This window comes from Vulpes vulpes, chromosome 3 (assembly GCF_048418805.1).
Source record: "Vulpes vulpes isolate BD-2025 chromosome 3, VulVul3, whole genome shotgun sequence".
NCBI classification, from domain to species: Eukaryota; Metazoa; Chordata; class Mammalia; order Carnivora; family Canidae; genus Vulpes; species Vulpes vulpes.
The window spans coordinates 146,155,230-146,227,318 of record NC_132782.1 but is presented as its reverse complement, the minus strand read 5'-3'; the positions used below and the strand labels follow the sequence as shown (position 1 = coordinate 146,227,318).

General features: G+C 42.1%; 1 protein-coding gene across 1 annotated transcript; it reads left to right on the top strand.

Annotated features, from left to right (window-relative positions):
* Positions 1-20,528: 20,528 nt before the first annotated feature.
* Positions 20,529-46,908, top strand: LHX8 (LIM homeobox 8). Its single transcript, XM_072754864.1, has 10 exons — positions 20,529-20,829; positions 21,029-21,103; positions 22,576-22,662; positions 23,392-23,553; positions 27,304-27,425; positions 29,472-29,692; positions 30,199-30,302; positions 34,836-34,931; positions 41,697-41,880; positions 46,190-46,908. Exons 3-10 carry the CDS (start codon positions 22,588-22,590, stop codon positions 46,264-46,266), a joined length of 1,041 nt encoding a protein of 346 aa, XP_072610965.1. The 5' UTR covers positions 20,529-20,829; positions 21,029-21,103; positions 22,576-22,587; the 3' UTR covers positions 46,267-46,908.
* The last annotated feature ends 25,181 nt before the right edge of the window (positions 46,909-72,089 follow it).

Below are 72,089 nucleotides of genomic sequence, written 5' to 3'. Positions count from 1 at the left end.
CCAGCCACATTTACCAACAGATACAATAGCAGGGCAGCCAAAATAAGTTATACTTGAGTATTAAGTGGGTTCTTTTTTCTTAATTTCACCTCTCCCCCAGACACCTAGAAATCCTTTCTAAAGACAAAATGTTGATTAAACTATAATATCCTAGGTAGATCTAACAGTAGCATTGGCTAAAAGATATATAATGGCACTTCACTCATTACATTTTTATTGAACACAAAAGATATAAACTAAGTTCTTGTGCACATTTTAAATGCATCAGAAATAATATTTACTTATAAAATGCTAGATTTGTAATGATGCATGTTTTTACACTTAAAGATTTACAAGGAAGAAAACTGAAAGGATACTAGAGCCCTAACCTAAAAATATCAGCAAGTTAACATGTTTAAAATTGCATGTACTATACATTAACAGCTTACTTTAAAACCACCATATTCTGGAAAGTGTCTATTACTAATTACTAATACATAGGCCTTTAGTCAATTATCTATTGCCACCATGACCACTGACCATCAGAGAGATGAAAAGGTTGTCAATTGGTAACCCTTAGATGAGCAAGTAGCAAAAAAGAACCTGAAGTGGGGGGAAAGTGACATATAAGACCAGGAAAGTCCTCTAACTTAACTGTGCGCTCTAGAACTCAGTTTTCATGCTAGAGAACTACAGGCTTTTCTAGTTAACCCCACTATTAAAGATTTTTCAAAACCAGAGTTCAAGCCAAAAAAAGGCAAACACCTTAAGATAGAGACATTTGTTGTAAAGTTTTTAAATACATCTCCCCCACAAATTAAAATAGTGAGAAAGGTCTAAATGAATGGCATATAAAATTGTTAGAAAGCTTCAACCAGGGCAGCCCTGGTGGCTCAGCGGTTTAGCGCCGCCTTCAGCCCAGGGCGTGATCCTGGAGACCTGGGATCGAGTCCCAGGTCAGGCTCCCTGCATCGAGCCTGCTTCTCCCTCTGCCTGTGTCTCTGCCTCTGTGTGTGTGTGTGTGTGTGTCTCATGAATAAATAAATAAAATCTTAAAAAAAAAAAAAAGAAAGCTTCAACCATCAGAGCTGAAACATAACTCATTCTAAATTTTTGGCTGGCAAATATCAATAAAATATATCTACCCCCTGGATTTCATCATTTTCAAAAGCACTCAAGTGGAGTTTTTAATTTCCTTTTGATTTTATTTAGGGCAGATGTACATGTTAAGACACATTCACAAAAATAAGAGACTACTATGCTTTACTTTAAAACACAAAAGCCCATGCCTTTTCTCTTTATAACACCAAAATTTATGAGCACATCACATTTATTTTAATACATCTTTTATTTCTTAAAAACTAGGAGAAAGTAACCAATGAGGAATATTTGCCCCATGTAAATCCACAATCTGGAAAAATGTAAGCAAAAAAGTGAACAGTAACTCAACAGAGAAGAGGCGATACCCCAAAGCAAACTCTCAAAAAGCATTTCGGAGACAGTTTACGGTCTAGCAAAAAAGAAAGTCTACATTCTTTATCAGACATTGAATTAATGACTGAGTTGCATACCCAACAGCTTAAAAGTATTTTGTAAAGTAAAAAATGGTGAAATTGTGGACCGGATGAAAGTACTTTAGAAAGTACTTTCCTAAAAAATAGAAGCTTCAGATGCATCATGATAAACAAGCCAGTTAAACTATTTATTGTTCTCTGATCTGAACTACTAGATGAGCTAGTAGCCAGAAATAATTGAGAGATGTGGAAAACTTCTTTGCAAAACAACTTCGTAAATAGCATGTTTGTGCTGAAAGTGAGATAAGTAGCAAATACTTAAGATGAAGCATTCTGAGATTTACAACTGACTCTCAAGCCAGCAACTTCTCAATAGTGTTTATTTGCCTTTGAGGTTTTTTTGGTTGTATTTTTTTTTTAATTCTTCCTGCCCTCTAGACTATGAGGTTTTGATATTGCTGTTTGTTTTTTAAACTACACTCATTAGTTCCATAAGGGTCATGGCCTGTAGGAGGGAAGTAAAAATTGCATTTTTTCCCACTGTATTTCCACATCCTTCAGGCTCTGACCATGAATTTATTCATTTATGCGATAAATATTTATTGAATACCTACTACAAATGATATAAACAAGAATAAGAAATGATTAACAAGAAATATGATTTAATGGACTTTTTACCTTTAAAAAATCCACTAAGATTTAAATTAAAAATCTTGCGAGAGTGTTTATACTTAAACTCTCCTGGTTTTGTTTTGTTTTGTTTTGTTTTTAAGTTAAAAAAAAAACTTGGCTTTGTTCTTTATTCTTTTGCTTTTTAATTATTTGCTTTATTTACTTTGAGATATTGGAGAATTTGACTATGTCTACTTCCAGGGTTGAATTAAATTTTAAATCCTTAAACACTCAGACTTAGTAGCGAGCTTGAAGAAGAAAAACAAAGAAGTACTTTAAAATTCATTTTGAGGCAAATTGAACACCAATAAAAAATAAATTTATTATTAAAAAAATAAAAATAAAATAAAATTCATTTCGAAGGATGTAACAAAATTCGTTTGGAGACAAAAGATTGGAAAGACTGTATTACTCTACATTAGAAAACAGGTTCATAAATATTTTGGTGTTATCTATTTCCAGGTATGGGAAAAATTATTTGTAAATTGTTTAATGTCTTCATCAGCAACCTGACTGTAAGCATCAAGGGATCAGGAAGGACTATGTCCCTCCTACTATTCATCAGTGTGTCCACAGTGTCTGCCACAGTGCTTGGCACACAGCAGGTACTCAGTAAATATTTTGATAAAATACCTGCAGGCCATTTTTTCCATTCTCTTGCTGCCAGAAGACAAGGTCTACTGCTGCTCTTGCTCATCACTTGGGTTATCTATACTCTATGTTTTTAAAAATAAGTTCTAGGGGTGCCTGGGGTGGCTCAGACAGGTAAGCACCTGCCTTCAGCTCAGGTCATGATCCCAGGGTCCTGGGATCTAGTCCTGTATCAGACGCCCTGCTTCTCCCTCTCTCTCTCTGCTTGCAGCTCATCCTGCCTGTGCTCACTCTCTCTCTCTGTCTCTCTCTGCCAAATAAATAAAATCTTTAAATACAAAACAAGAAACAAATTCTATCTATCTGTTCTCCCCTTTGGGGGAGGAAGAAACTTAGTGCCATAGCTTTTTCCTTCCCCATAGATGTGTTTTAGGCTTTACCTTCCTAAGAGCCTGGCTGTGAGGGAAGACCAACCATCAGCACAGATTTGGAGAGGGGAAATGTAGTAATCTAATTCAAGCAGAGTCTGAATCCATTTGCTATCCACCGGGACCTTCCAATGAGTTTTCTCTAAATAGAAGACTTTTTGGACCTCATCTTATAAATTCTTTTTTTTTTTTCACCTTATAAATTCTTTAGAAAGTCCCAAGCAGTTCCAAATCCCTAGGTTGCACACTATGTACCACAATCAAGTCAATTAAATTTAGATTATGAATTACAATAGAAACCACTACCTGAAAAAAAATAAAAATTAAAAAAAAAAAAAAAGAAAGAAACCACTACCAGACTTCTTTGTTATATTCCTTAAGTGCAAATGAGCCCTTATCACTGTGGCTCTTTTTGTTTGTTTGCACTCAGAATGTCCTCCATAATTTATGCTTCTAGAAATTCATATGGTTACCTAAGAATTGTTTATTGCTATACATTTTTTTTTTTAGAAATCTGATACATTATCTCATTTGATCATCAGGATGACCCTATAAGTTAGTCAAAGAAGTTATTATCTTCATTTTCCAAATAAAGAACAGGCATAGAAAGGTCACAAGGCTAGTAAGTAGCAGAACTGAGTCTTTTAACTCCAAGTTTAAATTTTTTTTAAAGGAAGACCTAATGCGGTATCCCAAACTAGCAATCTTCATAAGTATCTTGACACTCAGGTTTTTTTTTTTTTATGTTTAGTAATTTTTTTTCTGTTTTTAATTTATTTTTTAATTTAAATTCAATTTACCAACATATAGTATAACACCCAGTGCTCATCCCATCAAGTGCCCTCCTCGGTGCCCGTCACCCAGTTACCCAATCTCCTCACCCACCTCCCTCTTTTTTTTTTTTTTGTAAAGATTTTTAATTATTTATTCATGAGAAACACACACACACACACAGAGGCAGAGACACAGGCAGAGGGAGAAGCAGGCTCCATGCAGGGAGCCTGATTTGGGACTCAATCCCACTCCATGCCCTGAGCCAAAGGCAGATGCTTAACCACTGAGCCACCTAGGCATCCCACCCACCTCCCCTTCTGCAAGCCTTTGTTTCTTTCCCAGAGGTAGGAGTCTCTCATGGTTTGTCTCCCTCTCGAATTTTTCCACTCAGCTTTTAAAACCAAAAGTAATTCAAATTTGCATAAGTAAGGTATGTCCCAGGCCTACCATTCCCTATTGTATTTTATTATGTCCCTTCCCACATTCATGTTACTACCTGGTCATTGAAGTTATTTGCATTGAGATCCCATCAAAAAGAATAACCCTTCATTAATTCAATGATCCTGATCCATCCATTTGTTCACAGTACAGCCACTATTTGAAACACTAGGAATCTCAAGTTTCATAAGATATGGTCACTGCCCTCAAAGTAGTGAGGGACTCAGATAAGCCTTCCTGGACAACTGGGTAGCAGATGGAGGAATGGACAAAGTGCTGGCCAAGCACAAAGATCAGGTATTTAAATCAGAATGTGGGATCAGATCTTGGAAGGTAATCCAAGGTATGGCTAGTTTAAGTCTCCATTATCTTTCTCACTTATGTTTTCAAATGGCATACTTGAGTGCAACTTTCAAAATGTAAATCCTGAGGTTTTTTTTTTAAAGGTTTTATTTATTTATTCATGAGAGACACACACAGAGAGAGGCAGAGACACAGGCAGAGGGAGAAGCAGGCTCCATGCAGGGAGCCTGATACGGGACTCCACCTCGGGGACTCCAGGATCACGCCCTGGGCCGAAGGGAGACACTCAACCGCTTAGCAACCCCCGCATCCCTCTGAGTCTTTATTAACATTCTGTCATATAGAATGAAAACTATAGACATAGCTTCTGGTTAATTTCAAATCATTACCAAATTTTGGTAATAGGTAGATAAGAGACATGCCTTATTTCTGATCAATAAAGGAAATTATATTCAATATTGTTGCTAGATTAAAGCTATTTCAAATGTTTTATTTAGCACTATGTATACCACTGTGTTCTGAGTACACATGATCTTATACCAAATTTAGGGAAGGAAAAAGCCACATAACCAAAATTTACCTAAAAAGAACATATTCAGTTTTCTGTGTATTATTACCTAATACTCACTAAGCTCCTGGATGTAGAAAAACTGAATTATGTTTTTAAAACTATGTGTTGATTTGTTAAAAGAGCTCTGGCTCAACCACAACATGGAAACTGTTTAGATTTCATGTCTTGAAATTTTTACCAAAAACCCTAATTCAGTCAAAGATCGTCATGTGATAGTTTTGTATTTGAGTCTTTAAATTCTTAGCCTCAAGAATCAGTATGTATAAAAAAGAGCTAAAGACTGTAACTGTTCTTTGCGATATATACCTTGAACCATTCTCAATATACCATTTTGGATGCTCTTGGTTGAACCAAAAATATCTAACTCAAGATAAACCATGGGAGTGATGCAGAGATATAGATTAACACAGAGGGTCTGTTTCTCACTCATTTTCTGAATTTTGCCCCATCTCTCCTCCCTGTGTCAGTTTCATCCTTAGGCATTTCCTTCATGTTCAAAAAATTAATACATTTGCTACATGCTTCCTTGTTTATACTTACAGAAAACCTACAGGGACACTCCAAAATTCTCAGGATCACACAAAATTCCCAAGGATCATTTTGATCAGACAATCTTGTTTCATTCACTCTTTCAACAAATATTTATTGATCCCCTACTGTATGTCTGGGACTGTTCTTGATACTGGGTATATAGCAATGAGCAAAACATATTACCTCTTTTTATCGTACAGTTTAAGTTCCTATAACCATCCCTGAATCAATCACAGTGAGGACTGGTTTACCTCTCTTAGTTTGGCACTTGTGGACTAAGGTTAGGATCAATCCTAACCAAATCACATGGCTACTACACATGCTGTAAGGAACCGGTGTTGGTAAGGCAGTTGCAATGTTTATCTCTTGACCTGGAAATATTTTGGCAATGATATTGAGTAGTTACTGATTCAAGTAATACACAATTCTGTATGAGTTGAAAAATACCTATAAAGAACTACTTAATATGGAAATAACCTATACCTTGAGGAGAATGGAAGTAATCTCCTGCAGTTGTGAAATGGGTTGCAAATCCCATTCCCAGGATGATGAGACTCGTTTTACCCAAGTAATACCAAGATGTCGGCCACCTTAAAGAAAAAAACCATTAGTCATGCCAGTGTTTTTGCCACCATAATTAATGTCAGGAACTATACTGTAAAACTTTTTTTTAAAAAAAATGTATATTTTTAGAAAGTAAAATAGCACCATGCTCCAGACCAAGCCTACAGTGTTCTACTTTCCCCTCCAGTTTCTTCATCTTTGACTATAGTCCAACACCCTACATATCCAGGAAGGGGGCCTGAAGAGAGGATGGCCAAATTCATTATCACTACCAGAAAACAAACAAAAGATGCATGTCATATTCATGATGGGTGAGATGTCTTCTTGAAATAAAGGACACAAAGCAAAATATGTTGAGCTTATTAACAAATGACCTATCAGATCGTGTTACCAATTTTTAGCGTTGCATCATCGGCGTCATTAGCAGGGCTTATTTATACCAAACTCTGAGGCTGAATCACCAAAAATAAGATGCCAAAGCTACAGCATTAGCAGAATCACACTCAGCTGTGCCTGTAGTGGACCCTAATTAAACCACCAAGCAACTGCCCAACTTGATGAATATGGCTGCTCAAAGAAAAACCACCTTGAGTTTGGATGGAAATGCTCAAGGAGAAAGCAGCATCTAAGGTAGGATTTAAAGATTGAGAGAGATGGGACACCTGGGTGGCTCAGCGGTTGAGCATCTGCCTTTGGCCCAGAACGTGATCCTGGAGTCCCGGAATCAAGTCACATGTCAGGCTCCCTGCATGGAGCCTGCTTCTCCCTCTGCCTGTGTCTCTGCCTCTCTCTCTCTCTCTCTCTGTCTCTCATGAATAAATAAAATCTTAAAAAAAAAAATTGAGAGAGGACCAGTGGAAGAATGAAGCCTGTTTGGGAACATTTCATTTTGTTAGACCTGGATTTCATACTCTTGGCTGAAGTCAGCTAACTTTTCTTAAGTCTGCCTAGTTTTGGAGAAGGAAATGCTGCTGGTTAGAGATTAGAGTTTAGGCTCAGCTTAGATTCAGTAAATAAACTATGGTATGATAGTATTCTTAAACAGAGGTATAGTCTCAAGAAAAATTTCCCCCTGGAGGACAGTCATATAAGATCTCAAAGCCATCTTGAGAAAAGCTCTTGAAAATCTGTGAACAGTGATTTACCATTGAAAACTAAAAGGATTTTCGATGATAAGTTACTGATGACCCTATTCCCTGCTCTCCATCCCCCCAAAAAACTGGAGAAACGGGGGCTCAGAAAGTTAAGTAATTTGCCCAAGGTCATCACACAGCTAAAAATCAAAGGGGCTACAAGTGAACTAGAGGTCAGCAGACTACAACTGCAAGAGCTTTCACTTCAGCTGAAGTGGAAGCAAGGAGTTGAGGAAAATGGTGAGAATCAGAAATGAATTGTGTGACAATACCCAGTAGGAATCAACTGATCACATAAACAGATCTGTGATTATGGTGAAGCAAAATGAGATGCAATATCCTCCAAAAGGAAAGCATAATACAGACTTACTCCAAAAACCATGATTAAACAGAAGACAATTAAAATACAATGTCTCCTCAAGGGTAAACGGAAAATTAATTCAATCAAATGATTGCTCCTTTCTCTCCTGATATTGTTCATCATGTATATAAAAGAAGAAAATTATACTCTCAAATTGTACTCTAAAAATTAATCTCTAAAAGTATTAGTAATTAAATTTAACCTGGCTTTAATTCTTGTAAGTGTAAAGAAACTTTAAATCTCCATTTTTTTTTTACTCTGAATTCCCACTGAACCTTTTTATAACAAATCCTTTTTAAAAAGCCTGCTAAACAGTTAATCACCAGTTTGTGTGGAAAAATAAACCCAGTCTTGTAGTTTTAAGAGAATTAATTCTCAAAGCTAGCAAATATATGTTGGAAAAAATAGCAAGTTGACTTAAATGATAGTCTTTGGAGAATCCTCCTCCGTTTTCCCAATCACCTATAAAAGTTTACAGTGATAAAAATACAAAATTATTTTATAGGAGAGAGTGAAGTGGTAAGAGAAAAAGAACCAGTTTAGATTTTAGAACTAAACAAATTAAAAGATTTTCCTAGCTCAACATAGTGCCCCACCACTACTCTTTCAGCAGATTCTACAACAGACCTAAGAAATAACTATGATAAAGACTCAAAATAAGCAGATGTTTCAGGAACAGGAAGTAAATACTGTCCCCTTCCTACACTTAAAAAAGTACAGAAAATGTAAGTTATCTCAGAAGCCATACTGCCTTCTGGAGACACTTCACTTGTGTTCATTTTGTTCCACATAAATGAAAGCGTCTAAAAATTATAAAATATATATAAAGTATTGTGATGAGATCATCTGATACTTTTCCAATTCAGAGCCCAAGGAGTAGATAGAGATAATTATAGAATTGCAGGGATGAGCCAGTTGTATTTATCAGTCTCATTAATGGATTGGAAATTTTCTGAGAGCAAGGACCACCCATGTCTTATTCTTTATATCTCCAGTACTGGTACATTGTAGATGTTCAAAAAGTTGAACTCACAAAGATGTGTATAGTGTTATTTTAATAACTACTGACATTCATTTGGAGACCATCTCCCTTTTATACTGATGTATGTAACTACAAAAAATATTCAAGAAAATGCACTTAATTTTTCTTCTAATCCCAGGTTTTATATAACTATGAACTAAATATGCGTAGGAAAAGGCATCAGACCTTAAAGAAGCACACAGAAAATCGGTGGTACAAAACTCCAGAATGACTAAATCAAGTCTGTTATTTTATCCATTAAATAGTCTAAGCAGATTAATTGGAACCAGGCATGTGAAGATTCATAAGGTTTACTTTTTTTGTAATGTTAGTTATTAAAAATAAAATTTATAAGTTACATTTCAATACATCTGACTTAATAATTTAAGGATAATAGAGATCTTTATAAATAACTTTCTTCAGGTGTATGTAGGCAGAAATGTTATGACACTGGTTCCCTTTTCTGCAGATTTATCTCATAGTAATAAAGTACTGAATTCCAACAGTCTTACATAAATAATGCCAATTACCTAGATCACCACAGATATATTCTATATACAAATGAAGTACACCAAAACAAAGATTTGTTTTCCTAAAGAAACAACTAGAAGGACACTGTGTACCTCTAAGCAGTTATCTAATGGGCATACCTTTAATCAGAGCATCTACAATAAAAGTAGTCTGTCCAGGTAACAACTAAAAGAATGTGACAACCTATTTTGGGCAGATTTCAGTCAAAGGAAACTTCTTTGTCACTTGGAGAATACTGATTTCCCATAATGAATGTCAGAAGTTTATTATGTCAAGGTATATATTTCTGGGCTTATAACTAAAGTATCATCAGAGATTATTTTTAAGGCTTTACACACCTAGATATACACATTGGTGCAAATAAATAGGTAACGTATCAACAGAAGTATTACATTTTATAAAGATTTTTCAAAACATACAGCCAGGATACGCTTTTTCAAGTCAATTCCAGTCTCCTAGTTATGCCATCATCAGCTATATATGCTTAGCCACCAAATATAGATACTTGAGTATTTTTTGAATTGTCACAAATAGCTCTACTTTTAAGGAGTTCAGAAGTGGGTAACGTCACCTGTTAGTTTTTGATAATACAGTGTAAAACTTTTATGAGTGGTCACAGGATAAAAGAAAAAAATAGTTAGGCTTTTCTTTATGTCTTACACTTAATATGTACTTGATACAGTCACAGTGCAATGGTAGTCTACTTTATTATTGAAACCAGTTTACACCCTTGGGAATAACATCAAGAATACAAAGTCCTAAATTTAATTTATATAAGGAAATATATATACATATACATTTCAGAAATACATAAATTGTCAGAACTATACATTAACTCTCAATAGCCACTTTGTCCAAATTTGTGTGTGTGTGTGTGTGTGTGAGCGTAGCACTCGTTTATTTGGGTGATTATTTGACTTTAATAGTTTTGTCTCCAAATATTTTTATTTTTAACATCTTTACTATTTTAATATTGTTCTTCCTATCCAACGTTTAGCTAAACTGCTGTTGACCTGCACAAATGTGTTTCTGATGTCTGTCAGCAAGTATAAAAGCATAATTTCATTAAAGTGTATTATATATGCTCAGGACCGAGAGAACATTATAAAATGAAGAAGTTTGGCTAAAGTTCAACTGGGCATCAAATAGCACTGGCAAGAATTTTCTCAAACAGATGGTGTAAAACCCTGCTAACACAATAGTGTGTGCTTAACACAGGAACAATATCAGAAACAGATGTGCCGCAAATGACCAAAGTACCAAACAGAAACAATAAACATGGATATATATTAAAAACGATGCCCTTGCCAACTGAGAGGGGGGGGAAAAAAAAGAAAGAAAAGAAAAAGAAACACACCGAACCAATGCATTTCCTTGTCAAATAAGAAATGCTACTGATATTTTTCCACACCAAGGTTGGCACACACATACTTCTCACTTTGGCTTCCTCTTAGGCATTGATGTTTTACCTCTGTCAGGGCGGCCAAAATTAAGAACATCATTTTGTTAGACACATTACAAAACAAAAAACTAATTGTATTAAAAGAAAATAAGAGAAATTTAGCACATCTGTGGGCTCCGAGCCATCATTTGAAACTGAAAATCTTCTCATCAGTCCAGAAAAATCTCACTCAATCCCCTCTGCGTTTCACACACACACACCCCTATTGGAAGAGTGTGTACAAGTGTCTGGTCAGTTAAAGGCACTCACCAGACTCAACAGTATTAAAGGAACTAAGGGCCAAGCTCTAGCCCTGGCACAGGAACTAAAGCCCAGCGGAAGAGACTGGCATCCCCCGGGGCCTGCGAGGCCCAGGTCGAGTCCTGCCCGGTGCTCAGGCCGGGCCTAAGGCCCTAGGACCCGGGGAATCCCGCTCTCCTGGGCCTGGGCAGCCCGGCCACCTGGGCTCCCGGCTGGTCTGGGCCCGGCCCCCGCCCCCGCTCCATCCCCATCCCCATCCCCATGCCCATCCCCATCCCCTGGGCGCCCTACACCTGCCCACCTGGCCCGGCGGCCCCACGCACGTCCTCGGGCCCCGCCAGGCCTCGCCCCCGCTCTCCTTGGCTGCTGCCTGGGGTGTTTGGCGCCGCCTTTCCAGCTCGGGGCTCTCCGTGGGGTACGGGGTGCACACTGGGGCTTTGGGAGCCCTGGGCGAGTGCCTACCTGCCCTTCCCGGGGCGGCTGAGGGCCTCCGGCCTCCCGCAGGCCCGACCGTCGGGGGAGCCTCACCGTCCTCTGGGAGCCGGAGCCCAGCCGGGAGCCAACGGAGCGCATCTGCACCCCGCGCCCTGGGGTCGCCCGCGGGGAGGGGCGGGCCTGGGGGGCAGCGGGGCGGCCCCGCCGCCGGCCTCCCCCTGCGCTTTGGGGCCTCGCGGATTGCGGGGCGCGGACCCCGGGCTGACCCTCGGCGAGCGGAGGCCGCGGCGGGCGGGCGGGCGGGCGGGGCAGGGCCTCCGCCCCGGGCTGGGGGTTACCAAGGAAATGCAACAATATTTAGGAGCCGCGCGGTGAGAAAGTGCTTTCCCGGCACGCGATCTGCCCCCAGCTCCCCTCCGGCAGCGTCCCCGAGGGCAGGGGCTCCCCCAGCCAGCAGAGGCCAGGGGCTCCCCGAGGGCAGAAGTCAGGGGCTCCCCCAGGCAGCAGAGGCCAGGGGCTCCTCCCCCCCGCAGGAGAGGTCAGGGGCTCCCCCCACCCAGCAACAGAGGCCAGGGGCTCCCCACCAGCAGCAGAGGCCAGGGGTTCCCCGAGGGCAGAGGTCAGGGGCTCCTCCCCCCCGCAGGAGAGGTCAGGGGCTCCCACCACCCAGCAGGAGAGGCCAGGGGCTACCCCCAAGCAGCAGAGGTCCGGGGCTCCGGCTGGCCATGTCCCCCCTCCCCCCTGCAGGGAGCTGCAGCCGCCGGGGCGCTGCAGGGGGGGGCGGGGGGGGGGAGACCCCAGGAGCCCAGCATCCCACCAGCCAGGGGTGGGTACCTCACTTTCAGCCCCACCGAGGCTCAGTAACAGCCTATGTATAAAGCACAATGGTTAAGGCCTTGGAATAGGTTTGCGTTCCTACCTGGGTCTCTAATTTGCCTGCCCCAGCTTGGGGTTCCCCATCTGTGAATTGGGCATAGGAGTACATGCCTCATAGATAACTGTGAGGCATACACGTTACAACATGTGTGAAATCTGGGCCATGTGAAACGATAAGTGGTACTATTTAAAAAGGGTAAGTGTTCATCTCTAAAACTTCAAATTCTTTCTAGGGAAAAAGAGATCTCAGCTGTGATGGGGGACACTGTACATAATCAGATATTATGACTTCATTTACTGCTTCCCCTACCCCCCCCCCCCAGCCTGACCTTTAAAAGACACATTGGGATGGGCTGATGTGGATAGATTTGAATACTGGAGGTTTTCCCCACAATATCCCTAAAATTAATTATTGAGGCAAAGCAGAAGTATTCTGAAAGGGGGAGGAGGAGAAGCAATTGCTGCCCATTGTTTCTGGTCAGTGACTTTGAACCCCAATAAGAAAGGCCAACTATAAAGCATGGAGGCAGGTCAAGGCATTATTCCAGAAAGATGGTGCAACATGAGGGAACCCCTTTTTAAAAATAACCCTCTGAGCCCATCCAGGGGAAGAAGTGGCTACTCAAGGGAAATTGCTGGGATTACACTCTTTTAAAATGACTTTTGGCATATTGGTATGCCTGTAGCGGCTGTGACTTAGTTTGCAAACCATCTTGGTGTGTCTGGCAGGAGACTCAAGTCTACAAGATAAAGCCCTAGCATGTCCTCCTTAGAGTCAGGGTAAATTCAAAGCCAAGAGTCCTGGTGCAACCATCCCAGGTCTAGAGACCTCTTCTAGCCCTTTGCCAGGACTCTGAGGCCCGGGGCTACTGTTCCTGCTCAGGTCCTGTTTCTACTCGAAAGAAGCTGGGTCTAGGGAGAAAGTAGGCCAAGGCACCCAGGCACCCAGGATGACCTAGCACAGAGGCCAGAGCAGTCCTGTTTAAGACTCCATCTACAGCCCATGCGTCCCCTCCATGTTCTTCTGCCTTGTTGCAGACTGAAAGCAGGTGTGCATCTGCTTTCCAGGCCAGAGAAGTCTGAGAGCACTAGTATCTGGCTCTGCATGACCTCAGCTTCCATCCTGACTGTCCACCCAGACCCCCTTGTTCCGGGGCAAGCCCAAACTTACGCTGACTTATGTCTGGCCAACACACACAGCATTTCCATGTGTGCAATCAGCATGGGGCCATGGAAGCTTACCAGGCCATTTTCACAATATTCAGAAGTTTGCACAAACTGACAGGAGCCGGGGTGTCATGGAGACTTCAGAGGCCCAACACATTCCTACTCCGACTCCCAATAGCCTCCTCCTCTATAACTGAGGTTCAGATCTGGATGGACTCTTAGGTACCCAGAGAAGGTTTCCAACTTAATTGCAAACATCAAGGTCTGAAGGACCCTCAAAAGGGTCAACGTGAACCATTATGCCAGAAGATCCAGTGGATGTTGCAAGTCCCTCATCCTTAAAGAAAAGTGAAGCCCAGAAATTCCCTTAAATTGTCAGAATTTTCATGCCCTTCCTTGCCTCATTCTGCTAAGGAACTATAAAGTATTTGAGTTCGGGACAAGAAAGTGCCAACGTGAAGAGGTCCCAGCAGGCTAAAACCCAGAATACACAGAAAGGCTGAAGCCCTCTGTACCTGCCAGCGGCACACACTGTCATTCAGAAAGCCATCCTTTACTGCCCGGGCCAGGCACTGACTAGGTTCCAGGACCCCGAGCAGCACAAGGTGCCTGCCCCCGGGGCGCTCCAGCCTGCAGGAAGGTCTGGTGGGGTCAATTGTATTCACTCATCTGTGTCCAGGAAAACTATTCCGGAAGGCTTCTCTGCAGTGGCCAGGGAGGGTGCGGCGAGATGACCTGCGCACAGCCAGAGCCCAGCACCATCGCCGCTGCCACGCTCCGTGCAATGACCCGAACTTTGGTCCAAGCCAAAGGAAAAGTTCCAGAAGTCAGTGTGGACCTTTGCAATGCAGGAGACAGAGAGAGGTGTTCACGTGTTCTGTCCAGGCTTTGATCCACTCGCTGATGATTAGTCATCGGATTCTGTAATTTGCAAGAATAAAGAGACTTTACCGCCCAATTAAAGGCTCAGTTTGCTCCCTTTCCCCCTTTGTAACCGGTGTGATGCTCCAAATGCTTCTGCGCAATTTAATCTGGGTACAGCGAGAGTGGAGGGTGGGAAGGGGGCGCTCTTTCCCGAGGGACACCAGATGCCTTGCATCTGGGGGAAGCCTGAAGCTCTGCTAGAAGCGGGTGCTGGCAAGAGGCCGGTAGCTGCACCACCTGTGCCGGAGCAGCAACCGGGGTCAACTGGGCTACGTGAAGAACCATCCTGGGTTGGGTAAATGAATCCATTAATTGAAGGTGTCTGTTTTGAACTCCCCGCAAAGAGGGCCACACCGGGGAATGGTTAAAAGGTGGCCTGGAGTCTGGCCTCTGGGTTTGAATCCAACCCACCTGGGTAAAATGCCCTCAGACGAGTTACTGAAATAGGGCTTTACACCTTAGCACCAGTGGGGCGTTTGACAGGTAATAAGCAACACCTATGATTACTGCCACTTTTACAATATTCAGAAGTTTGCACAAACCGACAGGAGTCAGGGTGCCAGGCGTGTAAATGTGTCAGGTTACCCCCCAAATAAACAAGTGACAAAAGAGGAGGAAAAGCGTTTCATTGTGCCTCCTGGGGACAAGCTGCCACGGTGGAGGGGCGCCCAGCTGCGAGCACTTTCTCCGGAGTCTCTGCAGCTCTGGGAGTCTTGTCTGGCATCCGAGACCGGATTTGTTGAACTTCCAGAAATGGCCAGCTGGAAGCCGGGTTGGAGCGGAGGAGCGCTGGCCTATGCCCTGCACCTGGGGAACCAGGCCTTGGTGACGCCTCTGCACCTAGACTTGTCTTGGCGCAGCAAAGGACGCAGGAGGAGCGCTGAGACCGGGAATCTCCTGCGCATCGGTGGACGCATCTCCACACCATCAGCGCTGCTCTCTTCACCTTCTAGATGAGAAAACTGAGGTGTTAGGTTGTTACGCCGCCCTGAAACCCATTTCAGGTTTGACTAATCTCAAACCCTGTGCTCTACTAGCACGTTGCCCGGCTTCCTAAACCTTGAGGTCCCGCGCAGGCAGCCCGACAGCCAGGCAAGCAGGGAGGGAGGGAGAGGGAGGGAAGCAGGGAAACACGGCCGGAGTTACAAGCATCGATGTCCTGAAACAGAAATCCACAGGAAAAGTTATTTAACTTTTTAAAATATATATATATATATTTCAAGATTATTCCGCATACTTTTTTTTTCTTTCTTTTAAGCATCATTTTACAGGATGCAGCCTAGTAGCGACGGGACGTGGCCGCGGTGCCGGGAGGACCCGGGTGGGCCAGGGGCGCGCTCACCCGGCTCTAAGCGGAGCTGCGTGTGCCCTTATCAAAACCGTCTAGAAGCCTGCGACCGGGGGGCTCCCCAGCTCCCCGACACCCCCACCCCTCGCTAGCGCGACACACACTCTCAGAGGCCCACGTTTTTATGCTCATATCCATTTGGCTTTTTTTTTTTTTTTTTTTTTTTGCCTCCTGGTGGGGTTTTAGTGCGCCTCTGGGGACCCCTGGGGAAGAGGAGGGTGGAGGAGGGGAAGCGTGCGGGGCGAGGCTTTCCGGGCCTTCCAGACGAGCGAGCTCCACTCCAGCTCCGGCTGGAGTCCAGGGCTGTGTAGGAAAGCGCGGGGCGGGGGGAGGTGGGGGCTGGGGCGCGGCTGGGTTTTGCATCGTCTTAATCCCCCCCCCACACACCACCACCACCTCCTAGTTCGGCTTTTCCAGAATTGTGTGGGCAGAGGTCTGGAGAAACAGGTTAGAATCCGGTTTCTCCCGATCCAGCCGCGATGCTCAACTCCAAAAGATAAAATGCACGTAAAATTAGCTCTAAACCACAGGGGTGCTTGGGGCGCAGAGAGAGGGCTCGGAAGCGTCGCCGGGGTTCAGCAGACTGTGCAGGACCGCCTGCGGGCTCCGGGGGGGCCCCCGAGTCTGGCCCCGCGCGCAGCCGTCCTGTCTGCGAGGCGCGCTTCTGCGCCCTCCTGCGCAGAGGACCGGGCGGGCTGCCCCGGTGCGGGGGCGGGGAGGGGGGACGAGCGCCCCCGAATCCACGCCCCCGCGGGCGCAGAGCGTGCTCTGCGGGGCTGGGGTCCCGAGACCCGCAGGACACCGCAGCCGGCGCTGCCCACGCGGGGCGGGGGGCTCAGCCCGGGCGGTGCCCGCGCCCCAGTGCGCTCCCCGCCGTTGCGCGCGTCCGGGGGGCTCGGGGAGGAGAGACCGGGGGGCCCCAGGCGGCCGCCACCTCTGGGCGCCTCCGCGGGCGGGAGCAAGCACGCCCCTCCCTCCGCGTCGCTGCGCAGGAGCCTGGGACCGGTAAGTCCCAAGGTGAGCGCGTCCTGCGCTGCGCGGCCCGAGGGGGACGCGATCCCCTGCGGGCTCTTCCCAGATGAGCGTTCAGGATGGTTCGACGGGGTGGGCAAAAGTCAAAGGAGCGGCTCGTCGCCCGGGGCCGAGTGTGACCTTCGCGGTTTCGGGGCGCTCTGGGCCCAGTTTGCGCCCTCCTGAGTGAGGAGGTCGCCCCAAGAACCCGCCCCACGCTGCGCCCCCTCCCCACCCACACCCATCCATCCGTCCATCCGTCCATCCACCCACCCGGCGCGGAGGCCTCCCCTGCCTCGCTCTCCGGCCGCGCGCGGGGGCCCCGGGGAGGCCGCCTGCGAGGGTCGCGGGCCCGGGGAGCGGAGCCGCACCCGACCGCCCGCTGCGCGGTGCGCCCGTGGCCCGGGGGTCCCGCACTTGCGCCCAGGCCGCAGCTGCCACCGCCCGGGTCCCCGCGGGTCGGCCCGGAGCGCGTCCGCGAAGGCCGGGGGGCGCGCGGCGAGGCTCCGGAGCTGCTGGGGCCCCGCGCAGACTCCATCCAGCCTCCGGCTACTCCCCGCGAGGCGCTCGGAGGCGAAGGGTTCGACAGTCAAGTTGGGGGGCGGGGGGGGGACTTGCCCTACTTAACAGGCGCGATTTGCTAACTCGGATCTATTGCTTTTAAATATCGAGTTCCAGGGACCTTTGTCAATGCGGGCTTAATTTCATCCTACTGATGAAGGATGTTTATAAACGGCTCCTGTGGAGGAAGCCGAGTGTGAAAATATCAGTTTTATGCCTTTTGATAAGAGTTACCGAGGTGGAAGGCTTATTAGGCGATTACAAATTTCGCAGCTGCTCCGCTGCCCAATTAGGCAGCTCCTCGCGGGGAGTGGGAACCGTGGGGGGTCAGGGCGGGCTGGGTGCGGGCTCTGCACCCCCGGACCTCAATCACGGCCCGGACCCCTTCCTTCCCCGACCCGCTCCGGCTTCAGGGAGACACACCCAGCGCCTCCCAACCCTCCGGGGCGCCCTCCGGAGTGTCGCTGGGTTTCTTCCCCGGGCCTCGCCTTTGCGCCCCTGTAGTCCGGGGCGGGCTGGTTATCCCCCCGGGTGGCCCTGCGGTCCCTGGCTGTCCTTCAGGGAGACCCGGCCACCTGGAAATGTCCAGTTGGTGGGCAGGAACCGGCCCAGCCGGGTGAGCCCTCGCCCACCTGCACAAACAACCCCAAGATGGTTTTTTTTTTTTTTTTTTTTTGTACATCCTCCTCCGACTAAAAATTGGTTTCCATCGGAGCTTAGGCTAAAACCCCTTATTCCCGAGACGGAAAGGCCCCGATTTTTAGCCCAAGAGCCGCCCTCTGCGGAGCAGCGGGCTCACTCTCCCTTCGCCCTAGCGGAGGAGGAGCGTGGTAGGAGCCGGGCCGCGGCCGGGAGCAGCTCTCCCGGGTGTCCACCCCGACCCAGGGGCAGGAGGTCCCTGGGCCCAGCCCCCCGGGCCGCGCGCCCGCGCCTCCCCGCTCCGCCACCCCCGCGGCCGGGGCTCGGCGGGCCTGGGCCTCGGGAACACTCACCGCCGGAGGCCTCCCGAGCCAGGCTGTGCGCGCACAATCCCGCCGTGGCCCCAAGGCGGGGCCCCAAAGCCAAGGCCAGACCAGCCTTTGAGGTCCTCCTGGGGCTGATGGCCATTCTCCTTCCCCATCCCCAGAAGCCTCTAAAGGCGGCTCCTTTCCTCCGCCGCCGCAGAGCTGGGGGCTCCCAGACCAAGAGGAGTATTTGGAGAACCTGACTGCGAGCGGAGCCGACTGAGGAGGACGAGGGCGGGTGGACCGACCGCGCCAACCCCGCGCCCCCCACCCCCCGGCCTCCCCCAAGCCGCCCCGGCGCCCTCGGCAGCTCCAAACGACCCGCGCGATTAATTCTCCGGGAGGCTTAGCCAAGCAGGACCCCAGGTTCATTCCGCAGACCCTAACGAGTAGAAACCGTAACTAAATCTCTGAACTGGATCTTTATTTTGAATTCCACTTTCCATCCTGCGCGCTCCGATCACCCGGATAGAGCCAATGCTCCGACGCGCGGAAGAGCCGTCTCGAGACCGAGGTGTTTCATGGAAAACGCATTATGTGAATCTCCCCCCACCCCGTCCTACCCCACCCCACTCCCCCCCACCCCATGCTAATTTTTGCACTTGATGCAAAACACAAGACTTTCTGTTCTCCACGCACAGGTTAGCTTTTCGAGGAGAAGGAGCCTTCAGTTCTGTAGGAGGACACAGACCCCAAAGTCCTCGACCCCCCCCACTTCTTAAATTTAAGCGAGATCTCCCAGAAAGGACCAGAAGGGGGATGGCTAATATTAACGGTGTGCGCAGCTGCGCGAAAAGGAAACAATGGCAATAGGAAAATGCTCTAGGGAACCTCGTGTTTATGGGAGAAAATGTCCTTGAGGGAAAACTAAATTTGCAGGCGTTGCTCGGCCCCAGGCTGTAATACAGGCTCACTTCCTTAGGGGAAGGGCTGCCTACCTCAGCCCACTGGCCCTCCTCCCGCCTGCTGTTGACCTGTCGGGGCGGGAGCCCTCCTAAGTTACTCTTCTAGACAAATCAGGCAAGGAGATAAGGATATAGAAGGTCATATATAGGTAGGTATGTAGATACATAGGTCAGTCTGAGTGAAGCAACATCACATGATTTTACTAAAGGCCTTAGGAAACAAACTCCCAGGTATTCTTAGGTTTTGCCTGGTTTCTTAAAAAAAAAGAAAAAAAGAAAAGGATGGTTGGAAATAAAACATTGTTAAACAGTCTCTCACTAAATTCCCCTTTACACACTAGAGAATGAAGTAAAATTCGCAGCATAAAGAAGCCGATATTCAAGCAAACATATCCTCCAACCCTAATCAAAATTACGGTATCCTGAGAACACCTCCTCCCTCCACAAACCCGCAGCCAACAGTCGAGGCAGGCGCTGGCCCCTCTTCTAGGGCTTAAATGTTGTCTAGGAGGAGATGAAAGAGCCATCCTCTTAGCAAACATACTTTTGTCTTTTTCTTGCAGCCTTGATTTCAAATCTAGTCGCAAATCATAAGCTTTTTTTTTTGTGCCGCTCAGATGTTCCTTCTTTATCTTAATGAGAAAACTTTTCGCCAAGGGAGCAGGAACCGCTAGATCAGTCAGCCCCGGGGCTGCCAGCGAGCGGTGGAGTTCCTGGGCTAGACAGGAGAGCTGCACGATTCAGAAGAAGGACTAAAAAGTTTAAGTCACTCAGACCTCCGCTTCCCCTTCTGCCTGCTGCAGAAAGAGATGTAACATGAATCTTTGTTTAGGTTTTGGTTGGGGAGCGAGAATTAAAAAGCCACGGCAAATGCAGAGACAGCAGAGCTGTTTCATTTTTTTTTTTTTTTAAGTCAAAAGTTAACAGGCCATTCCCAGTGTGTTTTTTTTTTTTTTTTCCTCTCTCTCTCTCTAATACTAAATCTGGAGTAAGTTGGCTTGATCTGATAAAGATCTTAACATGTACAGAAGGCGGGTTTTCCTCCAGGAGGTGAGGCTATTGCTGCAGAAGACTCCCCCTGCACACACACACGCGCGCGCACACCCCCTTCCCTCCCTTTATGTAAGGTTCCACCCTCTGCAAAACAAAACTTTTTTTTTTTTTTTTTTTTTCCCTTTTCCTAGAGGGACAGACCTCAGTGAAGTTGGGATGAGAATCTAGAGAACAGTGCGCCGGACCGGACGCGGGCACAGCGGCCTGTTTGGACGGGGACTCAGCCCGCGGCCTTGCTCCTGTCCGCGGTGCCCTGGGGCGGGGCGGGGTGGGAGGGGGGGCCCCCCCGGCAGGCTCGGACGGCCGCTGACCCTGCGGAGCTGGGATGTGACAAGCAGCCCCAGCAGTGCCATGTATTGGAAGAGCGATCAGATGTTTGCGTGCACCCTCGAAGGCAAGGACGTGCCGGAGCTGGCGGCGCCCCCCGAGAAGGTGAGCGCGCCGGCGCCGGGCCGCACCCGCTGCGGGGCAGGCAGCTTCCCGGAGACGCGAGCTGTGCGGGCTCCTTACGAGGTTCAGAAATTACCTGTAGCGGCCTCCTCTTCAGACCTGGCCAAAAAAAAAAAAAAAAAATTATTTATCGATTACGTCGTAGCGTTAGTCGGTAATCATTGCCTCCCCTCCCCACAAGCTCACTTAACCTGAGGCATGGAGACTGTAATTTGGGAGACGAAGCCTCGAGCCTAAGGCGAGTTCTCGGGTCCATGTGAGTCGTGCTTTTGTTCTCTCTGCCGTGGTGGTCGGGGCGAGTCGGGGCGAGTCGGGGCGGGGTGCGTGGGTGGGTGGTGGGTGTCAGGGTGGGACCCGAGGCTTGGCTCCAGGCGTGCGGCCCCCGCGGGCGCAGGGCGCGCATCCAGGCCTCGGGGGAACCCCGGGGTGGGGGTATGGGGGGGGCAGGAGGGCCATTTCCCCTCAAATACCAAAAAAAAAGCAAAAAAAGCAAAAAAAAAAAAAAAAAAAAAGCATAGCAGGGGCGCGCGAGTCCCGCCTCGCGTGGAGTAGCCGGGAAAGCGCAGCCGCGCTCGGCGCTGCCCGGGGCGGGACGCGTCGGGGACCCTCCCGCGGGGTTGGGAAGGCCTCCGAGGGCCCGGGGCGGGCGCGCTGACCCGGCTGCGCCCGGGCGCCGCGGGGAGGACCCGTCGGTGCCACCGCGGAGGCGGCCCCGGGCTGCGGCGCACGCTCCGGCCGGGGGAGCGCGCGGGGGCCCCGCACGGGCCTGGGCCGGGGTCGCGGGAGGCGCGGGCGCAGGTGCGCGCCCCCCGCATCCCTCCGCCCCAACCGGGGCGCCCGCACCCCGCGGCAGAGAAAGCCCCAGCGGCGGCTGCGATTTCATTTAAGAGCAAAACTCCAGCGAAGGCTTGGAAAGCCTTGAGCAATGCGCGCTGTGGCTTTAAAACATTTTGACCGGGGGTTGGGGGAGTTCTAATGGCACAAATTAAATTCAGCTGGATATTTTCCATTATTCGTCCCGCTTTTTTTTTTTCTTTTTTTTTCTTTTTTTTTTTTTTTTTTTTGCGCGCCGGTTAAAAATAATCCTTTAGCAGCTCGAATGTTGACTTACTGAGCAGTAAGTGGCAATTTACACCTTAAAGAAACGAGTGTAAATCACTCGCGGCTCTAATTGCCCTAAGTTTACGAAAGAGCCGCTGGCTCGGTTTAATCTGAAGCATTTTCATTCAAATTGTCATCGGAACAAACACCAGGCTTCTCAAATCCCGCTGTAATTAGCTTTCAAGTATCCTATTAAGCCTCTTCACCTTTCGGGCTATCCAATTCAAAGAGCTCCCTTTTAAAAATATATATGTGTCTTGCTCTTTTAATCGAGGTTATTAAGGAAATCAAGTTCCCCCCCACCCCCTCCCCCGACCTCTTTTCTTCTCGCCCCCCCGCCCCCCGCCCCCCGCGCCCGTGTCGCCCCGCGGTCCCCGCTCCGCCGTGATTGACGTCCAGCGGGCGAGCGCTTTGTGCCGGGGATGCTGGCGGCCGGCTCGCGGCGGGCGGGGGCGCGGGCGGGGGCGCGGGCGCGGGGGGCGGCTGAGCCCCGGCGGCGGCGCTGAGCTGCGGGCCTGCGCTCCGCACCCCTGCCCGCGGCGCCCGGCCCCGAGCCCTCCGCGCCTTCATCAGGCGCGGGCGGGCTCTGACCGCGGCTCCCCGCGCCCCCCCTGCTCGCGCCCGCAGCGCCGGGGGCCCATGTCGGAGGAGTGCGCGCGGATCGCAGCCCTGGCGGCCGGGAGGACGCGGAAAGGCGCCGGGGAAGAGGGACTGGTGAGTGGGGAGGAGCGGCCCGGGACCCAGGACCGGGGACCTGGGGTGCGGGGGGTGGGGGTGGGGGGTGGAGGGCCGAGGGCCGGCTCCCCGGGGCTGCCCGGCCGCAGGGGACACGGTGAGAGCGGCCCGGGGCGGGGGGAGGGGGGAAGGGGTGCGGGAAGGGGTTGGGGAGCCCGGCAGCAGGGGACAAAGTGAGAGCGGCAGGGGGGGAAGGGGTGCAGGAAGGGGTGCAGGAAGGGGTGCGGAAGGAGTTCGGGAGCCCGGCAGCAGGGGACTCGGTGAGAGGGCCCGGGGCGGGAGAGGGGAAGGGGTGCAGGAAGGGGTGCGGAAGGGGTTCGGGAGCCTGGCAGCAGGGGACACGGTGAGAGGGCCCGGGGCGGGAGAGGGGAAGGGGTGCAGGAAGGGGTGCAGGAAGGGGTGCAGGAAGGGGTGCGGAAGGGGTTCGGGAAGGGTGCAGGAGCCCGGCCGCAGGGGACACGGTGAGAGCGGCCCTGGGCTGGGGCTGGGGGGGAAGGGGTGCGGGAAGGGGTGCGGGAGCCCGGCCGCAGGGGACACGGTGAGAGCAGCTGGGAAGGGGTGCGGGAAGGGGTGCGGGAGCCTGGCATCAGGGGGCAAAGTGAGAGCGGCCTGGGGCGGGGAGGGTAGGAGGGAGGGGGTGCGGGAGGGGTGCGGGAGCCCGGGCGGGGGGGGGGGAGCCGCTGCAACCGCGCCCCCGGCTTCCCGCAGGTGAGCCCCGAGGGAGCGGGGGACGAGGACTCGTGCTCGTCCTCGGCGCCGCTGTCCCCGTCGTCCTCGCCCCGGTCCATGGCCTCGGGCTCCGTGTGCCCCCCAGGCAAGTGTGTGTGCAACAGCTGCGGCCGGGAGATCGTGGACAAGTACCTTCTCAAGGTAGGGGCGCCGCGGGCCGGCACTGGGGGAGCCTCTCCCCTCCCGCCTTGCCGGTGGCCGCCGCGGGCGGGTCCTGCAGGAGGAAGGGGGGGCCGTGGACGCCCCGCGTGTGGCCTGGGCGCTGGCCCCCGGGGGGCTTGTACTGCAGCGGCCGCAGCTCGCGGGGGAGCCAAACCCGCTTGATCCTCGGCTCCCTTGGAAACGGGGTCTTGCCTGATGGGTTCTCCCGAGCCTGGTTGTGGTCCCTGCAGCCCCCGCTGGACCCCTACACCTGCTGCTTCTGAGAGCCCCTAGTGGGTAAACGTCGGCCGATGCCCCTTGTGCAGTGTCCCCTTTGGTAAGGACCGCTGTGAAGTGCCCCAAGGGGTCTTTTCTGGACAGAATTTTTACATAGTTTTATGTTTAGTAACAGTTTAGTAAGGGTTTTTCAAAGTAAAAGTTTGTGGGAGCCCCTACATTAAAAAAAAAAAAACTTTTTAGTGCCTCCTTCCTCTTATTAATATTTAGAGGCCACCCAGGGCTTTTTTTTTTTAATGTGTCCCCCCCCCCCTGCCGTGCTTGTGAAAGAAATGGAAATCGCTAGATTTGTAAAGTTAGACCAAAAATATAAGACATAAAAATAAAAGAAAAAGGGAAAGAAGGAAGGCAGGTAGGAAGAGGAGCAAAACGAAAGATAGAGGGATGCCTGGGATGAAGTGCTTCAAGTGATAGTTTGGGAATTGACCGTCTTAATTTGTTTCACTTCTCTCAAAATATTGTGCGGGAATTTTGGAGGGGAAATTTTGGCAGACTAGTTAACCGCGTCATTGAGTGCAGGGTCATGGTCCCATGTGTCTTAATCCTACTACCATGGGTTTTCAACCTCAACAACTCTTTAAAACCACTATTTAAAATAATGATCTCTCCTACACTGAATTAGTAGCAAACCAGTTTACTTTCTGTTCCTTCCTCACCAATCACTCCCCCATCCCCTTTTTCCCAAAAGGAATGATTATGGAGAGTATGCGTTCAAAACGCAAGTTGTTGGGCTTCTTGAAATTTCTACCTCAGTGTATAAAGCTGTTTAATCTGTAAAGTGGGGATAACACCGCATACATACAACCCAGATAAAGCACCAAAAGAAGTTTTGGTGAAAAACTGAAAAGTAAATTAATTTTAATTGGTTGACTGAGTCTTAAAGCCGGCAAATTGACACGGCTTTCTCTTTAAATCTGAATTCTTGAGGTATCCCTTTTCACTGTTTCTAGACCTGAGCCTTTTTGGATATCTCCAAATCATTTTTTGGATCAAAACTACTTTATTATTTCAAGGAGCTCTCTCGATAATTAGCATAGTTTCTAAGAACGTTACTGAATGGATCTATAAAGGCTTTAACACTTCATACCAGAGAGGATTTAGAAAAAAAAGAGTATTATGTAGTGACTCTTAACACACCTCTGAATTAGTTTCTAGTGTTCACTTTTATATGTTAAAAATATATTTGTGTATTAGATGTGCTTAGATACTTAAGTTAACTAAATAACTTATATAAAGCTTTTTGTTGTATGACTGTAGTCCTCCTAGTGAAATCTTCTATGTAAAGCCTTATTCTGTCTTTTTTTATGTACATATTAGTGTTTAGCTCCAACTAAAATTTGACATTATGATTAGTTAAAAACTGAGGTTATTATTTTTTTTGAATACTTATTCTAAAAGAAGTTTAAATTCAATCTGAGTACCTGGTGAAAAATAATCGGTAGACCTAATAGAGTATTTGAGGGTACAACTGTTTAACATAGAAACTATTTGATATAGAAAAACATCATCTCCTGAAGCAAGTTGAAATGGAGCTAAAACAAAAAGTAGGAGAGGAATTAGAAGAGTATTTTGCTTCATCTAATATTTCAGTGCCCTGTCGTTTGGATGTTTTTTTCTGGCTTGGTCCTACATACATATACAGATTGGATAAATAGCAGCTATCAGGGAAGGTCTGTATTCTCTAGAATTTTGTCTAACTTGCTTTCCTCCCTGAAAAAGAGATGGAAGGTGAGGAGCATTTTTTTTCTTTTTTAAGTAAACTTGAAGGAAAGGTGGCAAACCAAGTGTTAGGTTTGGCTTTAGAGAGTTGGAGGGTGGCCCTGGCTCTGCCCTGAAGTCTTAATCTGCACTTGTTTTGGAGAGAGGGGTGGGGAAAAAGAGCCTGGGTAAGATCAAAACGTAGAAGTTCCTAAGCATTGAAATACTAAAGGAAGCCTGTATTTTTAAACTTTAATATTCCCATTTTAGGAAAAAATAGAAAGAAAATACGTATTTGTTTCTAGGATAGTATTAAACATTGTTAGTATTTTTTATCCCAATTTCCTCCGTTTGTTTCTTTCCTTCTTCCAAGTTTTCTTATGTAGCAAGCATGCAGTCCAAGCCCAAAACTTAAAATTTTTAAAGTTTCATCAAAATGATACTCTCATTAATGCTTTCTTTGGAAAGAGGCCATAACTACAATTAGAAGCAAGTAAAACTTTTTCCTTCAGCTTCGAAATACCTTTTATATTTTGCATCTCACACACACAAAACATTTTGGGGAAAAAGAAGATTTTGAACAGTCGTGCTAATCTGATAGAATTTTTGGGCAGATAGGGCTTTTGCTACACTGTTTCATAATAAAGACTATTTCACAATTTCCCCTTTTCACAGTTTCGTAATTACTACTTTAGACATTAGATCCATTTGTAGGATGTAACGGGTGTTTTTGCATCATTGCTATTCTTTCACATGAAATGAAATCATGCTTAATTGGTTAAACATAAACTCAATTCCTGTGTCTATTTAACAAGAGCAAACGCTGGGAGCCTGTATTAAAGGCAAGTTCAACCCAGTATACATCTTCATTCTTGAAGGCTGAAATTGTGGTGCTTCTAGAATTCTGGCAACAGTTTAAGGTGAGGGTTATTAGGATTTGTTCCCTGAATTGACAATATTTCATATGCCTATTTAGAAAATATAAAGTGATGTGATTTATTAGACACGATTTTATGGCTTAGAGCTTGGAGTATAAATGGCAAACGATACTTGGGTGCCTTTTTTAGAACCACTTTTAATCAGATTAATTTTTTCTCCAGTAGCCAAATCATTAGTTAGGTTTCCAATAACTTACTCCTTGATTCCATTATTTAATGTCAGAAAGTCTCTGTCATATCAAGATTTACATCTGTTTTTAACAATTTCTATTTGGTAAGGGAAACGGATTGCCAGACTTCTTTAAAAGGATCAGAATCTTACAAGGCTTCTTTTTCACTTTCTCTGTCTCTCTCATTTTAACTAGTGCACCATTTATGATTGTTTGGCCAAAAAGTAGATTGAGAAAGTGTGTGGTTGACTTCTTTAGCCACCAGTTTTCATGGTGGAAAGAATTTGGTGAAAGAAAAAAGTACAACAAGCCTGCATGTAGGACTTTAAAGTGAGCAAAATTTTCCGTGTCCATAGAAGTTCGATTTCAGAAAGAGAAAAGTACACACCCTGAATTCTTCAAAGGAAGAAACAATTTAACACACAGTGTAAAATATGCTATTGTGCTTTTCTGGTTGGGGTCTGAAAGAGAATATATCAAGACACACATTTGTGTAAATGACATCTTTTAGATAGAAACATTCAGAGCATATGTTAAAATATTAAGGAGCCAGGTTTTAAAATTGCTTAATGCACAAAACCAGTGAATGTTCCTTTGTTAGTGTGATATTAAAATAGTTTCTTATCCTGCCCCTTTTTCCTTTACAGGTGAATGACCTGTGCTGGCATGTTCGGTGTCTCTCCTGCAGTGTCTGCAGGACCTCCTTAGGAAGGCATACCAGCTGTTATATTAAAGACAAAGACATTTTCTGCAAACTTGATTATTTCAGGTACACTGTGGAAACTTTTTCCGTAGAAAACTCCAAGATGTTACGCAAAGAGAATTTTGTAAACAAGCTTTCTCGTCCCGCTTTACATATTGAAACCCAGTTTTTCTTATGTAATGGATTTAAAACTGAGAATGCTTCACAGTTTTGAGGTACAACTTATATTAAAACAAAATAAGCGTGTTTATGTGTTTTAGGAATTAAAGATACAAAAGCTAATTTAAAATAATTATTTCCTCTTTGGGAATGAGAGTGGAGGCTATTAAAAACAGAGAAAGTTCTTGCTGAGCATAGGTGAAGTATAAAACATAAGATGACCTATTCTGACAAAGTCCGTTATTTGCAGAGGATGCTAAGATGAAATAATAATGGGGGGAAAAATCAAGATTTTGTTAAGTGTTTACCAGTTTACTGTAGAATGATCCCTAATTATACCTACAAAATGTCAGCAGTTTGGAGTCTGAGTTAAACCATATAACTTAGAGGAACTGACCATTTCAATATCAGAAATATACCGAGTCGGATTATTCTACCTAAAAATCCTGTTTCTTTTTGTGTGTTCATTGATCTTTGCTTTGTGAGATTGTATTTGCCTAAGATATTAAATGTAACATTTTCTCCATGATCTCTTTATAAATTGTTTAAATGCATAGTTTTTTCTAGGGTATAATTCAATCCTTAATAGATAGCTGCCTAGAAATTGAAATTATCCCTAAGCATGACTTTTTAAAATTATCATATTTTTATTTGCATTTCCAAATGAAGAGAAATGTTCATCGTGAAATTGGGAAATTAATACTATATAATGAAGTTTGTAATACTAATTATGTTGTTTACACTCAGTTTCAAAAACTGGTTTCAAAGAGTTTAGTGATTGATTTGAATAAAATTGCTAATTAAAAGCACTTCATAAAATCCAGGATCCTTTATTTTATAAAGTGACAGAATTTTATAATTACCAAACACCTCTATTTCTCATCAGGCTTACTCTCTGTTTCCTCAAGAATCATAGCAGTTTGCCTCCTCTTTGACTTAAGATATGCAAATCTTAATTTTTTAATGATAATTTAAAGCTTTTTGAAAGGTTTAGTTTCAGCGAGTTATTGAAAGTCTAATTTCTCAGGATTTCTTTTATGCTTCATATTAAATTCCGAAATTTAATTTTAAGTTTCAGTTATTCAGGTTAACTTCAAAAAAAAAAAAAAAACCTGGCAATTCCTCTAAAGATAGACTAATGAGTAGAAACAGACATATCAATAGTTTGATGTAGGATATGCAAGGCCATGACTGATTATGATAGGAGACATAGCAAAGAATGTCCAATTAGACCAGGAGAAAAAAGAAATATTTACATGGGGCATTTTGTTACAGTTAACCTGCATTTTATGTCCAAGTAGTTCTCTGAAAGCTTTAGATAATATTTTCCCACGTCCTGTGGCTAGCAATGCAGTAGCTTATTCACCAGTGGAAACAAATCTAAGTTTTCATTCCTTACTCTCAGGGTGAACAGTTTCTGTTCTACCCATCCTTTGATAATATCAATTTTTAGTGTTTAAATATTTTAACTTAAATGATATTTAAAACATTTTTTGAATGATCTCAATTTGGTTTTAAGAAGTCATTATATCTTCACTGGTATGCTTCTGCCCTTTTAGGTTTCAATCTGGAGTATATGTGTGTTTGTATCTTGAATCTTTAGGTAATTTATAAATGTTCTGATATTTGTTACAAAAGGGACTTTGAAACTCCTATTGCATTTATTTTGAAAGAAAAAAATCCAAAAAAAAAAAAAAGAAAAGAAAAGAAAAAAAAATCCAGTCTGCCTTTAAAGTGACAGAGGAGTTTTTGTTTTATAAACAGGTTTGAACTATGGCCTCATCTCAAGTCTTGATATTGACTTTGAGGAAAATAACTGATTCCTGTTTCATTTTCAAAAGTTTTAAATACTTAGGTTAATCCAAAGAGTAACATGATGTATTAGTTTGCTCAGGCTGTTGAATATCTCGCCACACATTAAAATCTTCACCTCCTGCTCTTCTATTTATGTAGAAGGTATGGAACTCGCTGCTCTCGTTGTGGGAGGCACATCCATTCTACTGACTGGGTCCGCAGGGCCAAGGGGAATGTCTATCACTTGGCGTGCTTTGCCTGCTTTTCTTGCAAAAGGCAGCTTTCCACGGGAGAGGAGTTTGCTTTGGTGGAAGAGAAAGTCCTCTGCAGAGTGCATTATGACTGTATGCTGGATAATTTAAAAAGAGAAGTGGAAAATGGTAAATATATACTTAAAATACTTTGGAGTCTTTTGGGACAGTGAATACAGGGAATAAAAATGATTTTTCCTAAGGTCATTTTAATGCATTATTTTGTGCAGTGTAATTGTGGTAAAGCTCATTTAGCATTCTACTGTTAGTGATGATCTCCATGTGTTTATTTGCAGGGAAAGCCATGGCATGTGTATTAGCCTTGTACCATATTCTCAGGCAGCAGCCTTCAATTTAGGGCTCTGTTTTGCTTTTTGTAACCAGTTGTTTTCCTGTATTGGCCTCCTAAGGATGAACCTTAGATGTGTGCTCTTCTAACTTTTTACTCTTTTGAGTAAATATACAAGCCTGTAAGTGGAATATTGTTTCCACAGACTATTTCTAGTGTGTTTTAAACTTACAGATTTGGGCAATCTACAATTTCACACCAAACCAAGAGATGCAGGAAACATTATTGCTTGATCAGTGGACCCATTTGAGTTATCATCCTGTATACTGTTGTTTTTTAAATGCAGGTAATGGGATTAGTGTTGAAGGTGCCCTCCTCACAGAGCAAGATGTTAATCATCCAAAACCAGCAAAAAGAGCTCGGACCAGCTTTACAGCAGATCAGCTCCAGGTAGACATGACAATGAATTTATGATTTTTGAGGTCCCTCCTGACCAAAACAAGCAAAAAACATAAACAAAAACCCAATCCCCCCACCACTACCTCCCCAAAACACCCAAAATACCCCCATGCTATCTAAAAACATTTCCATGTTTTCAAAATGGTTAGCCAGTGCTTGTAATGAATATTAACTTGGTGACTGTATGAAAACATACTTTTAACCCTAAAATATTTGTTAGTATTTCCAGAGTTGTCATCTGGCATGAACTAATCATTCAAGCTTTATTTCCCTGGGTTTTATTGGTATTAACATCAAAATGCAAACAAAATATTGATCTGTCCTGACTTCCTGATAAAATCAGTTTGACCCAGGAATTTATTTGCGTTACTACATATAATAGTGATAGAAGACAAAATATTTTAAGACTATTAACAGAAAGAGACATACAGGATGTGGGCCTAGGGGACACTAAAGGGTTCACCTTTTTAACAAATTACAATGGCTAAGTTTGTAGAATTTTACAAATAGGGAAGAATTGAATATGCCTTACCATAAACAACAGGAATCTAGTTATTGACTCCTGAATCCAGTAAACCTTTTCTTGTTTTTAAAAGGGGTGATTCTATAGTTTGATGCTAAAGGTTGATTTTGTCTCCTGAAAAAGGAGGGATTATTTTCAGTTTAGTTGCCCTAAATATAATTGTTATAAGTTCAGTTCATGTCAATTGTCAAGAAAATAATAATTACTCCTTGCTTTATCTTTAAGTCTACACATATGATTCTTTCTGGCATTTTTTCAGATAAAGAAATCACGTTTTCTAAAAGATTAATGTGGATGATGTATTTGTTTTATGTTAAGGTAAAGTAACATTTATTGAGCGCCTACCAAGTACTACTGGGTGCTTTATACATAGGATCTATGTTAGCTCAAACTTTAAAGGACACTTACACGACATTAATGAATGGGTAAAAGTAATCTGAAAAGTCACATACCGTATTCTAAGACTTGCCAGTGTTTAAGATGAATACAGTAAAAGGGTTTCAAGAGAGACTTTTAATTTGAGGAATGGAGAAAAAAATCTTGATGTGATGCCAGTATTTCAAGGGAATTTAGATCATACAAAGCCCTAAATTAGGAGATATGAGTACATGTGGGAGACCTGGCAGCAAAATATGCAGCAGCTAAAAGCTGTCTGAGTCAAAATAGAATTTCTAACGTAAATATGTTTTCCATGAAGGGCTGGCTATAATTTTAATGATTATAAGGCTGACTGTAAAAGTTTATGTGAAATTAAAATTATTTCAATTATAATAGCAAAAATTTGAAACAACTTTAGGTTTCATATAGGAAAATACTTACAGGTACTAATTAAATAAAGAGGGAATAATATTTGTGAAGGTTTTTGTGTCAAGTCCTATGCTAGGCATTTATCTACATTCTCTCCTTTAATTCCTAACAGTAATTCCTTGATGTAGGTAGCCTCATCCAAGAGGTGCAGGAACTCCCCTCAAGGCAGACTATCAAGGGAATGGCAGAGAAGAGATTTGGAAACTTCCCCAGTCCTCTGGTCTTTTTTGTTTTTGTTTTTGTTTTTCATTTTGCTTGGCCACCATCCCATGAGTGGAATAAAAGCTCCACTTTATGGCAGCAGCAGCTAAAACAAGAGTGAGATTCCAAATCTTGTAGATAGCTTTATAGTTTTAAATTGCAAACATGCATAAGCTATTCTCATCATCATATGCATTATTATATGAAAATGTGATCTGAATTGTAAGTTTTAAAAGATGTATATTGGAATAATAGGTTTTAAAAAATGAAAGTAGAAAAAAAATGAAAACGAGTGATATGCTTTCAATACATATAATCACTTTTTCAATATTTATTAGTATTTTTCTTATGCCTGTGAGGGCTGAAACTATTGAGCTTACAATCTTTGTCCTTAAGTGGTTCTTTATACCTCAGGAATCTGGAAAAACATAGCTGTAAATTTTTTAAGAACTCAAATCATTATATTTTGCTAGAACCTCTAATAAATCAGGCAATGTACCTTCATTGTCAAATGTCCTTTCAGAAAACTGAATATATTCAAGTAGTGCTTCAATTCAGCAAAATGATAAAATATTATAGGTGATCAAGAAGTCAAGACTATTCATGAAGTTACTGCTTTGGACAGAGGAGAGTTAACATGGGAAGAATAACCGAGATCATTTCCCAAAATTATTTAGAAATTTACAGGAAGAAAAAATAATTTAAGGCTCACAAAAGAGAATAACATTTTGTGTTGGCAAGAGTATTTCAAATATTGCCCCATTTGTAGAAATGATATTTAAGAAGTTCCTGCCAATACTGTGGTTTGCTTATTGTAGTTAGAAACTCTTGCTCAATGATTATTAATATTAAACATGCCAAGGTTAGCACCTAATTTAATCTACTCTCAGATTGACTTGGTCAGCTGCTACTATGCAGATACCTCTCATTTCTGGGATTTCCTGGCCTTAAAATGATGAGTGTCTACAAAGGCTCACTCCTTGGCCGTGTTAAAAAGAGCACAGAAAAGAAGTGGGGTGGGTTACAACATCATTAGGGACTGGAGAACAATGAAATCAAGTAGAAATTAAAAGGTGCTTTTTGTGTGTGAGATTAAACATTGATGAGCATGTCTTACTTTCCCTTTAGGCTACACCAATTCTAAACCATCAGTGTTCATTTGAATTTTGCTTTATTCCTTGATGAGAAATTGCCTTATTAAATGTAACTCGGTTCCATTATTAAACTTGTGAATTTGAAATGCATTTGTGGAAAGCATGCTGTTTTTTTTTTATTAGTTATCAATAATGGCCTAATAAGCAAATACTTAAATATCTGGTTAACTTCTGTTCTTGAAAAATTAAAAAAAGCAAAGACAATTTGCTCATTCTTTTTTCTCTGGGATGTTACGTGCTCAACTACATATGAACACAACTATTTGTACATGATGATCCTGAAGTAACGCGTTTGGAGTAAGAGAAGAATGAGGTGGACTGAGTGAAATTATAAACTTTTAGGCCAATTCTGCCCATTTTTTAAAGTAAAAATACGTGTGCTGTCTTCAGTGAGTGTGTGAACAGATATGGTTGGACATGAAGCCAGGAATAACTTATTCTAGAAGTCACGAACCGAGAGAACTTAACTGAAAGAATTACACAATTTGTAAACCTCCTAAGGTTTCCTGGAATAATATTAGTCTCTTTCTCCCCACAATCTTCAGATTTTCCTCACTTTGTCAGGGTTCATTCTATTACAAACCCTTAAGAACCTACTATGTGATGGGAAAGGGTATAGCTCCTGGGGATATAAAGAATAAGGCATTCCCTTGGCCCTCAAGACACTTACTTTCAGCTTTGGAGAGCGAGACTCAATAATGAATCCCTCTGCTTCCATGTGATGCATGTAGTGGCTGAAGGACTGTATTAGCATAGTGGAGAATGTAATTAATTTTGCCCATGGGAAATGGTGTTGAGGTCAGGGGTGGCATAAGGTCTTAGGTAGGTTGGTTACCCCCATCCCACACCCATAGACATGCACAGTCATGTTGGATGACAGTCGCCCTTCTCCCATCTTTCATAATACTTTCTTTATATTTTATACTATTTCCCTCAGTTGATTGACTTTTAAATAGTAAAATTCAAATATCCCGCTTGATTCCCATGAATTCCTCTTCAAAGGAGTCCAAAGCCCTTGGCTTACGCTTTATTCCGGTACTCCCTCCTGCTCCATGCTTTCCCCTTTACCTCGTAGTGTTGGTAGTTATCGGCATGTGCATATCGTTGTCTCAAACAGTTGAGACCAAGGACAGTTTTTTCACATATCACTGTCTCATGGCACTTAGCACGTTTTCTAACCCAAAGGTTCATATCAAACACCTGGGAGCTTTTTCAATATGCAGATATTTAAATCCCAGAAAATTCTTACTCGGTGAAATGATTGATATCTTTTTTTTAAGATCCCTGATACTGTTTTGCATAGATCAAGTGCTCAAAAACAATTAATATTGGAGTTATTACAATTAAATGGAATCCAACTTTTGCACTATATACTATTTGCTGATTGGTAAAAATTGTAGTATGGGCCCATTTAGCTCAGGAGAGGCTGAAGATACGTTTGATAGAATATTTGTATTTTTAAAAGTTATATAATGTAAGAAATTTTTAGCAAAATGAAAAGAATAGCCAATAGACTTCTACCATTTATTCATTTCATTTCATTCATTTGTGTGTAGAAGAATGGAAGAGCAAAGGTGAGCTCATTTTTAACAGCATAGCTGAGAAAAACAAGTTTTATGTTGAAATGGATTATTTTTTAAAAGATCTTAATGTATCAAGATGTAAATTTCTAGCATATGCTTTCTTGTCATTTATATATATTCCCCCATATTGATTTTCAAGTAGTAAAATACAAGTGTCTTATTTTCTTGTGCATGCCTTATCGCTCTAGTCATCAAAATGCAAAAGATTGAGCTTCTTAAATCTAGCTGTTTACTATCATTATTTCTTTTTAAACAGGTTATGCAAGCACAGTTTGCTCAGGACAACAACCCAGATGCACAGACCCTCCAGAAACTGGCAGAAAGGACAGGCTTGAGCAGACGTGTGATACAGGTGATTATTTTAAAGGTTAATCAAGAGATCCCAGAGGTTCTGTTCCAGGTCTTTATGAATGTGTGTTGTGTGTGTCTGTGTGTGAGAAGAAATGTCAAATCATTAGCTTTCCATTTTAGGTCTCTTCATACTCTACATCAACTTTTTTTTTTTTTTTAATCTGATAATTAGTCTGCTTGGGCTGGGCTACCAATTGTTAAATGACGTTGTTTACAAGTTACTTCATTTGGTGCTCACAGCAACCCTAAGACCCTCAAGCTAAAAAAGACAACTGTGGTTCCGAGCTAGAGCTGATACCGACGCTAGTAATTTTTTCCCACTTTTCTGTGATTGTATATGCGAGTGAGAAGTGTGTGTGTGTGTGTGTGTGTGCGCGCGCGCAGATGGCCTTTGTTAAAGTTCCAAATAAAGGAAGTGGTGTGAACAAAGCTAGGGAAGGATGAATTAGAGCAAATTCATTGAAATTTTAGTTTTGTATTTGAAAATTGTGAGAGATGAAATTGTTAGAGCTAAACTTGTAGAGTTCTGTCCTGAGCAGGAGACAGCCATGGTAGCTGGTGGCAGTACATGGGAAGAATTAGGATTAGAAAGTCTAGATTAGAGATACACGTATTAGTTGAGATGCCCAGCAAAGTAGTGGTTTTTTTTTGAAAAGATACTTAAATGAGATAGTAACTTAGAATTCATTGAGAAACATTTTATTGCTTGCATGCTGGTGGCAAGAGACACGAAAGGGACCTGGACACTGTAATGGGGAAAGAGACAAGTGAAGGATGATTCTTAAATTTGAAGTCAGAGTATCCATGGGAATAGTGCTATTGACAGGAATATTAGAGTCCAAAGAAAGATGATTTGGTAACTGGGAAGGAAATGAATTTCCTTTTAGCTCTGCCAGTCATGCAGTGATGGTGGCAGTTGGGTATATAAACAGGTATCTTTAAAAGATGAACAAGACTCAAAAATATCCAGTGCTATGAAATTGGATAAGATCCTTTAGAATGAGATCATAGAAGTAAAAAAGGAATGGACTTTAGGGAGAGAGGAGAGCAAGAGGTGCTATTAGAATGGGATATAGTAACAGCCAGGATGAAGGAATGAGTTTGATAGAAAAGCATCATGGAAACCAAAGGAATGCGTTCAAGGTGGAGTTGGGTGACTGTGTCAAGATCTTACAGAGAAATCAGGGAAATGGAAAATAATTTTAAATAACAGTCAAGGTTCAAAAAAATTTAAGGAATTCAAGTCAGTAACCATAACCAGCAAGATGAAATTTAGTTTGGCGAGGGGAGAGATAAAATCCAACGTAGTACATATGTTTTATTTCTTAAAAATTGGGTGGCTGATAAATAGGTGCTCATTGTTCAATTTATTCTTATTAAGTCTGAGGGATCTCATAGTTAACAAGTCATCTATGCAGAGAAGCTGTTGGGAAAGACCTGATGGTATTGCAGCTTCTTTAAACATTTACATTCCCAGTAGACTTGGCTGACTGTAAGTATAATGAGGCTCTCTGAAGGAGGTGCATCATATGACCTCAGTGCTTTTCAAATGTCCATGGTATTATGTTTATTTCCACGTGCCAAATTTTTTTTTAAAAAATTTATTTATTCATGAGAGAGAGAGAGAGAGAGGCAGAGACACAGGTGGAGGGAGAAGCAGGCTCCATGCAGGGAGCTCGATGTGGGACTCGATCCCAGGACTCCAGGATCACACCATGGTCCGAAGGCAGCCGCTAAACTGCTGAGCCACCCAGGGATCCCTCTGTGTGCCAAATTTTAAAAAGGAGTCTTAACAAGAAACCAATCTGAACAGACTGTTTCCCTTAGAGACAAGCTAATAAGGTCATGAAAGAAGTAGAAATTATCTAGTTACTAGATAAATTATGTGCTAATATTAATGGCAACAGGAATATTTGTCTGGAGATGAGATAGTAAGGGAAGGGATGGTATAAACAGTGTAAGTATCTTTAAATATAGGTGGAAGGCTGTCTTGCAGAGAGTAGAATCAGGTCTTCGCAAGGGAATTAAAGAAGAGGCAGATTTTACTCATGATGAAGAACTTTCTTAGCATGAAAGTCTTCAAAAATGATAAGGGCTGCCATTTTTGGTAGTGAATTTCCTGTACCTGGAAATGGAGCTTCCTTTGTCGAGGTAGTAACAGACTCCATGGGCTGAGGGTTCCATCTTAGGAGCCTACATGTATGTTCAACGACAAGGACTACTCTACTCTAGCTAAGGCAATTCATGACTATTATGTCTTAGATTATTTTGAAGTTGGAAGCAAGGGGAACTGAAGGGTTTTCTGAAAGCTCTTCTTACTATTTGAAGAAATAAGAACCCCCAACAATGTCATGAAATCTCCAAGTGTTTAGGTCACCAGTATTATGGGCAAGTTATCTTGATTCCAAGTACTAGACCAGTATTATGGGCAAGTTATCTTGATTACAAGTACTAGACCTTGGAGAATATATTGTTGGATGGTGGTTTTTAATATGTGAGAATTGAATTTAAGTATTTTTGATAAGTAGCAAAGGAAGGGGTACTAGAATGTAAATATACATACGATTTGTATATATGCATATAGCTCCTTTATGGTATTTTTGAAGAATCAATTTCTGTGATCTCAGTAAAATCATAACCTCTTTGTCCAGTCACTTCCTAGCATTAAGCACACTTTAGAAAAATGAAAAAGTTTTAATTACTAGGCCTTGATTCTAATGTGCAAACTCTGTTACCCAAAGATTAGGTAGAAATAATGGTCTGACACATAGAGACACTCTCACCTTTACTAGCTAAAGTCAGCTTAGTGAGAAATTAGTAACAGACCAGATCATCATAGTACGGAAATCACAAAAAAAGGTGGATGATTTTACTTTTAACGCTGCATCCAGATACAATCACCATTCACATACCCTTTCTAATAGGTGAATTATGAGTTGTGTATTTTACAGAAACAGAATAAAACATTGGTACTTCTTCCAGTCAGTGTCCCAGGAGTACGTGTCCATATTAAGATTTATATCATTTTTATTGCTGTGCATCTTAAGCATGGCACAATTTATTTACTTTATTTCCATCTTTTCATTATCATAAAAGTGCTGTAATAAATAACACTGTATATACACCTTGCTCATTTGTTCCTTAGTTTCCAAGGAGAAATTTCTAGAATTGATGTTGAGTCGAAAGAAAAAACATGTTTAGGGCCTTTCATGACTGATTAACTGATAGTACAAAAATCACCTTCCAGAAAGTTCATACCAGTTTATTCTGCCAGGAGCTATAGATGAAAGTTTCCTTTCACCAACCATACAAATCCTGAATACAGTTATTCTTTTACATTCTTTCCAATTTTGGTAGAAAAATCTCATTGTTTTTATTTCATATTTCTTCCCTTATCAGTGAACTTTAACATGTTTGCTTATTTTGTAATTTTAGAAATATGTTTTTAGTCCACTTTCCTATCGGATGATGATCCCTTTTCTTTCCATCTTACTGACTTTTATTCTATTTATCATGTCAAACTTCCATAGTTCATCAGTTTCTTTTTTATTTTTTTCTTCACATAGAACATTTATACATATATATGAAATACATATATATTTTTAAAGACTTTAATTTTATTTTTTTAAGATTTTATTTATTTATTGATGAGAGACGGGGGGAGGGGCAGACACAGGCTCCATGCAGGGAGCCTGACGTGGGACTCGATCCCAGGACTCCAGGATCACGCCCTGGGCTGAAGGCAGCGCTAAACCACTAAGCCACCCGAGATGCCCGACTTTATTTGTTTTAGAAATAAATAGATTTATTTAGAGAGTAAAGAGAGTGAGCACGAATGGGAGGAGGAGCAGAGGAGAGGGCGAGGGGAAAGGGTCTCAAGCAGACTTCTCCCCGAGCACAGGACTCCACCTGGAGGCCAGTCTCAGGACCCCGAGATCATGACCTGAGCCAAAACCAAGAGTCAGACACTTAACCAACTGATCCACCCAGGCGTCCCAGAACTTTTACATTTTTATGTGTTCAAATCTCTCAATATTTTTTTCTGATAACATTGGCCCTTTCTATGCTTCTCCACTTAGAGAGTTTATCAATATTGACTGTTGTCTTCCTTAAATGTTTTTGGTTCCAATTATTTACACCTAATCTTTAATTTGTCTGGAATTGAAGTTTGATTACTAATGAGGTAGGGATTTTACCATTTCTTTTCCTTGCAAATGATTAGCGAGGTTTCTCTAAATCAGTATTATGCCATGCTTTCCCAATAATTTAAAATTCTGTCTTTTTCTTTTTTTATACTTATTTATTTATATATTTTAAAGATTTTATTTATTTATTCATGAGAGACCCAGAGAGAGAGAGAGAGAGAGAGAGGCAGAGACACAGGCAGAGGGAGAAGCAGGCTTCACGCAGGGAGCCTGATGTGGGACTCGATCCCGGGTCTCCAGGATCATGCCCTGCGCTGAAGGTGGTGCTAAACTACTGAGCCACCGGGGATGCCCAATTCCATCTTTTTCATACAAAAAATTCTGACATTTGACTCTTCAGGCTTTCTCAAGAATGTATCTTATGGATTAGTCTTCTCTTTTGCAGAATGTCTACCTAGCCTGCTCTTAGTTTATACAGTTTACAATTTAGAACTCAAAAAATTATAAAGTATGTTGTTCAAAAGAAGTTTTAACTCTTCTTGGAGATTTGCAAAAGAGAAAGAATTTTAAGTCAGTAGCGTCAAAAGGATTTGTGTTTAAATTCTAGAGCTGGGTAGCCCTCCTGCAAGAAGTTATTCTCTGATGTCTGGAATTGTCAACTCTATTTTTTTCTGTGCAAGTTACATGACATTTTGTGTTTACAAACCTCTCTTTGCCTGATTACCCGTTGATGATCTTTCCAAGGAGCTATTTGAGTCAGCATTAAGGTAGTGTTTCTGCTGTTTGTATGTTATGCCTTTTTCATATTATTTCCAAAGTCTGGACTTCTTTTTAAACAACTGAATAGATTCCATCCAAAGAAACTCCAGGAACCATAGTGCATGTCCATCAGGTTTAGGTAGCCCACCAGGGTGCAGGTCTTCTGGGGACTGTTGGGGAAAAGGCTGGTGGCAGTAGTTCTCTTTTCCAAGTTGGAGAACATAGGAGTCCATCTTCTTGCCTGGGTGGGGGACAGTAGTGACTGAAGGAGCCTTGAAGAGAACTATGACTGGAGACTTTGGGTTTGGTCCCTGTGTAAGTACCTGAGAGTCAAATACTCCAGAAATGGGGGAGAAGACTGTAACTCCCCACTCTTTTTCCTTAATATATGCCTTCGTCTTGTTTCCGAAACATTCCTTGGGTGCTACCTTTCAGCCACCTGTTCGGGGCTGCATACTCCATTACATAATCCATTTTTCTTACTTTAGTTTTAACTCCTAGAGTTTATACATTGCCAGCTCTCTATTTTTGAGTCCCAAAGGGCAGGATGTAGCTTTAAAATCAGGTCAGGTTCCCGTGTAAAACTTTTTGTAGATTCCTTCTCTTCTATATTATTCAGCCCTGATTCCCTTGTGCCATCAAATAACTACCTGCCGGCCCTGGACAGAGGCTCATGCCCCAGATCTCTCCCTGGCCTTCTTCCCTGACACTGAAATGCTCCTATTATAATTTCCTTAAAGCTTTTTATTCCTCCACTCTCTTTCTCTTCATGACAGACTTGCATGGAGTGATAACGAATAGGTGCTATGTTATTTATTTTTTTTTTAGATTTATTTATTTATTTATGATAGAGAGGCAGAGACACAGGCAGAGGGAGAAGCAGGCTCCATGCCGGGAGCCCAACGTGGGACTCAATCCCGGGTCTCCAGGATCTCGCCCTGGGCCAAAGGAGGCTCTAAACCGCTGAGCCACCCAGGGATCCCCGTGCTATGTTATTTTAATATTTTAATAAGAGTAATACTCTGTAGTCAACTTCTATCTAATGACAGGGAGTTAAAACACAGGCAGATTCATTACTGGGAGCATTCTGGGCAACCTAGCTTCACTCACCCTGACCTGGCTCAAAACTCTGTTTGCCTTGAGTTTGCTTCCTTTATTTCTTTGATAGAGTAGACAAGAGGATGATTAGCTCTTTACATTTTGCGAACTGTTTCACCGGTGGATTTGTTTGTATTTTATTCTGCTTAAGCATTACTCATTTTTTCTTATTATAAGCCTGACCTTAACATACTTCTTAGGGAACCTAGTCCATGTATTCACTAAGAGAAATTGAACTCAGCAGGTTAAGATGTGATTGGAATAACTGGATCAAGAGGTTTGTAGAAAGCTTTAAGTTCTCAGTAGGGATTTTAGTCATTTGGAAAAGGATTTGAAATCAGTCCAGCAGGTGTCTAAGAATACATTTAGTTGAGTTTTTTGTGGTTGTTGTTGTTGTTAAGTTCTGATTTAAAGGGCTTTATTGCTATATTTCTTTTTGTCCCAAATGCCAGTAGTTAAAGCCAAAGAAACTTTTCTGGAATTCTTGAGCTCCTTCCCTCCCTTTTTGTTTTGGAGGATGCTGATGTAGAATGGAATTGGCTTTTAAGTAAACCACGTGATAGCTACTATTTGAGCAAAGAAAATGAGCGTTGATATTTGTGCAAATGTTTCTCTTCTGTCTACAGAGCTGCTTAAAAAGCTTCTTAGATTTATCCTGTGCTTACACGGTAGAGAAATTGAGGACTCATTTCTGTTTAGACCGAGGAGATCATGTACGCAGAAGCTGACATGTGACTGACTACATTGCTTCTCTCCTTCCTCAGGTGTGGTTTCAGAATTGTAGAGCACGCCATAAGAAGCACGTCAGTCCTAATCACTCCTCTTCTGCCCCAGTCACAGCAGTCCCACCCTCCAGGCTGTCTCCACCCATGCTAGAAGAAATGGCTTATTCTGCCTACGTGCCCCAAGACGGGACGATGCTAACTGCGCTGCATAGTTACATGGATGGTAGGTATCCCGACCTTTAGCAGCTGTTTTCCAAGTACAATAACTGCTAACTGCTAATGCTAGCTGATTGGTAGGATTCATATTTTGAAATTATTACCTCAGTCATAGCTGAAAAATATTAGGATGGGGGGTGTGCAATAGGGAGCAGAAATGTGCAAATGTCCTTATTTCTGTGGCTACATCTTAAGGGACACGTTTAACACCCACTTCACAGCTAAAATACAAATATTGATGACTGTTAGCACTTGATTTTTTTTACCTGGGGGGGGGGCCTTTTTGTTTGATATTTAAGTAATTTATTTTCCTATGAACAAAGTATTTACACTCCGAGTTTTATTTATTTTTTTAATTTAAATCAATTAGAGTACAGTATATTATTAGTTTCAAAGGTAGAGGTCAGTAATTCATCAGTTGCATATAACACCCGGTGCTCATCACATCATGTGCCCTCCTTAATGCCTGTCACCCTTTAGCCTTTCCCCCCTGCCCACCACCCCTCCAGCAACCCTCAGTTGGTTTCCTATACTTAGGAGTCTCTTACAGTTTGTCTCTCTCTCTCATTGCATCTTATTTTATTTTCCCCTCCCTTCCCCTATGATCCTCTGTTTTGTTTCTTAAATTCCACGAGTGAAATCATATATGATAATTGTCTTTCTCTGATTGACTTCGCTCAGCATAACACCCTCTAGTTCCATCCACGTTGTTGCAAATGGCACACTCGAGTTTAGGTGGGAGTTAGTGAAGACATTGTTTTGTTAAAGCAAAACATACACATGGGAAAGTGCACACATAACAAGCATCCAGCTTGATGAATTACTAAAGTGAGCCTATCCATGTAAATACTGACCAGAGGAAATAGTAGAACATAATTAACACCCCAGAAACCTCTCTTATGTCCCCTTCCAATTAGTATCCTCTTCCTCCAGAGTAACATTGCCTTGATTTCTAAAATCCTGTTGTAGTTTTGCTCATTTTTGAGCTTTATATAAACTGAACCATATGGACTGTATTGTGTATCTCACTTCTTTCAACTACATTGTTTGTGAGATTCACTTGTATTGTTGCAACAATCAGTGATTTGCTTTATTGTTATATAGAATTCCACTGCGGGAATATACCACAATTTAACCATTTTATGGTTGATAAACATTTGTATTTGAGCATGTTTAGACTTCTATGAATATGCTGCTATGGACTTGATTGTACATGCTTTTTGGTGTACATTAATTCACACCTCTGTTTGGTATGTACCTGGGAGTGGAACGTAGGGTCATGGGCTACACATACACCCAACTTCAGCTGATTCTCCCAGTTTCTCCTAGTGGTTGAACCAGTTCACACTTGGACCAGCATTATGTGAGAGTTCAAGGTGCTCCACACTCTTGTCAACACTTGGTATGGTGTGACTTCTTAATTTTAACTAATTTGATAGCCGGATAGTGCTCATTATTTTAATTTGCTTTTCTCTCATGACTGAAGAGATTGAGCATGTTTTCACCAGGCATTTTTGTATCTTTTTTTTTTTCTTTTTCTTTTTCTTTTTCTTTTTCTTCTTCTTTTTTTTTGTTTGTTTTTTTTTGTTGTTGTTGTTTTCTTTTGTTTTGGTGAATATCTCCTCCTATTCAGTGACTTGCCTTCTTCTACTCTCTTAAGGGTATGTTTTGTTGAGTACAAGTTCCTTATCTTAATATAGTTCATTTCATCAGGTTTTTTTTTTCCTTCATGGGCAGTGCTTTCTTTGTGACCTGTTCAAGAATTTGTTTCTCTTCAGATAGTGAACATATTCCTCTTAGGCTACCTTCTAGAAACTTATCTTACCTTTGACATTAAGATTTACAGTCTGTCTGGCATTGAATTTTGTATGTGCTGTGAGATAGGAAGCAAAGTTCTATTGTTATATTGATAAAAATACCAATTTCCCAGCTGCCACATTTCACATAAATCAACTGTTCGTTCATATAATGTAGGTGTCAATTTCTGTGTATTCTATTAGACTATTTCTTTTCATCTTGCTAATTGTTTTAATTATGCAAGTCCTACAATTCTTGATATCCAGTAGAAAAAAGTCGTCTTACTTTGTGTTGTTTGTGTTGCCTGTTCTTGACCCTTGCATTTCCATAAATTTTACCAGCTTGTCAATTTCTACCAAAAAATAGAAATTGATATAGTCTATTAGATCACTTTGTAAGGGATCCCTGGGTGGTGCAGCGGTTTGGCGCCTGCCTTTGGCCCAGGGCGTGATCCTGGAGACCCGGGATCGAATCCCACGTCGGGCTCCCGGTGCATGGAGCCTGCTTCTTCCTCTGCCTGTGTCTCTGCCTCTCTCTCTCTCTCTCTGTGACTATCATAAATTAAAAAAAAAAAAAAAAAATCACTTTGTAAGAAATTGCCATCTTAGTATCACCTTCTATCCTATGAACTTTATCTTTCTATTTATTCAGACCATCTTTACTTTTTTTATATTCTAGAGTTTTTGGTTCAGTAATCTTGCACATCTAAGGTTCATTCATAAGTATTTGTTTTGATGCATTTGTTAATGGTATTTCCTGTGTATGTGGAAATTTAAGGTTGGGAGCTTCCCCCCAACCCCCCAGGACTTTGAAGGTAAGATAACATTGGCTTCTGGCTTCCCTTATTTCCATTGTTTAGAATATGGATAGTTAATCTGATGCTACCTATTGTTGAAATCAGCTTTTGGTCTTATTCTTGCTCTTTTGAAAGTAAATGTCATTTTAGTCATTTTATCCCAGCTTTTCTCTGTGTTTGTTTTTCAATTTTATTATAATGATATGCTTCTTGAGTATGTAGTTTGATGTATTTAATTATGGAAAAGTCTCAGTTTTTGTCTCTTCAAATGTTGTTTCTGCCCCTTATGAAAAAATTCCATATTTTCCAGGTTTGACCTTCCGTGCTTTAGTCTAGGTATTTTCTTCAGACCTATCTTCAGGTCACTAAGTCTTTATCTAATATGGCATAAAACTTACCCACTGAGTTGTTAATTTAGTTATTGTATCTTCAGTTTTAGAATTCCATTTCATTCTTTAATATAGTTTCCATTTCTATGCTAAATCTTCTATTTCTACCACTTTATTACTCAATAAAATTATTATAGTAGTTATACTAAAGTTTATGTCTCATAACTACAGTATCTGGATCTCTTTGTTTTTAGTAAAATTGTGTCTTCTTATTTGTCTTTTTATTTTTTTATTGCACTTCAGATGTTGGGTATGAAAAACTAGAAATAATTTGAGGCTCTGGATGGTCTCTACCAGAGAGGATTTGGTTTTGTCTCTGGCAGGAAGTTAGAATAGGGTAAGATCAACTTAATCCAATCAGGATCAGTCCTCACGAAGCCTGATACATTTCTGGGTCACTACTTGGATTTAGCCTTGTGGGATCCCAGACAGAGCCTGCATTTTGTTGTGTTTTGTTTCTGTTGTTTTAAACCAGAGCTTCTCTTCAGTGGTCCCTGATCTTTCATGTTTGTTCCGCATCTCCCAGCCAGATTCTAACTCCTGAAAGTCCACTCAAATTCTCAACCTCTCAGACATTCCTTTTCTTTGAAAATTGTCACTAAATTTGGGGAGTAGGGGGTGGGAAGTAGCCTCATTTTATTTTCCTTCTCTTCTGGGACTTGCTTTGCAAGTTCTCATTATCTTGGTATTTTTAGATGCCTTCCAACAGATTTTTTAAAAATTTTGGCCAGCTTTCCTAGTTGCTGTCAGTGAGAGGTTTGATTTGAAGCATCATAGACCTTGCTGAGAGTGGAAACTTCATTTTAAGTTTTGGTTAAATAAAAAATCAGAGCCTGTGTTGCTATTTTATTAGCATTAGATTTGTGTGTGTTCACATCAATGACTATAGTGTTGCCTAGGTCAAGTGTGCTTTGATGTATGTTTAGGAAAGAGGCAGTTAAGCATTCATAAATGAGAATCTGGTGGTGGGGTCATCCTATAGACACCTTTATGTGGAAACTAGCAGCATTTCTGGAGACAAAGCTTTTGTGTTTTCTAGCTGCAGGGTAAAGTGCAGTGAATGGGGTATGGATGGAGGACATTACAGTGTCAAAGGCTTGTGGCCCCAAAAAAAGGTTTTGGGGGTAAAATATTGCTGGATTCTCATTTAATACTGTACTCACTATGCTGAATAAGTTAATGCTTCTGCTGAGGTTAGTGGAATGAGTATAGCTTGGTGCCCTCAGCTATAATAAGTATTGAAAATGCATTGCCTTGGATTGTTTTTGTTTGTTTTTAAATCAGTTTTATTCCTTGCTACAAAACTGATCCACAAATTTCTTTCTATTTTATAGCTCATTCACCAACAACTCTTGGACTCCAGCCCTTGTTACCCCATTCAATGACACAACTGCCAATAAGTCATACCTAATTCCTTTTTTCAGGGATAGAAATGATTAAGGATAGAATCTTGTCACTTATGTATAAAATACCATTGAAAAGATATTAATGTTAATTTTTTATTTAACACTCAAAGCATTTTCAACATCACTTTGCTGCCCAGGTATGTATCTATAGTTGGCCTGCAAGACACTTTTATTGATTATTCATTTTTTTTGTAAAATTTATGTTTACAAGAAGAAAACAAATCAAAACTTTTTTTTTTTGTATTGTCTGGAAATAGTTCACTCTAGTGTGTATCTGTTAATTTATTTGTCATCAAAAGAGCACTTTGCCTAAAAGAAAGGACTGACAAGTGTGCAAAATGTTTACAATCCTTTGTGAAATTGTAGTTTATCATTAGTTTGTATCTGTAAGTTATTGTTCTAAATATTACCTGTATTTTTTGTTATATACAACTTTATACTTTGAAGCCTGTATCTGTGAATTTGCAACTGAAATTTATTTTGCCAATGTTTTCTGAATGAATTGAATAAAGCTTCTGTTGTAGCATGCCATGCAAACACATTATTGTGTTTGTGGTTGATGAATTATGGCTGTAAATAACACTATAGTTTAATAAGCCCACCACTCTAAGTTTATTAAACATTTTCCATTCTTGTGAAAGTTTCAACCATTTTGTCCTTTTTGTGTGTGTGTTTTCAGTATTAAGTCGACGTTAGTCTCAAATATAACAACTCTTAATTTTAGAAAGTCATTTTGAGCTGTGTTTGAGTACATTTTAATAGGAAACTTATTTGTAGATGATTACACTTCCTCAACCAAAGAACACGTGAAAACATCTAATTTGGTAAATTGTCCCTTTTAAACTGGCTAACAAAATTAATGTGAAAGAAAAGACAGAGTGCTTTTCAAAACGACCTTTTTGGGTATCCCAAGTCAGGAATAAGATATGGGCCATGAGAATATAATTCTTCCGGGGTGAAAAAGGAGAACTAAAAATATTTGGAGTTTATGAGCAATGTTTCTAGAGCAGACTTTTTACTTTTTCTTCCTAGTGAACACTCTTTAGGGATTGTGATTCTGAGAGCTGAAATCTAAACCCCAGGACTTTATCCTATGTAGCAGTGGACGCTTGTCTTGGAATTACAAAAGTAAGTGGTGCCACCCTCACTAATTTTTGGATTTAAAGAACTTAATCAGTACTCACTCTTTGTTTTTCATATACCAGTAAAGGGGTGGGGGGAGAAAGGTAATGCCGAAAAACAGTCTTAAGAATCTTAAGTCTTTGTTTAACTTAGCAGATTCACATCTGGCTGAGGACTGGAAGTAATAGTGGAGTATTTGTAATTCTATTCTAGTAATCATAAATGCAACCAGAAAGCAATCACGTGGGTGTAAGCAACTCACTATCTGCCTCAAACCAGAGGCAATAACCCTAAGTTTTACTATGGGAGAAAAAAAGGGGAAAAAGCTTTTGTTTTTTTTTTAAACCTGCTACTCTGGTTAGTTTTTTTTTTTGGGGGGGGGTGGCAGGGTGCAGAAACAAAGGACATAGCCAATAGTCAGTCTATCTGATCTTGTGAGATTGATGCTAATCTCCTTGGGTTTTTGTCTACCTGTCTCAGGCACGAAGTGGTGAGGTCAGCTTTACCTCTACCAGATGTCAGGAAAGCGCTTGTAGTGTAGCCAAGCTCTGTGCTGTTAGCAGCTTATATTGTGCCCCAGCTGGATATAATTGGCATCATTTAGCTTGGGAGGTGCTTGATTGTGAGTGTTAGTTCTCCTCGCTCTTGTCATTTTCCTGTGCTCACCACCCTCTAACTGTTCAGAGATTTTACAAACCACATCACTATACTTTTTAGTTCAGAAAATGCCCAAAGTTGAAGTAAAACTTCCCCAATGGAGAGTTTCAAAGCTGATAAAATGAATGAGATTTATACATCCTGCATATAAAGTCGTTAATATTAGTAATGAAATGAGATAGATATGAAAGTACTAAAAAAATTCTTTCTGATACAAACATATGCCCATGTTTTCATTTCTGTGGGTGGAAGTCAGAGGTCCTAATTTTATAACATTAGCAAAGAATTGAAGTATTTCCATATTAGTAATAGAGTATGTGTGTCGGCATGGTATTTATTTGCTTGAAATTGGGGGTGATCAAACAGCTTTTGTGAGGACTGGAGGACAATATTTTTTTCATCATTGAATCAGCAAAGACCTGGGTAACAACAAGTGGTTATCTCTTAGGAATTCAGAGAGTCATCATCTGTGAGAGAGTAAAGATAATTTTTTGCTTTGTAAATCAACTGAATCACCAATTCAAACACTGAAACTGAAGTCGCACGAAATCAGTATCCCTGAGTGAATCTTGTTAGGTGGACAAGGTGGTAGCATTAATATTTAGCAATACTTTTTATATAATGCAAATGTCGTTCTTAAAAATCCCACATTATGATAAATTATATCTGTTATGAGTATCCCATAATAAACATTATTAGAGCCATAGTTCATGCCCTTAAAAATTGTTACGGGAACTTAAACATTGATAGCTGTAGTATTTCTTGACCTGGTAAATTATGTATATAATTAATTACTCTAGTAGCATTATGACACTAGATAGTATCTTGGGGCTTTGTTATGGCGTGGAGAGCTTTACCTGTTAGTAAAAGAAATCCTTCTATTTTATTATTAGAAGTCATTTGGATTGCAAAAACACTAAGTACCAAAAGTATGTTAGCCCAGGAAAAATTCTTATTGACCCTCACCTCACAAGGTAAAGGAACTGAAATTAGCACGGTTTGATTTTTGCCCTTGTGAAATACAACTAAATTATTAGAGACACAAATGCACTTGAATTCAAAACAAGGTTGAGTACATTAGATAATGTGTAATAAATCTCTACTTGGATTCAATCACATAGTAAATAGTATTTTATAGCCTTCTTCCTTTTAATATAATAATTATCTTTCTAAGCCAAATATTTACCTACAGCATCATTTTAATTGATATAAAGCACTACCTTGCTAGGATAAAACAATTTATTAGATGTGTAGATTGTTCCTAATTGTTCATTAAAATGAACATAATCTAACATCACGAGCACTTCTTAGTATGCCCTAAGTGCCTTAGGTGTATTTTGTTAAATGGTCATAGCCACCTCACAAAACAGGTCCTGTTATCGGCTTTATTTTACAAATGTGGAAATTAAAAAGTAATATGTCTAGTATCTCGGTAGGAAATAACAAGGTCAGGATTTGAATCTAGCAGCTCAGTGACACCAGATATCATATTCTTCTGTATATTAAGTACCATTTTAAGATAAATTTCCATAGGCCCAGAGGATGTGAAGCCCCCTGCAGGAAATGCTCTTTTCTTTTTCTAAATTGTGTCAACATTTACAATACTTACCAAGGATCTATCTAGAATCTATAGCTGGTGGGGGCTGAGAGCAGAGGTTAGGGGTGGGCCGTGTGTGTGTGTGTGTGTGTGTGTAGGGGGAATAATACAGCAAGAGAAAAGGATGTTAAGAAATAAAAGGCACCTGGGTGGCTCAGTGGTTGAGTGCTCAGGTCGTGATCCCAGGGTCCTGGGATCAAGTCTGCATCAGGCTCCCGGTGGGGAGCCTGCTTCTCCCTCTGCCTGTATAAATAAATAAATCTAAAAAAAAAAAAAAAAAGGATAGTGAGCACTGAGAGGGACTTGCTTTCCATTGCATTCCACAGTGTAATATGGTAAACAGTAGATAAATACTCAATTGAATGAAGTTGAAAGGATAATAATCAGAATAATACACTTGAACATCCTAAGAAAACTTCAAATTCCAAAAGTGCTCTTCTTAAATTCTCAAAATAGCCTTCCCTTCTTTCAGCAAATTTTCTATACCTGTGGCATTTTGTATATTTATATACCACCAAGTACAAGTATGAGATTGGGACACCTGGATTTTAGCACCTTCTCTGACACCAGTAAACTGAATAAAAAGTATCCACTGACCTCACTGGCAGCCACTTTCCTCAACAGTAGAAGGAAGATTTTTATGAGGCCAAAGTGAGATGATGAATGAGAAACACATAGTAAAAACATGATCTATTAATTTAGGAGGGTGGGGCTAGTGGCGGGAGATCAGGCAAGGCCAGGCTGGGCTGCTGGAGCACCAGAAATCTGGCAAGCACTGCCCTACCCCGTGCAACCCCGGGAGGACAGTGCTCTATCCATTTCTTTAAATAAAGTCAGAGGTGGAGTATCTATGCTGGTAATGAGTTCCATGTTCTCATATGACATTCTTCTCTTATCCCAACCTCAGCACAAATGGAAAACATCGATTCGCTTTCCACATAAACTCACTCCTTGATCTTAAAGAATATCTCAGACTAGTAGAAGTGTCACTTTGTGCAATTTGGGGGTCGAAAATCTCTACACAATTTAGCTCCCAGAGGTAATTTGAATGTTTGCAAATAATATATATATTTAAACCCAAAGGAGTTATGATGCTGTATTTGAAAATGGAAACTATTGTTACAAATTCAATTTCAAAATATTTACTTCCCGGAACCAGGGTGAAGTCTCTGGAGAACCACTGCTTGTTATTAGCTCATTTCTTTCAGATGCACTGGAATGAGTCTGCTACTTTGCCAGTATGGTTATGAACCACAAAATTTCATCTCTGGTTGAATCTCCTCTAAGCGAGACCATGTGCAATTCTCCTAGTTCATTTGTCTTTAAGAACATGGACTGGTGCGCTTTAGGGCAACTGTAAAAACATGTCTTAAGAGTCTCGGTGGGCAAAGCTAGTTTCACAGGCCCCTCAGCGGAGCCTGGCACTTGCAGGCTGTCAGTCATGGAAGGTGGGAGAGGGATCATGAAAATTCTAACAAAGACAGGAATCCCACCCTCTGGCAGGCTTGCACTGCTGTTAGGATGGAAGGAGGAAGACTGTAGTGGAACTAGATGAAGGCAGCCAGAGTCTGCAGGGAATTCATGGATTCTCAGGAGCACACGGGGCTCACATAGGGCTGGGAACGAGGTGCCACGGACAAAAGAGGGGCAGAGTCGAGGTCTTGGTGAGCTGCCTCGGGAGCAGGAGCATTCAGCTGCTAGAGTTCTACTCTAAGAGCAGATTCCTGGCTTCTGTGAAGCCTGCACTTATTCTGATCTGTCAGCGACATGCATGGAAACTGCATGGTGGTACCAAGGTCGACAAAAGTCACATTACAGACAAAATCAAAACTGAAAAGACTCTGAAGTCCTACAGTCTGGAGTCCTGGTTTTGCCACTTCCCACTGGTGTGATTGTTGGCAAATTACTGAACTGTGCCTTGGTTTTTTTTCATAAAACAGAATAACAACTGCCCCCATTTCCAACTGGTTATTGTGAAGAGGCAATGATATGTCTAGAGAATGCTTAGTAAGATGTCAGGGGCATACTAAAGCCTGAATATTACCTATTAATTATTCTTGGTAATCTAACTTTCACCACTAGCAGGGAAAAATGCCACCAGCCTTCATACTAGCTTTCACTCTCCTTTTCCCTCCTCTCTTTTCCTGGCTAATAACTACTCATCTTCTGGGACCTGCCTCAGGCATTGTCTCCTCCAGGAAGCCTCCCCTGGCTGCTCCCCACTTCCTACCCCATCCCAGTGTGGGTCAGTTGCTGCTTTTGTTCCCATCATTTCTTCAAAGGATACCTCTATATTTCACACATTTTTTAAAAAATAATTATCTTAAATTTGTCTCAAGACTAGACTTTGAGAATCCTCAGAATAAGGTTTGTGCATCATAGAGTCTCTAGAACCGAGCAGAGGACCCTGACAGAGCAGGCTTTACCAGGGTTGACTACCTGCTGCCAGCCTGAAGGCAGGCTCCTGGGGGCAGCCTTTCCCCTGCCGACTCCTCAGCCTGGGCTGCTCCATGGCCCATGGAAGGTCTCCAACTCGGATGGACCTGTTTCTTGTACTCTTCAGCTAAGCAAAACAGACAGTTGGGCCATTATCGAGTAATTCAGGCAAGGGAAGCAGCCAAAGCACATGTTTTTATCTGAGTTACCCAAATTGGCTGACTCCCCAGCCTGCAGTTACTAGGTAATTGCTCAATCTTCCACTTGGCTTTTGCTGTGTAAATGTGGCCACAGAGTCTTTTCATTTGTTGAGTGGCTCCTCCCCTACCCTACCTAATACGGCTTAAAACATAAAATTTACCTTTCACAACAACCCTGATAGCTCTTCTAGGCTGTAGCTGACCTCCATTAATCTTCTTCTGTTGTTGTTGTTGTTTTTTTCCAAACTTTTAATTCCCATCTACTTATTTATTTATTGAGATTTTATTTATTTATTTGAGAAAGAGAGCATGAGCAGGGTGAGGGGCCCAAGGGAGAAGCAGATTCCTGCTCAGCAAGAAGCCTGATGCGGGGCCAGATCCCCATCCTAGGACCCCCGGATCAAGACCTGAGCTGAAGGCAGGTGCTTAACTGACTGAGCTCACCGGGCGCCCCTGACCTCCATTAATCTTCAAAGTAGGCTGATATGTTTGGTTGGTAATTGTTTTTATCCTGCTGTCCACTCTCCTTTTTCATTTTTTCTTTGTTTTTCGCTATGAGGAGAGAAGAGCCAGGGACGTACGGGATATATACACGTGCACATGCACAAACACCAACACCTCAGCCATAAGTGTTACACACTGACGACTTTTTATATTTTGGCTTCAGGTTTGGGAAATCCCTTTCTCAGCAACCTGTGACCATGGCTCACTGCAGTCAGGGACAGATCGTAGGGTTTGGTTTCAGAGGGGGCCTTGTTCTGACCCCAGCCTAGTCCAACCTTATTACCTATGTGACTCTGGGCATATTATTTGCCAATTCGTCACATGCTGTTTGTTTCACCCTTGAAATGTTTCTGGAATCCACCTACTGCCTTACATCTGTACCACTAACAGTGCAAGCCACTGTCCCTCATCAGGGCTATTAAAATAGCTATATAATGATTTTCCTGGTTTCCACCTCTTCTCCCTTCAAATACATTCACACAGATCCATTTAAAACCTAGGTTAATACTTTTCTGCTTAAAATTCTCCAGTGCCTTCCCTTCTTATTCAGAAGAAAATCCAACATCCTCCATGGCCTTGAAAGGCACTTATCACCAGGTGGCTGCCCCCAGTTCCAGCCCATTTCTTTTTGACCTTGTCTTTTTCCCTTGTCCCCACCTACTCACTCCCTTGCTCTCTTGCTTCCAGCCACACTGGCCTTCTTGGCTTCAGACAAGTGGGATAAAACAGTGCTTCGACATTTAGAAGAACACCTATCGGGTCTGCTACTTTTTGACTCTGTGACACTGGAAAAGTTGCTTGTGCTCCTGGAGCCTGTTTTCCATAAATGAGCGTGCCACTACCGACGTGGCAGGGCTGCCGTGGAGATTAAATCAACGAGAAAGGACAGATAAAGTGTTAGCCCAGGATCTGGCATATTGTCAGCTCTAAATCAGGGATGGGGTGACTAGGTGACGGACATTAAGGGGGGGGGGGCATGTGATGTAATGAGCACTGGGTGTCATATGTAACTGATGAGTCACTGACCTCTACCTCTGAAACTAATAATATACTATATGTTAATTCATTGAATTTAAGTAAAATTTTAAAAAATAAATCAGGAACTGATGGCTCCTGGAGAGGTGAGGGAGGTGAGGCAGAGGGGGGGAGGGTGCTCTGAAGCAGGAAAGCAGCACTAGAGGTTTCCCTAAATCCCGAAAAATAGGATAACCCTCTCCCTCACAACCAGGTCTTCAATTTCAAGCCCAATTTCTGCTGAAGTTCAGCCCAAGCTGCTGCTTTTGATGTTGTTAGTAGAAACATTTACACTCTTAACTATCAGTTACCCATCTAAATGCACTGTTAATCTCCTCTGTGCAGCCACCCTCCCAGCCCACAACTCACTGCCTGGTCTAAAGGAAGCCAGTCCCTCCAAGAATGTAGTCTCCTGAAGCCTGATTGATCTTGATTGCCTCTCATGGCTCCTCTCCAAGTTCTCCATATCGCTCTCCAGCTCTGGGTCCCATTCAACATGGGCTTCACTAATGCCGAGGGGGAGCTCCCAGTCTTTGCCAGTGCAATTGGCTCATATTTCAGGCTTTACGGTGCTTCCTTAGTTTCACTGCTGCTACATGAACCCTGGTAATCTGATACCTCTGCCAACTTCATTTTTGCTTTTTTCAGCAGACACCCTAGGGCCACACTTCTCCATTGCCAAAGGCATGGCCAGCCTTGGCCATTCAGACTCTTACCTTTGTGCCAGCTTGTGTCCACCCTAGCCCAGTGTCTCCTGCTTGCTGAATAATTTTCTCTGTTGAGCTATAAATTCAAGACTTCAGTGCTCCTGGGTCAAGGGTTTCTTTTGGATTGTTGAGTCTAAGAGTAAGTGGATTTGAGACCAAGTGTCTTCTATAGCAGTTGGAGTTTTATTAAGCTAAATGAGAAAATAATATAAAATTGTGTTTAATAGCCCAGGGAATTGGGTAAGTGCTGTCCATTGGGCCTAAATAATAGCACAATTACTCAGCTGGCCAGCAAATCAAGGCAAAATAAAAAGACAGCTTTCCTACAAACAACCCTGACTGACTTTTTAAACTTCCCCAAATTGACCATATTGTCTAATCTTTCAGAGGACCTGTGAACCTCAGGACTCAGCGCTTTTAAATCACTGAAACATATGACCTATCTACGTCTTTACAAACCAATGACTATAAAGGATAATATGTTTTAGCTAGGGCTCTAATTCAGTTGTCCTCAAATTTTAAGGTACTCAAGTGTCATCTGGAGATGGAGAGGATGTTAGAAATGGTGATACCCACAGATCCTGAATTACCATCTCTAGGATGGGGCTCAGAAATCTCTTGTGTTTTACAAGCACCCTGAGGTGGGATCCCTGGGTGGCGCAGCAGTTTGGCGCCTGCCTTTGGCCCAGGGCGCGATCCTGGAGACCCAGGATCGGATCCCACGTCGGGCTCCCTGCATGGAGCTTGCTTCTCCCTCTGCCTATGTCTCTGCCTCTCTCTCTGTGTGTGTGACTATCCTAAATAAAAAAAAAAAAAATAAAAAAATAAAAAAATAAAAAAAAAACAAGCACCCTGAGGGATCCTGCAGCAAACGGTCAAAGATGACACTTTTGAGAAACCCTGAGGCAGTTGGAGAGAATTTATTTATTTATTTATTTTTTTGGAGAGAATTTAAACAGTTTCTTAATGAATTATTTGGCCCTGGGCAGGTGCTCATTCACAGTTGGCCCCTTTTAATCTGCTATTTACTTACCCTGAGTCTGCAGTAAACTGGGAGCTTAAAGTACCTTCTGTCCCAACAATGTCACAAAGTAAGTTATTCTCATTCCCACTTTACAGATGATACAGCTGAGGTTCAAAACTGAAAATGCGTATGTCACAATCAAGATCGAGAAAAATGAGACAGGTGGCCTGAGAACAAACCAAACAAGACACACACTCACAGCTAAATCAACTCTGGGGGTTCAGAAAATTATAACAAACATGAGTCTTATTTTGTTTATGACAAATATCCCTTTTGCTGTTTTTTTTTTTTTTAATTCCACGAAATCTTTGACCGAGATGCTATTTGGCATTACACGGTTGCCAAAATGCGAGTCAGTCCTCTGGATGAGTGCACTTGGTACCCCACATCCACGTATTTTCAAACATTCAGACAACTTGGCTAGTCACAGAGACACTGGCTTGAGACTAGTTTCCTAATTTTCAGGTAGGAAATCTGAGTCACTGAGTGACCAAGAAATGGGGCCATTTTTTTTTTTTGGCACATTTTCTGTACCCGATGAGCATGAATATATAGCCACTTCTTCCAAAGATGGTAAGGTCCCAATATGCTTGGTGTTGCTGGAGCTCATTCTCATGTGAGAATCCCTTTCCCAAAGAGGCTGACAGCTGGAGATAAAGGGAATCAGCGTTAACAGGCGTGTCCTCTGGGTCTCAAGAAAAGCTTGCCCAAGCTGGAATCATAACATTAATGGTTTGCTTTGCTTTCTACAATTATGCTATGCTTTTAAGACGGTGAAACTTGGAGTGAGCCCGAAGATAGCACTAGGGGAAGACTGCTGTCTCATCTCAGGTTTCAGTTGATGCCGTATAACATTTCGCTTCCCTTCCCTTCTTCTTTCCTCCAAAGAAAGAATGGTAAGCAGGGTGACAAAGGCCGTACTAGGGACTGGATGGCTGAGAGAGAAGGAGCATGGTGAGTCTGAGGCTTTGCTGAGCAACTGAATAGAGTGGCTGCAGCTCCTACGCTGAATGTGGAGTCAACATCTTGGCAGAATGATTGGTGGTTGTGTAGGTCAAGGGAGCATAGACTGGAAACTTCAGGGATGCTCTGGTAAAATAATAGCAGAGAGATTTGTACAGCAGCTGCTTGTCTCATCCCTGGACTTGCCAAAGCTTCCCCCATCTTTCATCTCTTGAAGCACAAAAATTCCTCTCGTGCAACAATACTTTAATTCCATTTTAATATCCTTATCCATCAAATGGGGTTTTACAGTCTAATTTCATGGCCGTATAGCACACAAACTATACTGCATATCACAACTATTTGGACTGCTTCTTAGAGACATGTGGGACCATTACATTAGTCCTGAGATCTTCAGACAGTCACACTTGAATATAATTTGCAAATTATTTTACCCTTGTAAGTCTGAGTCTGATAACCACTGCTTAAGCAGGAGATTTTTAAAGAGAATAGAGATAATTTGTATGTAGCCACTGTTGAACTTGTCCATGCAAATCCTTTTAAAGCTTTCTTCGACAAAACTTAACTCCTAGCCATGGTGAAATGAGACTGGCTGGAAATAGGCCTACCTCTCTGCCAATGTACGACTTTCCCCCCAACCTTTTGTGCTTCATTTGATTTTCCATAATTCTGGGTATGAGACTCACATCATTTCCCTTACCAGGGTATTCCGAGGCTCAGCAGGAATTTGGTTGGGACATATTTTCCTGAGCATCTGCCTGAATTCTCCTGCCTTGAATATTTTTTAATCCCCTTTCTTTTAGTCATGCTCAGAGACTCAGTGCCTTGCAGAATGCTGGAACAGTCTTTAGAGATCATCTCATCCAATACCCCCATTTTACTCTCTGAATCCAAATGCCCCTCCCTTCCAGCTTCTCTGGAAATGGAAACAAAAATAATCCAGTTCAGGCCCCCTGCCTGAATCTCCAAGGAACACCCTGGGCTCTGCTAAATGATTTGTTTGCCAGTGGTGCCTCTGTGGGATCACTGAGCTGCTCCCACGTCTTCACAGCATTACCTGCTTGTGTACCTTAAAATAACTTAGCCAGAAACCCTAATGTCAAAATCTGAATTTGGTCACTCTGATTCTTCAGCTCATCTCTTTCTTTTGAAGAAAGGCTTCATCATTAAGAGTTGATTGTGAGCATGTTAAGCCTACTCTGGGAAGCTTTTGGGAGCCTCCATTTCCACGAGGGAAAGGAAAATCTCTAGGAAAAAAAAAAAAACAAGACCATATTACTACCTGACACTTAGCGAACATTTAAAATGTGCCAGGCACTGTGCCAAATGCTTACATGTGTTAACTTTCTTTTATCACTCCTATATCCCATGAGTTAGTTATGAAGATCCCTATTTCACATTTGAGGAGACCGAAGCAAAGGTCACAAAGTTTGTAACTGGCAGAGCCAGGATTTATTTTATTTTATTTTATTTTTTTGAAGCTCTCAACTTCTTTTTTATATTGGTGTTCAATTTGCCAACATACAGAATAACACCCAGTGCTCATCCTGCCAAGTGCCCCCCTCAGTGCCCATCACCCATTCACCCCCACCCCCCGCCCTCCTCCCCTTCCACCACCCCTAGTTCGTTTCCCAGAGTTAGGAGTCTTCCATGCTCTGTCTCCCTTTCTGATACTTCCCACCCATTTCCTCTCCCTTCCCCTCTATTCCCTTTCATTATTATTTATATTCCCCAAATGAATGAGACCATATAATGTTTGTCTTTCTCCAACTGACTTATTTCACTCAGCATAATACCCTCCAGTTCCATCCACATTGAAGCAAATGGTGGGTATTTGTCACTTCTAATGGCTGAGGAATATTCCATTGTATGCATAAACCACATCTTCTTTATCCATTCATCTTTCGATGGACACTGAGGCTCCTTCCACAGTTGAGCCAGGATTTAAATTCAGGCAGTTTACCTCCTGAATGAATATTTTCTTTTTCCTTTTTTTTGGAGAGAGAGAGAGTGCATGAATGTGAGTTGGTGGGGAGGGGCAGAGGGAGAGAGAATCTTAAGCAGGCTCCGTTCCGTGCCCAACAAGAAGCCCAACATGTGGCTTGATCTCACAACCCTGAGATCATGACCTGAGCCAAAATCACAAGTTGATTGCTTAACGAACTGAGCCACCCAGGTGCCCCCAGGATATATATATATATATATCCTTATCTTAATCCTTATGCTATCCTGTCTCCAAAAATCTAAGATGTAAACAAGAAACCATCCTAAGTTACCAACTCAGGGAATTAACAAAAGGACCTGATCTTTCAAATAGTCTCACGAAATAACCCTAAGACCTTCTAATATCATCAAGTGTGTCTTTCTTCCTTCCTATTGTAGTAGCTTCTAGACTCCCAACTATAGTTCCTCTTTCTAAGAAGGTCTGTGTATTACTACAGTCCTGAAGAGAGAACACTTTTTGTTCTGGTGAAGACCCTGATTCTTCATGTCATATCACTGAAACACTGGTAGTCTAGTGATTTGGTCATGAACCCCCACCCACCAGCTTGGCAATTCTGGAGCCTGGTAAAACCCCTGTCCACTGAGGAAGGGCAAAGATAGCAGGCCTGTTCTGTCCCTGGTGTAGCTGGGTGTTCTCCAGGTACAGAGAAAAGGATGCCTCTATTCTGATCCCCCACCCTGGGTACACTCACTTATAGAATCTCCCTACCCACCCTCAAGTTCTCATTTTATATGCTTGATTCTGTAGCTTCTCTATTTTATACATATACACACACACACACATTCTGTAGCCATTTTCCCCAAGATCTGCAAGGCTTAGAGCCTGGACCAACTCCTTCCTCTAATTCTGTATTCTAGCCCTAAACTCCAGCCTCAAAATCCATCCCGTTTCCTACTTCCCCATAATATTTCCTCTAGAAAAATCCCCTCAATCCCACCCCCAACAACTTTTTATTCAAGGTAGGATACAATCAAGTGTTTCTCTAAATGCTGTTGGCTGATTGACCTACCCTTTACACCCTTTACACCTCCCTTCTGAAACAGAGATACTAGATGAGTGAGGTTAGGAGGAATGCGGGGAATGCCCCTCATTCCTCTCTCACTTGGGGGCTAGCTGCCCTTAGGGAACAGGCATTCTGCTCTGCTGATATTACAACACTTGGTTTATGTGCACAAAAGCAACAGGCTTGGCCTCAGAATTACACAGATTGAGCCATTGGGTCCCTGGCAGACTTGGAAAGCTTTAGCCCCTGCTCTATGTGGGGCTGCCCCATGCACTTTCTGCAGGGAGTAGCAACAGCTATAGTTGCCATTCATTAAAACATCCCCAAGAGCTGTGCATTATCCCATCCAGTCCTCAAAACATTCCTACAAAGAAAATACTCTTAGGGCTGCCTGTTAAAGATGAGGAAATTGGAGCTTAGATTGGTCAAATGATTTGCTAAGGTCATATGGCTAGTGTCTTGTCCCAGATCTTTTGAAAACAAAAATTAGACAAAACTTAAGTGCCAACACTTTGGTTTGGGGGATCCGTGTGCAATTCCAGAGGATCACCAATGAAGGAAAAGGAAAAGTGAGGCAGAAGAAGGGATAGCAAATTCCAAGTGGTGCTTTACTGTGAGCTTTTCTCTATAGTTGTCTGCTGGGTCACATGGGCTTTTCTTTTCTTTTTTTTTAATTTTTATTTATTTATGATAGAGAGAGAGAGAGAGAGAGAGAGAGAGAGAGAGAGACAGGCAGAGGGAGAAGCAGGCTCCATGCACCGGGAGCCCGATGTGGGATTCGATCCCGGGTCTCCAGGATCGCGCCCTGGGCCAAAGGCAGGTGCCAAACCGCTGTGCCACCCAGGGATCCCCCCACATGGGCTTTTCTAAGGAGCCTAAACATCCATGTGGAGCCGTTGTATCTCAGAACAACACATCTCGGAGAGGGAAAGTAACAGTTCTCTGTTTGCTCCTTCCTGTCTCCGGTCTTTTTAATCAATATCTATCTCAGGTGATGTTAATTTTCCTGCACTTGCAGTTTGTGTCACCTGTTCCCTCTTGGCAACCTCCCTGGGGAGACAGAGTCTCCATGAGTCATTTCAGTTGGGCCTTGGTGCTTGGGTCATTGTGACTTCTGCTATAAAGGGCTTAACGTGGGCAGAGACCACATTAGGGAATGGCCTAGGCTGTGTGTGGCTGAGTTGCCAAAACGGTGCAGAGTTGAGCGTAAAGGTGAGTCTGATCCAGGTAGTGAGTGGCAGGGCAGAGTCAACCCCAGAGTAGCACTTTTCCAGATAGATTATAGACTTATGGCCACTTATGTGGCCATTAGAGTTCATGTTCAAGGAATAGTGAACTCCTCCCAAGAAAAGTCAGTTCAGCACTGTGCTAGGTACTGCAAGAAGCACAGGATGGGCTCTCTGTCAGTCAGAGTCCTCCAGAGGAAAGGCCAGTCAGAAACATAAGGTACAGAAAGAGAACTTTACTTTAAGGAATTGGCACATGCGATGGTTGGGGCAGACAAGTCTGAAATATGTACAGGAGGCCGGAAGGCTGGAAATGAACGTAAGAGATGATGTTGTAGTCTTTGAGTCTGAAATCTGCAGGGTGGGTCAGGCAGGCTGGAAACTCAGGCCAGGATTTCTATGTTGAGGTTTTGAAACCCAATTTCTTCCTCTCCAGGAAACTTCAGTTTTTGCTCTTAAAGCTTTTCAAATGATTGGACGGGGCCCATCCTCGTTTACTCAAGGTCTCCCGATTAAATATTTCCCACATGCAAAAATACTTTCACAGCAACCTCTAAGCTAAACAACTGGCCACTAGAACCTTTAGCCAGGTTGACATGTAAAATTAACCATCACAGGATCCATTCTTCATCTGGAAATTATAATATTGGGAATTACTCTTTGGGTGCACTAAGAGATGTTGGCAATGAGCAGACTTGAGGTGACTGCAATTTCCAAGTGGAATCCGTAACAGTTGTTAATGCTTTTATCATCAGAAAGGGTTTCTTCCAATCAATGCCTTGGAACTGGCCTGCATTCAAGTAGGGTAGGACATTTCTGGGCTACAAGTAATGAGGCTTACTCTGGTTTCTCTTTAGGAAGAGCTGTCCAAGTGGGCTCTTGGTGCCTGTACCCATGACAAAAGTTTCCAAAGAAACTCTCTGAGAAGTGTTAAACTCTCATTTAGGGAATAGGAGAAAGAAATGGTTTGAGAGGACCTGGTGTCCCCTTGGCACAGGCATCACCAGGGCAAAGTCCTTCAAACTGATAACATAGTAGAGGATGATTTCTGGGAACATTGCTCATTGACTTCCTAGGCAGCTTTGAAAGGCCATATGGCTGTGATTTCCTGAGTGCCAGCAATGATTATGACATCATGTTAGGCGTTCAACATACAGGAATCAAAACATACTACCCAGTAGGTATGTAACAGATGAGAAAGTTGAGATTCACAGAATTCCAGTAACTCACCCAAGTTCCCCCAGCGAGTAAATGGCCTACCTAAAAAGAGCTCTTTTTTCATCATAACTAGAATTGAGAACAGCTGATTAGCTGTGCTAGCTTACGATCACAGTAAACTTGTCTAGACCACTATCTTCCTTAGAGTAGGCAAATAATGAATGAGTCATCAGTCAAGATGTTTTCAGTGGGTAAGCCACTTTTTATTTGGCAGCATAACCCTTTTCCAATGAAATCGTACATAAAACCTCAATATATCAGAAATTTAATAGTGGAGATGGTCCAGTTGATGCCAGAGCACCATTTGAGACATTCCTCTTTTCTTCACCTATAGCCCCTGAAGCACAGCCCTAAAATTACAAAACAAGGCCAAAATAAAGTTTGGGAAGTACCAACTGACTCTAGCCCTCAACTCATCACAACAGTGTACTACCTACCTGAAAAAGTCCTCTCTTGGGTATGAAGGCAGAGAAATTGCTGGAGGACTTGTGTGCAACATTCAGGGTGTAAAAGAGTTAAATTCTTAGAAATTGGAAAGGATCTTGTGGGAGAAAGTTTAGAGAGTCTCCTCTTTACCATCATCTCCATTCAAGGTCCACTTACCTCTTCCACCTGACAGGAGCAGGGACCAAGGGAGGAGGAAGAGAGAAAGACCTGACCGGCTGGAACAGAGGAGAAATGCTGGCGCATTGGGAAGAGCCTGCACACTGTGTGTGTGTATAAAACAAGCCACGGTGGGGGCTTTGTTTAATGGCCACCCAAGGGGCACTACAACCTCAGCAGAAGGGAAGCTGAAGGAAGATTGTTATAAGGGCAGAGGGCAGACGAGCAACTGTCAGACTAGATTGGATGCACCCAGGTTACGGGCACTGCAGACATGAGGCCATGTAGCAGAGGTATCGGCCTCTCTTGCCCCCTTCATCTCTCCTTCCTTCCTTTGCTTCTACCTGGAATGGAAGGGTCAGAAAGCACAGTGAGCAGGCCGAGGGAGGACAGACAGCAAGAGGCAGGGACACAGAGAAGGGCCACTCACTTCAGCATCCCAGTCATTTTGTTGTGGTTGTTGTTAACAGAACTTAGCTCTTCTGTTTTATTTTCATTGTTTTATTTTTATTTTTATTTTTTTTTTATTTTCATTGTTTTAATTTTAATATAATAAACATGCAGTGTTACATACGTTTCAGGCGGACAATACGGCGGCTCAGTGGTTCTATACATTCCTCAGTGCTCCTCAGAACCAGCGTGCTCTTAATCCCCTTCACTTATCTCACCGCCCCCAACCCCCCCACCTCCTCTCTGGTAACCAGCAGTGTGTTCTCTATACTTAGTCTGGTTTTTTTGGTCTCTTTTCTCCTTCGTTTCGTTTCTTAAATTCTGCATATGAATGAAATCATATGGTATTTGTCTTTCTCTGATGGACATATTTCACGGAGCAGACATCTATTGTTGCCATCTATCCATGTTGTTGCAAATGGCAAGATTTTGTTTTTTTTTTTTTATGGCTGAGTAATATTCTAGTGTGTGTGCATGTGTGTGTGTGTGTGTGTGTGTGTAATGGTATGTGTATAACACACACACACACCACTACTTCTTTATTCATTCATGTGTTGATGGACTTAGGCTGTTTCTATATCTTGACTGCTGTAGGCAATGCTGCCGTAAACATAGGGGTGCATATAGCTTTTCAAATCAGTGTTTTTATAGTCGTTGGGTAAATACCCAGTACTGGAATTACTGGGTAATATGATAATTCTCTTTTTAATTTTTTGAGGAACCTCCATACTGTTTCCCACGGTGGCTACTGCAGTTTGCACTCCCACCAATAGGACACAAGGGTTCCTGTTTTTCCACATCCTTGACAACACATGTTTTTTCCTGTGTTTTCAATTTTAGCTCTTCTGACAGCTGAGAGGTGATACCTCATTGTGGTTTTGATTTGTAACTCCCTGATGATCAGTGACGTTGAGGCTCTTTTCATGTGTTTGTTAGCCATTGAACGTCCTCTTTGGAAAAATGTCTATTCATGGATTCAGCCCATTTTTTATCTGGACTATTTTTTTTATTGGTAACGAGTTGCATAAGTTCTTTACATAATTTGGAGACTAATCCTTCATCAGACATGTTGTTTGGAAATATCTTTTCTCATACAGTAGGTTGTTCTTTAATTTTGTTGGTTGTTTCCTTTACTGTGCAAAAACTTTTTGTTTTGATGTAGGCCCAATAGATTATTTTTGCTCTTGTTTTCCTTGCTTTTGAAGACACGTCTAGAAACATGTTGCCATGACCAGTGTTAAAAATATTACTGCCTGTGCTCTCATCTAGGATTTTTATGGTTTCAGGTATCACCTTTAGGAACTTAACCATTTTGAGCTTATTTTATATATGATGTAAGCCAGTGGTGCAGTTTCATTCTTTTGCGTGTAGCTGTCCAGTTTTCCCAACACCATTTGTTGAAGAAACTTGTGCCCATTGCATATTTTTGCCTCTTTGTTGAAGATTAATGGACCATGTAATCATGGGTTTATTTCTGGGCATGATATTATCTTTTTTTTTAAGATTTTATTTATTTATTCATGAGAGATGCAGAGAGAGGCAGAGACACAGGCAGAGGGGAGATGCAGGCTCCATGCAGGGAGCCCGACATGGGACTCGATCCCAGGTCTCCAGGATCACGACCCAAGCCAAAGGCAGACACTCAACCACCGAGCCACCCAGGTGTCCCTCCGGGCACACTATTCTATTTTATTGATCTGTTAGTCTATTTTGTGGCACCACCATGCTGTTTTGGTTACTACCACTTTGTAGTATATCTTGAAATCTGGGATTGTGATTCTTCCAGTTTTGTTCTTCTTTTTGAAGATTGCTTTGTATTTTGTGGTTCCATGCAAATTTTAGAAATATTCTAGTTCTATGAAAAATGCTGTTGGTACTTTGTATAGGGATTGTATTAAATCTGTAGGTTGCTTTGGGCCATATGGGCATTTTGACAGTATTTGTTCTTCCAATCCATAAGCATGGAAGATATTTCCACTTGTTTGTGTCATTTTCAACTTCTTTCATCAGTGTTTTATAGTATTTATAGTACAGGTCTCTCACCTCCTTGGTTAAGTTTGTCCCTCGGTATTTTTTTTTTTTTTGGTGCAATTGCAAATGGGATTGTTTTCTTAATTTCTCTTCCTGCTACTTAATTATTAGTATATATAAATGCAATGGATTCCTGTATATTGATTTTTGTATTCTGCAAATTTAGTATCAGTTCTAATAGTCTAATAGTTGGTGGAGTTTTTAGGGTTTTCTATGTATAGTTTCATGTCATCTGTAAGTAGTGACTTTTCCTTACCAATTTGGATGCTTTTTATTTCTTTCTACTGTCTACTTTGGCTAAGATTTCCAGTACAATGTTGAATAAAAGTTGTGAGAGTGGACAACTTTGTCTTTTTCCTGACTTTGGGGAAAAGCTCTCAGTTTTTCAAAACTGAGTATGATGTTAGCTGTGGGTTTTTCATATATGGCCTTTATTATGTTGAGGTGTATTCCTTCTAAACTTTTATTTATTTTTAAAAGATTTTTATTTATTTATTCATGAGAGACACAGAGAGAGAAAGAAAGAGAGAGGCAGAGACACAGGCAGAGGGAGAAGCAGGCTCCATGCAGGGAGCCCGACCTGGGACTCGATCCCGGGTCTCCAGGATCACTCCCTGGGCTGAAGGTGTCACTAAACTGCTGAGCCGCCTGGGCTGCCCTGTCTTCATATATTTTTTGATTTCCTTTTTTATTGTTTGGTTGATATATTCATTATTTAGTAGCATTTTATTTAACTTTCTTGTGTTTATGTTCCTTTCATATATTTTCTTGTGGTTGATTTCTAGTTTCATGTATTGTAGTCAGAAAAGATGGATAGCATCACTTCTATCATTTTGAATTTGTTGAGACTTGTTTTGTGGCCTATATGTGATCTCTTCTGGAGAATGTTCCACATGCACTTGAGAAGAATGTGTATTATGCTGTTTAGGATGCAGTGTTCTGAATATATGTTAGATCCATCTGGTCTGTTGTGTCACTCAAAGCCACTGTTTCTGTGTTGATTTTCTGTTTGGATTATTTATCTATTGATGTAAGTGGGGTGTTAAAGTCCCCTACTACTATTGTATTACTATCAATTGCATACTTTGTGTTTGGTTTTTTAAAAAATATTTTTTTTTGTTTATTTATGTGAGAGAGAGAGAGAGAGAGAGAGAGAGAGAGGCAGAGGGAGAAGCAGGCTCCATGCAGGGAGCCTGATGCGGAACTCAATCCCGGGTCTGCAGGATCACGCCCTGGGCTGAAGGCAGCACTAAACTGCTGAGCCACCCGGGGTGCACCTACTTTGTGTTTGTTGTTAGCTGTTTTACATATTTGGGTGTTCCTATGTTGGGTACATAAATATTTACAATTGTTATATCTTCTTGTTTAATTGTTCCCTTTATGATTATATAGTGTGGTTCTTTATCTTTGTTACAGTCTTTATTAGAAAGTTTATTTTTTCTGATAAAGTATTGCTACCCTAGCTTTTTCTTCACTTCCATTTGCAAGATAACTGCTTTTCCATTCCTTCCCTTTCCATCTGCATATGTTTTTAGGTCTGAAACGAGTCTTTTAAAGGCAGAGTATAGATGTGTCTTACTTTATTTCCTTTCCATTACACTATGTCTTTTGATTGGAGTTCTTAGTCCATTTATATTCAACATAATTATTGATAAGTATGTTGCCATTTTGTTACTTGTTCTATGATTGTTTTTGTGGTTCTTCTCTGTTCCTTTCTCTTCTTGCTCTCTTCTTTAATGGTTTGCTAGCTTTCTTTAGTGATATACTTGGATTCTTTTCTCTTTATTTTTTGCATATCTATTACTGGATTTTGAGTTCTGGTTACCATTAGGTTTGTATATAATATCTTATATGCATAGCAGTTTATACTAAGTTGGTGGTCATTTAAGTTTGAATTCATTCTTCATATTTCTCCCCTGCTCCCCTCCCCCCATGTTTTAGGTATATAGTGTCATACTTGACATCCTTTCGTTTTGTGAGTCCCTTGACTGATTTTTATAAATATACCTAATTTTACTGCTTTTATGCTTCCTAATTTTCTTACTTCTCCTCATGGTCTTTCCTTTCCACTCAAGGAGTCCCATTTGACATTTCTTGTATTTAGTGATCATGAATTTGTTAAACTTTGTCTGGGATTCTCTTTCTCTCTCCTTCTGTTCTGAGTGATAGCCTTGCTGCATACTGTATTCTTGATTGCAGGGTTTGTTTTTTTCTTTCTTTCAACCCTTTGAATATATCATGGTACACCCTTCTGGCCTGCAAAGCTTTTGCTGAAAAATCAGCTGATTGTCTTCTGGGGTTCCCCTTGTCTATAAATGTCTTCTTTTCTCTTGCAACCTTTAAAATTCCTTCTTTATCACTATCTTTTGTCATTTTAATTACCATGTGTATTGGTGTAGACTTTCTTGGGTTGATTTTATTGGGGGGGTTCTCTCTGCTTTCTAGATCTGGGTTTCTCTTTCCCTCCCCAATTTTGGGAAGTTTTCAGCTATTATTTCCTCAAATTTTCTGCTCTTTTTTCTCTATTTTCCTCCTGGGATCCCTATGGTATAAATGTTATTATGCTTGATAGTGTCACTGAGGTCCCTAAGCTTATTTTCATTTATTATTTTTTTCCTCTCTCCTGTTCAGCTTGATTGCTTTCCATTACTCTATCCTCTAGATCACTGATTCATTCCTCTGCTCCTCTAATTTACTATTTAATCCATCTATTATATTTTTAATTTCAGTTATTGAGTTCTTCATCTCTGATTGGTTCTTTTCTATGTTTTTTTTAAAATCTTTTTGTTAAAGGTCTTATTGGGGTCCTCAAACTCTTTCTCAAGTCCAGTGAGTATCTTTATGACTATTGTTTTAAATTCTCTATCAAGCATATTGCTTGCAAAGTCTGTAGTAGCTGGGGGCCCCTGAAGCTGTCAGGACAAGGTAGGCCTGTTTGGAGGTGGTGGGTCTGAAGAAGTGTGCAGGGACAGGATGCATGGTGTTAGCAGTTTGCACAGATCTGCTGTGGGAGGGGGCCTGGAGCTGAGGCCTGGCTGAAGGGAGCTTGTCTGCAGGAGAATGCAAGGGCATGGTGCACTATTAGCAAGTTAGGTAGTAAGTGTTGGTGCCACACAGGTGTCTGTATATTTATGCTAGGGGGCAGAGGAGGGAAATGGTGCCCATCAACTCCTTTGTTCCTGGAGAAGTCTCCAAAGATCCTGCCCCTCCAGCACAGGCTATGAGATTAGTAAACAAAGCTCCCTTCCATATATTTCAGGTGTTTTTCAAACTACTTCTTCTATGCTGTATCTCCATAAGACTGTTTGTTGTACTATCTTTTTAATAGTTCTTTGTTTCCTTTCACCCTCCTGGCTCTCCCATGAGCCTACTAATTTTTAATCAGCCCCACTGATTATAGAAACTCATGAAACTTGGCCTCTCTGGTTTTCAAAGCCAAATGTTATGGGCATTTGTCTTTCTTGAGTGGGTACCCTGGTGTCAGAGTCTTCTTCTTTCCACAATTCCATGCCCTCAGCATCCCTCTTTCCTGTGGACAGTCCCATGGGTCCGCTTAGCTCAGAACACCAATCTCTGTCCTTCCTACCCATTTTGATGTGGCCTCTTCTCTATGTTTATCTGTGGAGAGTCTGTTCTGCCAAACTTTAGGTAGTTTTCTGGGTTATTTATACTGATGTGGGTGTTATCTAGTTGTATACATGGGACAAGGTGAGCTTAGGGTCCTCCTACTCCATCATCTTACCTGGACCCCATCATTTCTAATTACTGGTTTGAGGCTATGTTTTTTTTTTTTCTTTAAGTACCTATAGAACTTCCATTTACCTAAAAAGAGACAGAAAAGTCATTGGATTGCTCAAGTTTTCATCCAGAGTAGGGAGTGGCTACTGTCAAAGAGATTTAAAGAGATAATATGAGGTTAAAGTCAACTTTCATTTGTGCTTATACCTCCACACTTTGCTTATCTAACATACTGGCTTAACTTATGTTCTGATGAATTATACACTTTGTGACTTCTTTGTATGGTTTCTAGCCTAGCTTCCAGGAACTCACAGACCAAGACATTATATGACAGCTCTTAAAACATTTGATGGAAGCTTGTCCTGTTTCTCCTCAACCCCTTATCTCCCTGTTCCATTTCTCATGGACCTTAGTTTCATAGTTCCCTTTTCTTGGGGCTTCCTTTTCTGGAACTGCTGCCATTTGTCTTGCCTGTCATCCAAGTGGAGCCCAGGCCTGGGTCCAGTACTGCATATGTGGAAGCTTGATTCTTCTTTGGTGACTGTGAGGAGAATTCTTAATGTTCTTCAGTGGAAGCTCAACCCAGGTAAAATAACCTGGTTCCAATCATGTAAAGACTTCTGAGCTTTGCTTTCTCTTCCCTCCATCATCAAACTCAGTTCCCTAACCTCTATTATGAAAACATCTGCTACAATGTAGCACTAGTGACTGTGGCCACAGCTTTTCCACTTTCAGATAATTTTACCAGGCCCCCTCTCAACAGACTTTGTGCACATTTCCTGCTTTTAGCCCATCTTCTGAACCTTTCCTCCATCCTTCAAAGAGGTTTTTTATGTTCCTCACTACTTATTTTCATTGACTTTGGCATCAGCACATATATTCCTGATGTCTTGGTCTGTCCTTTAGAAAACCCTCCTACTACACTTCAGTAAGGACTACTCCCTAGAAATGGTATCACCTAGCATCTGCCATTATAGACAGTACCATTGTCATTTCCCCAGATGTCTTTATGGTAAATAGCTGCCCCTTGCCTGCACCATCTGACAGGTAAATGGCATTATCAAAACATAAGCAGGCTGCCTCTTTCTTGGGATAGAGAAAAACAAAACACCAGTGAGTAAACAGAAAAGATGCTTTCTTTCCCCTTGCTTTCTTGTATTTCATCAAACCATTTTCTAAAAGGAGAGTTTGCCATCAGCATTTGGCTGACTTGAATGCAAGTTACTAGATCAGACAAGCATTAGTTTATAAAAATATCATTATAAATATAACTCAAACCTTATGAAGAGAAAGGCATTAGCATCCCATTCTATTGGTGTCACTACATGCAGCACATGCAGCTGTGGGTAAAATGTAATGTGTCTCAAAGGCAAGTTTTCAACATTAAGCCTGTCGTATCTAAATCTTCCAGGGATTTTCAGGTTTTACCAGAATGTGTAGAGTAAATGGTATTAGGTTGAGGTAGTTTTATTTTTTCAATTGCACTTGCATAAGTTTAATTTAGTGCCAAATTCCAGTACATAACAAAAATACAAAGTAAAGGCTCTCTGGTGGCTAAATCCTGTTTTTTTTTTTTTTCCTCCTACCTACTTTACTAACTCCCACACTCCCTGAATGGCCTACTTTCTCCACTGAATGGCCTGTTTGAAGGCCCTCATTTATCCACTGATGCTGACAACATCAATGCTGAGATCATTTCTTTTTCTTCTTTTAAAGATTTATTTATTTATTCATGAGACACACACACACACACACACACAGAGAGGCAGAGACACAGGCAGAGGGACAAGCAGGCTTCATGCAGGGAGCCTGACATGGGACTCGATCCCAGGTCTTCAGGATCACGCTCGGGGCTGAAGGCAGCACTAAACTGCTAAGCCACCCAGGCTGCCCACAGAGATCATTTCTATATGATACATTCTTAAGATGAAATTTCTTTAAAACCTTGAATAATAAGGTATAATTTCCTCTGAGTATATCTGCAACAGGGATTCCTAACTCAAATTGGGCAGTCCCTTCAACTGTGTGCATTGTGGATAATGTCAAGAGGTATCTCAGAATTCTCCTGCAAAAACTCAAAGTATAAATTAAAATAGAAAACTAAATGCCATTTGGACCTTCCCACTCTTCTCCTCTTTTTCCCTAATAAATTATAGTTAATTTTTTAAAAATCTAGAATCAAATTCCTTTTCTTCTCTCCATAGAGTACCTCTTTTTCCTGCATTCCTCACTTAGTTAACTGGGCCAGTGTGCCTAATAGAGAAGACACTCAATAGATATTTCCTTGCTTGATTTTAATAACTTATCTAAAATTTGTGATATCATTGTATTTTAAAATTTATAGATTTTATAGTTTTTATCTAGGCCTCATAACATCATTTTTTTTTTTAGAACTCTATCCTAAGAAGAGAAAGCTCTATTAACATTTAAGGACAGAGTTCCTTAGTGGCAGACTAAGAGGGTCATATAAAAACACCCTCTCTAATTTTTTTTTAGAGATTTTATTTATTTATTCACGAGAGACACACAGAGAGAGAGGCAAAGACACGGCAGAGGGAGAAGCAGGCTCCATCCAGGGAGCCCGATGTGGGACTCAATCCCGGGTCCCCAGGATCAGGCCCTGGGCTGGAGGCGGCGCTAGACCGCTGAGCCACCCGGGCTGCCCCACTCTCTCTAATTTGATGATTGTATTTGTTCTTCTCCCTCATCAGATTGTAAGGTCCACAAGGCCAAAGACCAAGACAATTTTTTGTTCATCATTGTATTCCCAACATCTTGCTGTCCCTAACTAACAATAATTTGAATGAGTATGAATTATTGACCATTTAGTCAATTCCTCAATGATATTCATTCATTCATTTTTATTCACTAACAAGTGGGTTCTGTGCTAGGGCTCTGTCAAAACAAGGATGGATACTAGCCATGGCCCCTTAGTCACGGAGTTCACAGCCAAGGAAGAAAACAAACTTTATAAATAGAGGCTTGACACACATGATGGTTATCTCTAGGAGATGTTTAAGCTGAACACAGCTGAGAGAATGGCTAATTCCACCCTGAAGAATCAGAAATGCTTTTCAGAGAAATATTTCTGTCACCTGGGTCTTGAAGAGTGAGAGGTGCGAAAGAGAAACGGATGGAGTATGCAAAAACTCTTCAATAAAGAAAATCTAAGGAAAAAAAAATTTTTTCTCAAGAATTTAAAAGTTAAAGCTAGTAAAGTTGACTTTCTGAGCTTTTGTTTTGTCATTCAGAATTATACAGATTATTCTCCATTAATCAAATTCTTTTTTCCCCTATATTTGTTGGCTTCAAATACAAAGCTAAAAACAG

Coding starts and splice junctions, on each gene's coding strand:
- LHX8 (XM_072754864.1), top strand. CDS start 22,588: ATGTCGGAGGAGTGCGCGCGGATCGCAGCCCTGGCGGCCGGGAGGACG. Junction 22,663..23,391: donor GCGCCGGGGAAGAGGGACTG/GTGAGTGGGGAG, acceptor GGCTTCCCGCAG/GTGAGCCCCGAGGGAGCGGG. Junction 23,554..27,303: donor TGGACAAGTACCTTCTCAAG/GTAGGGGCGCCG, acceptor TTTCCTTTACAG/GTGAATGACCTGTGCTGGCA.